At 43.2% G+C, this 72089-nt stretch overlaps 1 protein-coding gene across 1 annotated transcript; it reads left to right on the forward strand.

The window, feature by feature from the left end:
- The first annotated feature begins 27106 nt into the window (after nt 1-27106).
- On the forward strand, nt 27107-56041 carry LOC147085004 (Fc receptor-like protein 2). Its single transcript, XM_085979706.1, has 11 exons — nt 27107-29682; nt 34292-34546; nt 38173-38430; nt 39481-39759; nt 40548-40826; nt 41707-41994; nt 42538-42816; nt 49741-49842; nt 50367-50397; nt 53733-53818; nt 55171-56041. Exons 1-11 carry the CDS (start codon nt 29634-29636, stop codon nt 55173-55175), a joined length of 1911 nt encoding a protein of 636 aa, XP_085835832.1. The 5' UTR covers nt 27107-29633; the 3' UTR covers nt 55176-56041.
- Nucleotides 56042-72089: the final 16048 nt, after the last annotated feature.

The following is a 72089-nucleotide window of genomic DNA, read 5'->3' on the forward strand; positions in this document are numbered from 1 at the left end:
AAGTCTAAATACACTACGGCCACTGGTTCCCCTTTATCCACCCTGTATATTACTTCCTCAAAGCACTCAAGCAAATTTGTCAAACATGACTTCCCCTTCATGAAACCATGCTGAGTTTGTCCTATTAAATTATCTAAATGTCCCGTTACTGTCTCCTTAATAATGGACTCTAACATTTTACCAATCACAGATTTTAGGCTAACAGGTCTAAAGTTTCTAGCCTTCTGCCTACTACCCTTTTTAAATAAGGCTGTTACATTAGCAGTTTGCCAATCTGCTGGGACCTTTGCTGAGTCCAGGGAGTTTTGCAAAATTATTACCAATGCATCCACAATCCCTGCCGCCACTTCGCTCAAGACGCTAGGATGTAAGCCATCAGGTCCAGGGGATTTATCCGCCTTGAGTCCCATTAGTTTACCAAGTACCACTTCCTTAGTGATTTGACATATATTCAGCACTGAGTAGGTAAGAGATCCCATTGACCTGCATGTCTGCAATTAGATGGCTAAAATTATCTAGAGTGACAAAATTAAAGTTAAAATATAATTAGATTATTGGTTCTGGTAGAGCAACGTTAATGGTTACCTGGAGTGAGCCGGATGGTGGGACAAGATTGGGCAGCTCAAGCAGACACACTGGATAAGCCTGTGTTTAGTCTACAGTATTTTTTGAGTTGACTCACCTCTTCGTAAAACACCGGGTTAAACACTCGGGACCTTAATGGTTAATGGTGCCAGAGTGAAACACGTTCAGTGGTCACAGTTCCCATTGGTTTCAGCCCTTCACCTCTGTTTCCCCCTCTACCATTGTACCAGGCCCCACACACAGAGCAAGGGTGACCGCTTCCTTAAACCCGTGAAAATAACAAGCCTTCAGCCTGGGGCCACAGGCCAGGCCAGTCTTTGTGTTAACGGTGCAAGCTGCGGTTAGAATAAATCATATTTAAAACAGTTTCCAGAGATGTCTCAGGCATGTATTCCAACTGTTCGCTTCCGCTAAGAATTTATTTTAATACTGCCAGGGCTCAGTTAACTTTTCAGCGTTAGGGTGGACTAGTCATCATGGTTTAAGTTCCCCTTTTCTCCAAAGTGATCAGAAGTAACAGTGATCTCAGTGTGCAGACGCCTGGTGCATGGACAGTGAGCTCCACAGCTGCAGACTGCTCCCGGGGAATTCGCTCCAGCCGCTGTCTCCTCATTCACCGTAAGTACAGCCTCAGGATCTGCGCGTGCGGGCATTTGGTACTGTAGAGTTAGAACAGTGTCAGCAGCTGAATGTGGGCGGGTACTTTTGTGAGGAGCAGCAGTGGGAAGCGGAGCAATGCGCTTGGGAATAGATTGTTCTGTGTTTGATGGTATCGATCTGTTCTGGCGCTCAGTGGAACTGTTCTCCCAAATCTGACTAAATAGAGGCTACATTGAAACAAAGAGAATTATAATCCATGGGTTCCTAATGTTTGATATGGCTCTCTTAAAGGCGAGCGACTGTGGGCAAAGTGGAAAAATGCAAAGCTTTGGGGGAAGGGCAGGGGAGTGGGAACAATTAACAAGTTCTTTCGTACAACCGGCACCGGAATCGGGGCCGAATGGCCTCCTTCTGCGATGTATGATTTTTGATATCACTTTTCAGATAAAAGGAACAGAAAACATCTGATCCGAAGCGAGTGGTTTCACAGAGGGAAAGGAGCTTCTGCTTGGATCCCCCGCTTTCGAAATGAAGAACATCTCCCGCCTTCTGATCTTCTGTAAGTGAATCACAAATATTGCCAGAACCTTTGAAAATCTGCGTCACTCACCCCAGACCCGCAATCAGATTATTAAGGCTCATTGTCTAAAAGGCAGCGACGCACTAAATTGATACTGATAGTTTCTGAAAGTAAGACATTTAATATAAATGCGTTGAAATGTCATTTCTCTGTTTCAATTTTAATCTGAATTCAGTGCAACAATGCTAAGTTTGATTAGTCAGGGTAACAGGATCTTTCTGCTCATCTAAGGAGATCCACTTTACTATAACAGGTGGCTTCTAAACAGCATAATGTTTATTACGTTACCAAATATTTAGCCTCACCTGCAGAAACTGCTTTCAAATGTCTAATTCTTGTAGTTTTGCTTATAAGTAGGAATTAACATTTTTATGCACTCCATATCAAGTGTCGGCATTGTCCCATTTGTTTCACTCTTACTAAATGCTAATAATAAATGAGGTGAGCTTTGCAGTGCTTGGTTTCTGTGGCTAGCTGTTAATGTTGTTCTATATCATTGCTTCATGATTTTGTGTGTCACAGGCTGGCTTCTTGTTTAACATCTGCTATAGAGAGGCAGGGAGATGGGTAGATTTATAGAGAGATAGAGAGGGCGAAACTTTCAGACAAACACAAACACACACACACAGATAACGAAAAATGCAGGGAGAGACCGAGACAGAGATAGAGTTATAGGGAGAGAGCAGGAGAGGGAGAGAGATGGAATCAATGAGTCAGAGTGAAAGAGGAAGATTAACACACAATCGAGACAGCGTCAAAGAGATACAGCAAAATATAGACACAGCTGACTTAGAGAGAGACACACTGAAAGAGGCAGAGAGAGAGAGAGAACACAAGGGAGAGACAAGGTGGTACAGACTCAGATTGAGAGACACAGGGAGAATAAAACAACATGCAGTGAGACAGATAGCCAATGAGAGAGAAAGAGAGAGTCAAATAGACAGGGAGAGAGCAACAGGGAGTGACATGCAGACAGTTACACTGACATAAGGCAAGTCAGAGAGAGAGTGAGACCGAGAGATCTACGGGCAAACAGATGATGACCGGGAAAGTTTGATAGAGAGAGAGTGAGTTGGCGAGGGAGAGACAGAGAGCGAGTGACAGACAGACAGAAGGCAAACATTCAGGGAGGTGGTGGGCTAAAGATTCTGTGAGAGAGAGCGAGAGAGAGTGAAAGAGAGAGAGAGGCAGAGCGAGAGATGCACAGATAGGGCCAGAGCGAGGCAGAGAGAGAGCATTATTCTTTTTTTCAACTCACCTAAGCGCAAACACTATGATTATAGTTTTTAAATTACTGTTGTAAGGTAGATCAACATACAGCAATGTGTTAACCGGGCACCATTTTGAATTTCAGGCTCATTTAATATCTGGTGCCTAACCTTGAGTTAACAAAAGCTGAAGAGATAATATTTACTTTGATTTAACTTGACCTAAAGCAGTGGCTTCAAGGATTTTGGCAGCGAAATTTATAATTGTGGATATTTAATATTAATGTCTGATGCAATTTACTGGAATTTAGACAGAAGTGACTCGATATGGTCACATGTCATTGAGACTGCCTTGCTGTGAGAGGCTGATGTCAGTGCTCTGCTTTCTTGTTAGCCACTGGACCACAGGAGCAGAAAACAGGAACAAACAGGTTTTGCATCTTTGGTGTACCACCGACTCTTTCACCATAATCTCATCAATTTTAATAACATGACATTAGTTGTGGGACCATGTTAGCCACAGCTAGTTCCACAGATTAATGCGGTACATCTTAAATGATGATAAGTCATTCTTAACTTGTTTGTTCATGAGCTTATAATCGCCCCCATGATTTATTTGTTGCTCAGCACATAAAGCCCACCTTGTGAAAAGAATTAACCAAATTGAATACTTGAAACATTCACCCTATTGAATCCTAGCTGGACAAATGTCCCAGGTTCTATAAGTTAAACAATGAAATACAGACACATCTGCATTGCTCATTGACCCGTTTGCAATTATTTTTGCAAATTTTGCAGCAGCAGGCATTGCCTTAGAAACATAGAAACACAGAAGGTAGGAGCAGGAGTAGGCCATTCGGCCCTTCGAACCTGCTCCGCCATTCAATGCGATCATGGCTGATCATCCAAATTCAGTACTCGGTCCCTGCTTTCTCCCCATTCCACTTGATCCTTTTAGCATTAAGAAATATATCCCACTCTTTCTTGAATATATTTAATGTATTGGCCTCTACTGCCTTCTGTGGCAGAGAATTCCACAGGTTCACCACACTCTGGGTGAAGAAATTCCTCATCATTTCGGTCCTAAATGGCCTTCCCCTTATCCTTAGGCTTTGACCACTGGATCTGGACTCCCCGACCATCGGGAACATACTTCCTGCATCTAGTCTGTCCAGTCCTGTCAGAATATTATAAGTTTCAATGAGATCCCCTCTCAATCTTCTAAACTCCAGCGAGTACGAGCCCAATCGACCCAATCTCTCCTCATACGTCATTCCTGCCATCCCATGTATAAGCCTGGTGAATCTTGGCTGAACTCCTTCCATGGCAAGAACATCCTCGCTCAGATAAGGCGATCAAAACTGCACACAATACTCAAGATGTGGTCTCAACAAGGCCCTGTATAACTGCAGCAAGACAACCTTGTTCCTGTACTCAAACCCTCTCGCTACGAAGGCCAACAGGCCATTTGCCTGCTTAATCGCCTGCTGCACTTGCATGCTTACCATCAGCGACTGGTGCACAAGGACATCCAGGTCTCGTTGCACTTCGCCTTCTCCCAATCTATTGCCATTCAGATAATAATCTGCCTTCCTGTTTTTGCCACCAAAGAGGATAACTTCACATTCCTCCTCGTTATATTGCATGTGCCATGCATCTGCCCAATCACCCAACCTGTCCAAATCATCCTGGAGTATCTCGGCATCCTCCTCACAGCACACAAGCCCACCCAGCTTTGTGGCTTCTGCAAATTTGGAGATATTACATCTAGTTTCCTTGTCTAGATCATTAATATATATTGTCAATTGCTGGGGTCCAAGTACCGATCCCTGTGGTGCACCACTAGTCACTGCCTGCCACTCGGAAAAAGACCCATTTATTCCAACTCTTTGCTTTCTCTCTGCCAACCAGTTCTCCATGCAATTCAATACCTTGCCCCCAATCCCATATGCCTTAACTTTACACGCTAATCTGCTTTGCGGGACCTTATCGAAAGCCTTCGGAAAGTCCAAATACACCACATGCACTGGTTCTCCCTTATCTATTTTACAAGATACATCCTCAAAAAATTCCAGTAGATTAGTCAAGCACGACTTACCTTTTGTAAATCCATGTTGACTTTGTCCGATTATTTCATTGTTTTCCATGTGCTCTGCTATTACATATTTTAAATGGACTCTAGCATTTTCCCCACTACCGATGTCAGCCTTACCAGTCTGTAATTCCCCATTTTCTCTCTACCACCTTTTTTGAATAGTTGGGTAACATTAGCAACCCTCCAATCCATGGGTACTGTTCCAGATTCCATCGAATGCTGGAAGATGATCAGCAATGCATCTACTATTTCTAGGGCCACTTCCTTAAGTACCCTAGGATGTAGATTATCAGGCCCTGGGGATTTATCGGCCTTCGGTCCCATCAATTTCCTTAACACCATTTCCCTACAAATACTGATTTATTTCAGTTCCTCCCTTTCCTCAGACCCTATGTTCCCTGACAACTGTGGGAGGTTATTTGTGTCCTCCTTTGTGAGGACAGAACCAAAATTTGTATTTAATTGGCCTGACATTTCTTTGTTCCCCATTATAAATACCCCTGGTTCTGACTGCAAGGGACCTACGCTTGACATCACCAATCTTTTTCTCTTCACATATCTATAAAAGCTTTTACAGTCATGTTTTACTTTCCTCGCCAGCTTACTCTCATATTCTATTTTCCCTTTCTTAATTAATCCCCTTGTCCTCCTTTGTTGATACCTAAACTGCTCCCAATCCTCAGGTTTACTGCTTTTACTGGCCAATTTATATGTCCTCTCCTTGGATCTTATGCTATCCGTAATTTCCCTTGTTAGCCACGGTTGAGTCACCTTATTGGTTTTATTTTTATGCCAAACTGGGATGAACAAATTCTGTAGTTCATCCATGCGGTCTTTGAATGTTTGCCATTGCCTATCCACCGTCAACCCTTTGAGTGACATTCCCCAATCAATCCTAACCAACTCATGCCTCAGTTCCCTTTATATAAATTTAGGACACTAGTCTCTGAGTCGAATACTTCATTCTCCATCTTCATGAAGAATTCGATCATATTATGATCGCTCCGTCCCAAGGGGCCTCGTACAACAAGATTGCTAATTAATCCTTTCTCGCTACATAATACCCAGTCTAAGATGGCCTGACTTCTGGTTGGTTCCTCGACATATTGGTCCAGGAAACCATCCCTTTAACACTCCAGGAATTCCTCCTCCACATTATTGTTACTAATTTGGTTAGCCCAATCTATATGTAGATTAAAGTCACCCATGATGACTAATGTGCCCTTATTGCACGCTTCTCTAATTTCCCTTTTAATGCCATCCCCAACCTCTGCATTACTGTTTAGAAGTCTATATACCACTTTTACTAACGTTTTCTGCCCCTTGGTATTTCTCAGTTCTACCCATACAGATTCCACATCATCAGAGCTAATATCCTTCCTTACAATTGTGTCAATCCTTTCTTTAACCAGCAATGCTACCACACCTCCCTTTCCTTTTTACCTATCTTTCCTGAATATTGAATACCCCTGGATGATGTGTTCCCAGCCTTGGCCAACCTAGAGCCATGTTTCCGTAATCCCAATCAAATCATATTTGTTTACCTCTATTTGCGCAGCTAATTCATCCACCTTATTACGAATGCTCCTTGCATTAAGACACAAAGCCTTCAGGCTTGTTTTTTTAATGCTCTTAGACCTATTAGAATTTTTATTTACTGTGGCCATGTTTGATTTAACCCGTTGATTTCTCTGACTTCGACTTTTTTTTTCTCCTTCCTATCTTTTGCATTTATCCTTGTTTCCCTTTCCTCTGTCCACCTGCTCAGGTTCCCAACACCCTGCCATTTTATTTTAAACCCTCCCCCAGCGCACTAGCAAACACTCCACCTAGGACATCGGTCCCAGCCCTGCCCAGGTGCAAAGCGTCCGGTTTGAACTGGTACCACCTCCCCCAGAACCGGTTCCAATGTCCCAGGAATTTGAATCCCTCCCCCTCGCACCATTCCTCTAGCCATGTACTCATCTGAAATATCCTTCTACTTCTACTCTGACTAGCATGTGGCACTGGTAGCAACTCTGATATTACTACCTTTGTGGTCCTATTTGTTCATTTACCTCCTAACTACCTATATTCAGCTTTTAGGACCTCATCCCGTTTTTACCTATATCGTTGGTACCTATATGCGCCATCAAAACTGTCTTTTCACCCTCCCATTCCAAAATGTTCTGCAGCCGCTCTGAGACCATTTCTCACGAGGAAGATTTGCAAACCATGCAATACTTGTGATTCCGAATAGGGTAAAGATGATTTAAATGAAGATAGATACATAACAACAGGAGAAGGCCATTCAGCCCCTCGATGCTGCTCTGTCATTCAGTAACATCATGGTTGATCTGTACCTCCACTCCAATTAAGCTCGTTTGCTCAATAATTATTGTTATCCTTACTCAAATAATGTCAGCTGTCAGTGGGTGGCATGATCGCCTCTGAGTCAGAAGGTTTGTTGATTCAAGTCACAGTCCTATTGAGCACAAAAGTTTAGGCTCAAACTGCAATGCAGTACTGCAGGAGTGCTGCCCTGTCGGAGGTTCTGTTTTTCGGATGAGACAATTACGCATTGCCCCGTTGGGGGAGATGCCCCAGGTGCCCTGGCCTATATTTGTCCCTCATTCAAAATACCAATAACAGATTACCTGGTCATTATCATCATCACTGTGTGAAAACTGGCTGCCACATTTCCTACAGTAACTACACTTCAAAATTACTCCATTGGCTGTAAAGCGCTTTGGGAATTCCTTAGTTTGTGAAAGGTGCTATAGAAATGGAAGTCTTTCTTTATTAACGAAAATCTATCTTGATCTCCTTCTTGAAAATCCAATTTTCCACCAGAGTCCACAATGTTCTTGGCAGAATGAGTATCAATTTCTCACTACAAATTGGCTCAGGGACATGAATTATCGAATTAAATTGAAGCTGATTGAGTGAATGACTTACAGGCTGGTTTGAGATGAAAGTTATTACCAGCTTGCAAAGACTCGGAGACCTAATGCATAATTTGAGAACTTGCAATGTTCAGGGTTGATGCCAGAATGAGAGCAGCAACTAACAGAAAAACTGCAGAGAGGGCCAATAGTGGAACTTTACCCAAACTTATATGGTAATTTCGTGAATGCAAGAAGATTAAATGGACCTGTAGTGAGATTAGCACAGAGGCTGAAGGTCACTCTTTAAGATGCATAAGCTAACCTGGGGCTGGGCACAATTGCGGATTGCTGGAACTCTGGAAATAAGCTCTTACAAATTCAAAGAGACATATTTGGCAAGCCTAAAAAACAACGCTTTGCAGAGAATGTCATTCCTAATTGGACATAGAGGGAGTTATACTTGCCCTAGAGGGACTGCAGAGAAAGTTCACCAGACTGATTCCTGGGATGGTAGGTCTTCCGTATGAGGAGAGATTGGGTCGATCAAGCCTGTATTCACTAGAGTTTAGAAGAATGAGAGAGGATCGCATTGAAATGTATAACAATCTGACAGGACTAGACAAACTGGATGCAGGGAGGATGTTTCCCCTGGCTGGGGTGCCTAGAGCAACGTGTCACAGTCTCAGGATACGGGGTAGGACATTTAGGACTGAGATGAAGAGAAATTTCTTCACTCAGCGGGTGGTGAATCTGTGGAATTCTGTACCACAGAGGACTGTGGAGGCCACGTCACTGAATATATTTAAGATGGAGATAGATAGATTTCTAGACACAAAATACATCAAGGTTTATGAGGAGAGAGCAGTATTGAGTTAGAGGGCCAGCCATGAACATATTGAATGGCGGAGCAGGCTTGGAGTGCCGGATGGCCTATCCCTGCTCCTATTTTTCCATGTTCTGTGTTCTATGTTTAGATTTTTATGGTGGATGTTGATGATTGTCGATTGATACTGGGGTCAGATCTGAGCAGGTTTGTTGTTAACAAATAATGGAATGAAGACCCTGTCCATGACGTGGAGACAAACTGATGTTTGTAATGATTAACTAAAGACTTGCCGGCGCTCAAACCAAGAAAGTATTATTTATTTATTGATAGTAGACTGTTAACCCGAAAATCCAACATATAGGAACCGACCAATATACTTACAGATCTCCATCCCATCTGCAGTTTGCTGACATTTCTCGTTGACAATCTCTCGGAAAAAGACGCTGTATTCGTTACTTTTGGGCCTAAAAACGGGGATGTCGCTAACAGGCAGAGCAGTCGCTATGCTGATTTACAGGTGCACAGTTTGAGCTCTACTTTGCATGCGATTTCCTGGTGAGCGAGCTTCCACTGGGAGAATTGATAACAGATTGGATGGAGACATTGTTCTACTCATAAACGATGTGGGAGGAGATTTGCATGTTGAAGCACTCATGTACTCTGAAACTCCACCAGTGCGTAGGAGGGATACTGTGGGGAAGTGAGAATGTGTGTGATATTGATAGGTAATGGAAAAGTACAGACGGGGTTTTGCATACACTGAAACGAGGCAATATGCTGCTCGCTGACAGTTATACAGTAAAAGCAAACGCCTGGTGAATTCTAGGCCTATTGGTCGTTGCCATTACCTGTGAACAAAGCCATGCTCTTACTGGTGCATGACAAATGTCCTACACCAGGCACTGTGGCAGCATTTTATCTGCACACACGTTTGAAGAAGTCTCTTTATATGATTGTAATCTGGGGAGAGTTATTATTGATGACTGACAGTCTGGTGTGGGAGGAGGGTCTGTAATTAACTCATTTTTTGGTTACCAGCTTCACTCTGACAATGGTTTTCAGAGTTCTCCTCTTCACAAGCAAGTTTCTGATGTACACTGAATAAGTTGCATTGTTATGTAAACATTTATTGCTGTAGACTCTGTTTCGATTATCATCTCAGAATAATCTAAATTGCTGCAATCAATTAATTGCTCAGTATAACGCTTACATTTAGTAATGTTATATTTGTTATTAAAATTGCAGGTGCTTTTGGCCATTTCTGCTGTGTTGATTGCCCAACAGAATTATTTACAACCAATGATCTATTATCAATTTCGATTTGAACATTGCAATAAATAATGAAATGTTGTGATAACTGCAGAAAATTGACCCTAAATGCTTTACACAGTGAGAGCTGATCGGTACCAGTTCAGGAAGTGTACGGTATAACCAAATGGCTGGTCCTGTATAGGTAGCATATATATCAGTCCCTGTATTTCATGTAGTATCGACAGTCCTGTACCAGCAGGACACTGCAGGTACTGATCACAGACCTGTACAAATAGGGTAGCATGGGTAATAACCACAGATCAATACCAGTAGGCTTGTGTAGGAACTGATAACAATTCTACAGCAGCATGGCAGTGGAGGTATTAATCACAGATCGGTACCAGTAGGATAGTGTTGGTAAATCAGGACTCTGTATATTTTGCAGTCTATGTAGTAATAACAGATCTGTACCATTAGGACAGTGTCGATACTATACATTGACCTGTACACAGACGGCACTGTAAGTACTTATCATAGAGCAGTACAAATAGGACAGTAAATGTACGTCTTATAAAAGTACTGATCTAAATCATGCACCAGTAGTATAATATAGATATTAGTCATGTAACGTTACCAGTAGAACAGAGCTGGTACTAATCAGAAAAGAAGGTGATTTAGTTAATAATTACAGACCATGACATAAGCATAGGTACAAATCATAGGCCTATGACAATAGTATACCTTCGGTGCACCTCAGTTAATAAAGCTAATGGGATCCTGGGATTTATAAATAGAGGCATAGCGTACAAAAGCCAGGAAGTTACGCTAAATCAATATAAAACATTAGCTCGTCCCCAGCTGGAGTATTGTGTCTAATTCTGGGCACCAACCTTTAGGAGGAGTGCGACTGATTTGGAGAGGGTACAGAGGAGATTTGCTAGAATTGTTCCAGGAATGAGGGATAGCAGTTACGTGGATAAACAGCAGAGGCTGGGATTGTTCTCTTTGGAGCAGAGAAGGCTAAGCGGTGATTTGATAGAGCTGTTTAAAATCTTGACTGGTTTAGGTAAACTGAATAAAGAGAAACTCTTTCCAATGACTGAAGGGTCGATAATGAGAGGGCACACATTTAAGTTCATTGGCAAAAAAACAGAGGCCGCATGCAAAAACATGTTATGGAACGAGTGGTAAAGATTTTGCATGAAATGCCTGACAGGGTGATGGAGGCAGATTCAATAGCATCCGTCAAGAGAATTGCATAAATACTTGAAGGAGAAATAAATTGCTGGGATATGGGGAGGGACACTAACGGAATTGCTCCTTGAGACTAAATAGGCCGAAAGTTCTCCTTCTGTGCTGTACTATTCTATGATTCAATAAAATTATAGACCCATGCCAGTGGCATAGTGTAGATACACTTTGTAATTCTAGGGCAAAGGTTTCACTGTCATACTTAGTGACTGTATTCACAGGCTTATTCATCTGCATATGGTGACCATGATATGCAGAATCATACAACACATACTCAGTAATTAGCATGATGCACCACAACCATAACAAATTGCATGGATAAAATTTTGTAACACAGTCAGCACTGAGTGGGTGAGATATTCCTTTGTCGTGGCTAAATTATCTAGAGTCCAACATTTTAATGGTAATATATAATTCGATTCTTGTTTCTGGTAGAGAGATATTAACAGTTACCTGGAGTGAGCCGGATAGTGGGATTCATTTGAGCAGCTCAGGATGATGCACCTGATAAGCTTGGGTTTAGGCCTCAGTAATTTGTGAGTCGAATCATCTCGTTGTTAAACACTGGGTTAAACAGTTGGCACTTCAACAGTTAACTGTGCCCGAGTAAAACACGTCCAGTGGTCAGTGCTCCCACTCTTTCGGCCCCCTCTACCATTGCTCCAGCCGACACACACAGACCGCTTTCAATGCCCGTGAAAAAAACAAGCCTACAGCCTGGGATCACAGACCAGTCTCTGTGTATTCAGTACAAGCTGCGGTTAGAAAAAATCATATTTAAAGCAGTTTGCAGAGATGTCTCCGGCCTGGATTCCAACTGTTCGCTTCTGATAAGAAATTATTTTAAAACTGACAGGGCTCAGTTCAATTTTTAGCATTGGGCTGGACCGTCTTCGTGTCCGGTTTAATCTCCTGTTTTCTACAGAGTGGTCAGAAGTCACACTGATTTCACTGCGCAGTTGCCTGGTGCATGGGCAGTGAGCTCCACAGCTGCAGACTGCTCTCGGGGAACTCAATCCAGCCGCTGTCTCCTCATTCCCCGTAAGTACAGACTCGGGATCTGCGCGAGTGCGCGTTTGGGACTGAAGAAGTAGAACAGAGTCAGCAGCTGAATGTGGGCGGTTACATTGGTCGGGAGCTGAAATGGGAAGTGGAGCCATGCGCTTGGTAATAGATTGCTCTGTGTTTGACGGAATCGATCTGTTCTGGCGCTCAGTGGAAATGTTCACCCAAATCTGACTAAATAGAAGTTGCATTAAAACATAGATAATTATGATCCACGGAACTTTAATATTTGGCTGTTGGTCTCTTTAAGGCGAGCGACTGGATGCCAATTTAAATAATGCAATTCTTTGGGGAAAAAGCAAGGGAGTGGGACCAATGGGCAAGTTATTTCGAAGAGAGTGCACAGGCACCAAAGGCTGAAAGACCTCCTTCTGCGCTGTATGATTCTATGATTTCCCTTTTCAGATAAAAGGAGCTGAAAACAGCTGATCCGAAACACGCATCCTCACAGAGGGAGGGGGACATCTGCTCGGGTCCCCCGCTTTCGAAATGAAACACATCTGTCGCCTTCTGATCTTCTGTAAGTGAATCTCAAATATTTCCAGGGCCTTTGAAAATCTGAGTCACTAACCACGGATCTATAATCTGAATAACACAGCTCATTCCGTAAAAGGCAACACCACACAAAATTGATATTGACAGTTTCTTAAAGTAAAGTAAAGTTCAATTAAAATGTATTGAAATGTCATTTCTATGTTTCAGTTTTAATCAGAATTCAGTGCAACAACATAAGTAATTTGGTTCAGTCAAAGTTACAGGACCTTTCTGCTCATCTAAGGGGACCCCTCTTGACTATTACAGCTTGAGGCCCAATTAAGATTGCTTGTAAACTGTCAAATATTAATTAGAGGGTAAGAAGGTTGGATCTCAAACAAGCGTGCTAAGCTTGAATAAATGAGACTATGAAGGTATGAGAGCGGAATTGAGTAGAGTGGATTGGGAAAATAGATTAAAGGGTAAGACGATACATGATCAGTGGTGTACATTTAAGGAGTTATTTTACAACTTCCAAAAAATATTTATTCCACTGAGAAGAAGAGGGTGTAAAAGAAAAGACAGCCATCCGTGGCTAAGTAAAGAAATTAAGGAGAGTATTCGACTAAAAACAAGGGCACATAAGGTAGCCAAATCTAGTGGGAGGATAGAGGATTGTGAAAACTTTAAAAGACAGCAAAAAAATAACAAAAATATTGATTAAGAAAGGGAAGGTAGATTATGAAAGTAAATTAGCAAAAAATATAAAAACAGATAGCAAGAGTTTTTATAGTTATATAAAAAGAAAAAGGGTGGCTCAAGTAAATGTTGTTCCCTTAGAGGATGAGACCGGGAAATTAATGGAGGGAAATATGGAGATGGCAAAAACACTGAATGAATATTTTGTATCAGTCTTTACAGTAGAAGAACATCCCAACACTGGACAAACAGGGGGCTTTTGGCGGGGAGGAGCTAAACACGATCAAAATCACTAAGGAAGTGGTACTCGGTAAAATAATGGGACGCAAGCCGAATAAATCACCTGGACCTGATGGCTTACATCCTAGGGTCTTGAGGGAAGTGGCGGTAGGGATTGTGGATGCATTGATAATAATTTTCCAAAACTCCCTGGACTCAGCAAAGGTCCCGGCAGACTGGAAAACTGCTAATGTAACACCCTTATTTAAAAAGGGCAGTAGACAGAAGGCTGGAAGCTATAGATCGGTTAGTGTAACATCTGTGGTAGGTATAATTTTGGAGTCCATTATTAAGGAGACAGTAACAGGAAATTTGGATAATCATAATTTAATAGGACAAATTCAGCATGGTTTTATGAAGGGGAAGTCATGTTTGACAAATTTGAAGAAGTTCTTTGAGGAAGTAACATATAGGGTGGATAAAGGGGAACCAGTGGACGTAGTGTATTTCGACTTCCAAAAGGCATTTGACAAGGTGCCATACAAAAGATTATTGCTTAAGATAAAAAATCACGGGATTGGGGGTAATATTCTGGCATGGATAGAAGATTGGCTATCTAACAGAAGGCAGAGAGTTGGGATAAATGGCTCATTCTCAGACTGGCAATCAGTAACTAGTGGTGTTCCGCAGGGGTCAGTGCTAGGTCACCAAATCTTTAAAATCTATATTAACGATTTGGAGGAGGGGACCGAGTGTAACATATCAAAGTTTGCGGATGATACTAAGATGGGAGGGAAAGTAGTGAGTGAGGAGGACATAAAAAAAACCTGCAAGGGGACATAGACAGGCTCAGTAAGTGGGCAGAGATTTGGCAGATGGAATACAATACTGGAAAGTGTGAGGTTATGCACTTTGGCAGGAAAAATCATAGAGCAAGTTATTATCTTAATGGCAAGAAACTGGAAAGTACGGAAGTACAAAGGGATCTGGGGGTCCTGGTGCACGAAACTCAAAAGGTTAGTATGCAGGTGCAGCAAGTGATTAAGAAGGCCAATGGAATGTTGGCTTTCATTGCTAGGGGGATAGAATATGAAAATAGGGAGGTATTGCTTCAGTTGTACAAGGTATTGGTGAGACCGCACCTGGAATATTGCATACAGTTTTGATGTCTATACTTAAGAAAAGACATACTTGCTCTCGAGTCAGTACAAAGAAGGTTCACTCGGTTAATCCCGGGGATGAGGGGATGGACATATGAGGAGATGTTGTGTAGATTGTGACTCTACTCTTTGGAGTTCAGAAGAATGAGAGGCGAGCTTATTGAAACATTTAAGATTGCGAAGGGTTTGGATCGGGTTGATGCGGGGAGGATGTTCCCGATGATGGGTGAAACTAGAACTAGGGGGCATAGTCTTAGAATAAGGGCTGCTCTTTCAACACTGAGATGAGGAGGAACTACTTCACTCAGAGGGTGCTGGACCCATGGAATATGCTGCCCCAAAAAGCTGTAGAAGCTACATCATTACATAAATTTAAAACAGAAATAGAAAGTTTCCTAGAAGTAAAGGGAATTTAGGGTTATGGGGAGCGGGCAGGAATTTGGACATGAGTCTAGGTTTGGACCAAACATGGCCCTGTGGGTAGCGGAGCAGGCCCAGGGGCCGTGTAGCCTGATCCTGCTCCTATTTCGTCTGTCTAATTCTGTTCGATTCAGGAGATGGTTCTGTGATAGTAGATTGGCGGTTAGGATCATATCAGCCATGATCTTATTGAATGGCGGAGCAGGCTCAAGGGGCCGATTGGCCTACTCCTGCTCCTATTTCTTATGTTCTTATGTTCTTAATTAGAAACTGCTGTGAATGTCATATTGTCGTAGTTTTGTTGATTAGGAGAAATTAACATGTTTATGCACTTCATATGATATATCAGCGTTGGTTCTGTTGTTTCACCCTTACTAATTGCTATTAATAAATGAGGTTAGTTTTACAGTGCGTCGTTTCTCTAGCTAGATGTTAATCTTGGTCCATATCATTGCTTCATGAATTTGTGTGGCACAGGTACGCTTCTTTCTGAACATATGCTGGGGCGAGACAGAGGGAGAGAGAGAGAGAAAGAAAGAGAGAGAGAAACACACACACGTGCACAAAGAAAGCGATAAATGCAAAGAGAGAGCGAGACAAAGTGATAGAATCAAAGCCAGAGAGATTAAGAGAGAGAGGAAGTGAGTCAATAAGTCAGAGTGAAAGATAGACACACAAGAGAGAGCGTCAAAGGGATACAGCAAGAGATAGAAACATATGACATATACACAGAGACAGCAAGAAAGGCAGAGGAAAAAAAGAGAGACAAGGAGGTACAGATAGAGAGAGAGAGACAAAGACTGAAAGACACACATTCAGGGAGACAGAGAGCTAAAGACAGAGCGAGAGAGTACAATAGACAGGGAGCAGCAGAGAGTGTCATAGAGACAGCGACACTCACATTAGGCAGGTCAGAGAGAGCGCGAGACCGAGAGATCTACATGCAAAAAGATGGAGAGCAGGAAAGCTTGTCAGCAAGAAAGAGTGGGTATGAGAGAGACAGAGAGATGGGGAGAGAGACATACAGGAGGATTAACATACAGGCACACGGTGAGCTAAAGATGAAGAGAGAGAGTGAGCGAGTGTGAGGCGTTGCGAGAGACATACTGATAGGGACAGAGCAAGGCAGGCAGAAAGAGACAGTCAGAGGTTAACAATCAAAGAGTATTTCTGCAACTCACGATTGCAGTTTCACTGTGAGTATCTTTCTTTTATGTTCTGGGGCAAGGGAGAAACAATACCGTGATCTATAAACGGTGCACGATTTCTAAACTCCCGCTAGTTTCAGTATCTGCTACTTAAACTTGAGTTAACAAAGCTGAAGAGAAAAAATTCACTAATATAAATTGACCTAAACTGAAGCATCAAGTGCATTTGGCAGGGAAATATATAATGGTAGATTTTCAATAATAAGTTCTAAAGCTGTTTACTGGAATTTAGACAGAAGTGACACATTATAGTCACATGACATTGAGGCTGCCTTTCTGTGAGATGCTGACGTCAGCGCTCTGTTGTCTTTTTAACCACTGGACCACAAGAGCAGAAAACAGGAACCAGCACAGAATTTGCATCTTTAAGCTACCACCGACTCTTTTACCAGAGTCTCACCTATTTTAATAAATTGACATTAGTTGTGGGAGCAAGTTAGCCACAACTAGTTCCACTGCTTAGTGCGGTCGATTTTAAAAGATAATGGCCCAGAAATTCGGGTCGGGGGCTCCCCGCGGGTGCAAGCCCCCCGACCTGCACTTTCCCAGCGTGCCGGCCGTTCTGCTGTGGGCCCTCGTGGGATTCCGATCCTGGGCCTCCTCCAACTGCCGGCGCGCAGAGCTTGCGTATCCCAGGGGCGCAGTTAGTTTGATGCGTTCCCTGGGATCACGTGGGTCATGGAGAGCCAATGGTAGCAGGGAATGCTTCATTCATAAAATTGACAGGTAGAGCTGTCAAAACTATGAACACTATAAGCCACAAAACATCACTAAAATTTCAAATAATTTTTTTTTTAAATCACATTTTTAAAATAACCGTAAATTACTTAAAATAACTATTTTAAACAATAATTTAAATTTTTGAAAAATGTAATTACATTTTCTAATGGGGCTAAAAATAAACTTACCTTTCTTTAAAGTATTTAAAAATAATAAACCTGTGGGAAAAATGTTTTAATTTTAATTAATTCACCACTTACCTTGTTAAAAGCAGGCCTTGCTGACAGTGTAACTCCTGTAGACTTACCCTCCCGGAGAAAACTGCAAAAAAAAAACTAAGTTCCATGCACACGCGCTGCCTCTCCGGCACACATGTTCTACCTCTGAACCCTTTCCATGCGTACTCACCCGTGGAGACCCGAATTTCTGGACCATTAAGTTATTCTTAAGGACATAAGAATATTAGAAATAACCCCATAATAAATAAAGCAGGAGTAGGCCATATGGAGCCTCGAGACTGCTCCGCCATTTAATAAGATACTGGCTGATCATCCATAGAGTCATAGTCATAGAGTTATACAGCACGGAAAGAGGCCCTTAGGCCCATTGCGTCCGCGCCGGCCATCAAGCCCTTTCTAATCTATACCCATTTTCCAGCATTTGGTCCGTAGCCTTGTATGCTATGGCATTTCAGGTGCTCATCCAAATGCTTCTTGAATGTTGTGAGGGTTCCGGCCTCAACACCCTTTCAGGCAGTGATTTCCAGATTCCTACCACCCTCTGGGTGAAAAAGTTCTTCCTCAATTCCCCTCTAAAGCTCCTGCCCCTGACCTTGAATCTATGCCTCCTTGTTATTGACCCCTCTACTAAGGCAAAATGTTCCTTTCTATCTACCCTATATATGCCCCTCATAATTTTGTACACCTCAATCAGGTCCCCCATCAGCCTTCTCTGCTCTAAGGAAAACAACCCCAGCCTGTCCAGTCTTTCTTCATAGCTGAAGCGCTCCAGCCCAGGTAACATCCTGGTGAACCTCCTCTGCACCCCCTCCAAAGCAATCACATCCTTCCTATAGTGTGGCGACCAGAACTGCACACAGTATTCCAGCTGTGGCCTAACCAGCGTTTTGTACAGCTCCATCATAACCTCCCTGCTCTTATATTTTATGCCTCGGCTAGTGAAGGCAAGTATCCCATATGCCTTTTTAACCACTTTTTTCACCTGTTCTGCTGCCTTCAGGGATCTATGTACATGCACACCAAGGTCCCTCTGATCCTCTGTCTTACCTAGGGTCTTACCATTCATTGTATATTCCCTTGCCTTGTTAGTCCCTCCAAAATGCATCACCTCACACTTTTCAGGATTACATTCCATTTGCCACTGTACCGCCCATCTGACCAACACAGCTATATCGCCCTGCAGACTGAGGCTACACACCTCGCTATTTACCACCCCACCAATTTTCGTGTCATCTGCGAACTTACTGAACATACCTTTTACATTCACATCCAAATCATTAATGTAGACCACAAACAGCAAGGGACCCAGAACCAATCGCTGCGGTACCCCACTGGACACAGGCTTCCAGTCACAAAAACAAACTTCGACCATCACCCACTGCCTTCTGCCACTAAGCCAGTTTTTGATCCAATGTGCCAAGGCACCCTGGATCCCATGGGCTCTTACCTTCTTGACCAGTCTCCTATGCGGGACTTTATCGAAAGCCTTACTGAAATCCATGTATACCACATCCACTGCACTACCCTCATCCACACACCTAGTCACACCCTCGAAAAATTCAATCAAGTTAGTCAGACATGATCTCCCCTTATCAAAGCCATGCTGACTATCCCTGATTAATCCTTGCCTCTCCAAGTGGAGAGTAATTCTGTCCTTCAGAATTTTTTCCAATTATTTCCCTACCACTGATGTTAACCTCACTGGCCTGTAATTCCCTCATTTATCCCTACTACCCTTCTTGAATAATGGTAGCACGTTAGCTGTTCTCCAGTCCTCTGGCACATCCCCTGTGGCCAGAGAATTTCTGAAAATTTGTGCCAGAGCCCCTGCAATCTCCTCCTTTGCCTCACAAAGCAGCCTGGGACACATCTCATCCGGGACTGGGGATTTATCCACTTTTAAGCCTGCTAAAACCGCCAGTACCTCCTCCTTCTCGATGCTAATATGTTCAAGTATATCACAGTCCCCCTGCCGGATATCTATGTCTGCATCGCCCTTCTCCATAGTGAACACAGATGCAAAAAATTCATTTAAAACCACACCTACATCTTCTGGCTCCACACACAGATTGCCACTTTGGTCCCTAATGGGCCCTATTCTTACCCTAGTTACCCTCTTACCCTTAATATACTTATAAAACACCTTAGGATTTTCCTTTATTTTGCTCACCAGTGTTATTTCATGGCCCCTCCTCGCTCTCCTAATTTCTTTTTAAATATCCCCCTGCATTTTTATACTCCTCTAGGGCTTCCTCTGTCTTTAGTCCTTTGTATCTGCCAAAAGCCCTCCATTTTTTCCTGAGTCATTCTCGTATATCCCTTGACATCCAAGGTTCCCTGGGCTTGTTGGTCCCACCCTTGACCTTTACAGGAACATGTTGCCATTGTACTCTCTCAATTTCCCTTCTGAAAGACTCCCATTACTCCGATGTGGATTTTCCTACAAGTAGCTGATCCCAGTACACTTTGGCCAGATCCTGCCTTATCATATTAAACTCGGCCTTCCCCCAATTTAGAACATTTATTTCCGGTCCGTCTCTGTCCTTTTCCATGACTACCTTAAATCTCACCGAATTATTGTCACTGTCACCAAAGTGCTCACCTACTAACACTTCTTCCACTTGCCCGGCCACATTCGGTAGGATTAGGTCCAGTGCCGTCCCCTCTCTTGTAGGACTTTCTGCATGCTGGCTCAAAAAACTCTCCTGGATGCCCTTTAAGATTTCTGCACCCTCTAATCCTTTCACACTCTGACTATCCCAGTTAATATTGGGGAATTTGAAATCCCCCACTATTATTACCCTATTATTTGCATATTTCTCTGAGATTTCCCTACATATCTGTTCCTCTATCTCCCCCTGACTGTTTGGGGGCCTATAGTATACTCCTAGCAAAGTGCTTAACCCTTTTTGTTTTTAAATTCTACCCATATGGCCTCATTAGAGGAACCTGCTAATATATCATCCCTCCTTGTAGCAATAATTGACTCCTTAATTAATGTTGCGACACCCCCTCCTGTTTTACCACCCCCTCTGTCTCGCCTGAAGATTCTGTACCCCGGAATATTGAGCTGCCAGTCTTGCCCCTCCCTCAACCATGTCTCCGTGATAGCAACAATATCATACTCCCATGTGTTCATCAACACCTTCCATTCATCCACCTTATTCGCAAGACTCCTTGCATTAAAATTAAATATTTGCTCTGCCTTCCAAGCTGACTCTTTTTTTCCTCTATCTTTGGCTGTACATCACCCCCTATTATAGCTCCACTTTGTATCCCATCCCCCTTCCAAGTTAGTTTAAACCACCCCCAACAATGCTAGCAAACCTCCCCGCAAGGATATTTGTCCTGCTCTGTTTCAGGTGCATCCCGTCCGACTTGTACAAATCCCACCTTCCCCAGAAGCAGACCCAGTGATCCAGGAAACAAAAGCCCTCCCTCCAGCACCAACTCTTTAGACACGCATTCATCTGCTCTCTCCTCCTTTTCCTAATACTCACTAGCACGTGGCACCGGGAGTAATCCAGAGATTACAACCTTTGAGTTCATGCTCTTTAATCTGCTACCTAGCTCCCTAAAATCTTGCTGCAGGACCTCATCCCTCTTCCTACCCATGTCGTTGGTCCAAATGTGAACCACTTTCCCGCCTGATCTCCATATCCCTTGTTTCTCATAGAGTACAAAAATCAATCTCTCTCACCCTTGAATATACTCAAAACTCAGCATTCACAACCCTTTGGAGCAGAGAATTCCAAAGATTCACAACCCTCTGATTGAAGAATTTCCTCCTCATCTCATTCTTAAATGGCCAGCCCCTTATCCTGAGATGATGCCCCCTAGCCCTTGACATATTAGCCACGCAAAACAGCCTCTCAGCATCTACCCTGTCAATTCCCTTCAAAATCGTGTATGTTTCAATGATTTCACCTCATTCTTCTAAACTCGAGAGTGTATAGACCCATTCTACACAATCTCTCATCATTCGACAGCCCTCTCATGTCACTCACTTGTTCATTCATGAGCTTATAATGGTCCCCATGTTTATTTTGTTGCACAGCACATAAATGCCACCTTGTGGAAAGAACTGGCCACATTGTATAATTGTAACCTTCAATCCATTGAATCCTAGTTGGAAAAAACGCCCAGGTTCTACATGTAAAACAATGAAACACAGGCACATCTGCATTGGTCATTGACGCTTTTGCAATTATTTTTGCAAAGTTTGCAGCAACAGTTATGGCCTTAGTAGTGTGATTCTTGTGGTCAGAGGTGCAATAACATATTTCTGCAGCTAGTAACTTTTTTATGTTTTGTCTTCACGAGCAACAGTTGCAAACAAGGAAATACTTGTTTTATTCGTCTTTATGGGATGTGGGCGTCGCTGGCAATGCCAGCATTTGTTGCCTTCTTGAACCGCTGCATTCCATGTGGTGAAGGTACTCCCACAATGCTGTTAGGTAGGGAGTTCCAGGAGTTTGACCCAGCGAAGGTGAAGGGTCAGCGAAATACTTTGAAGCCAAGACGTTGTGTACCTTGGAGGGGAACTAGGAGGTTGTGTTGTGCCCATGCGTCTGCTGCCCTTGTCCTTCTAGGTGGAAAAGATTGTGGGTTAGGGAGGTGCTGCAGAAGAAGGCTTGGCAAGTTGCTGCAGTGCATCTTGTAGATGGTACACACTGCAGTCACGGTACGCTGGTGGTGGAGGGAGTGTATCTTTAAGTGGTAGAGGGGGTGCAAGTCAAGCGGGCTGCTTTGTCTTACATGATGTCGAGCTTCTTGAGTGTTGTTGGAGCTGCACTCAACCAGGCAAGTGGAGATTATTCCATCACAACGCTTACTTGTGCCTTGTAGATGGTAGAAAGTTTTTGGGGAGTCAGGAGGTGAGACATTCGCCACAGAATACCTAGCCTCTGACCTGCTCTTGCTGCCACATTATTTATGAGGCTGGCCCAGTTAAGTTTCTGGTGAGTGTTGACCCCCAAGATTTTGATGGTGGAGTATGCTGTGATGGTATTGCCATTGAATGTCAAAGGGCCGTGTTTAGGCTCTCGCTAGTTGGAGATAGTCATTGCTTGGCACTTTTGTAGCGCGAATATTAGCTGCCACGTATCAGCCCAAGCCTGAACGTCATCCAGGATTACTTGCATGTTGGCATGGACGGCTTCATTATCTGAGAAGTTGTAAATGACACTGAAAACAGTGCAGTCATCAGCGAACATCCCCATTTCTTCTCTTATGTTGGATAAAGATCGTTGATGAAGCAGCTGAAGATGGTTGGGCATCGGACACTGCCCTAAGGAACTGCTGCAGCGATGTCCTGGGGCTGTGATGATTACATTCTAATCACCACAACCATCTTCCGTTGTGCTAGGTATGACTCCAGCCAGTGGAGAGTTCCCCTCGATTCCCATTGACTTCAGTTTTACTAGGGCTCCTTCATGTCACACTCGGTCAAATGCTGCCTTGATGTCAAGTGCAGTCACTCTCACCTCCGCACTGAAATTCAACACCGTTGTCCATGTTTGGACCAAGGCTGTATGAGGTCGGCAGCCGAGTGGTCCTGGTGGAAGCCAAAGTGAGCATCAGTGAGCAGGATATTGGTGAGTAAGTGCCACTTGATAGCACTGTCGATGCCATCTTCCATCACGTTGCTAAACATTGAGAGTAGACAGTTGGGATGGTAATTGGCCTGATTGGATTTGTCCTGCTTTTTGTGGACAGGACATACCTGGGCAGTTTTCCACGTTGTTGGATAGATACCAGTGCTGTAACTGTACTGGAACAGCTTGGCTAGTGGTGCGGCTAGCTTTGGAGCACATGGCTTCAGCACGATAGCTGGGATGTTGTCAGTGTCCAAGCATTTGCTGTATCTAGTGCGCTCAGCCGTTTCGTAATATCAAGTGGAGTGAATCGTATTGCTGAAGATTGGCTTCTGTGATGATGGGGACCACAGCAGGATGCCGATATAGATCATCCACTCGTTACTTCTGGCTTAAGATGTTTGCATACACTTCAGCCTTGCCTTTTGCACTCACGTACTGGGCACCATCATCAATGAGGATGGGGTTATTCATGGAGCCGCCTCCTCCCGTTAGTTGTTTAATGGTCCTCCAACTTTCACGACGGGATGTGGCAGGACTGCAGAGCTTTGATCTGATCCGATGATTTTGGGATCGCATAGCCCTTTCAATAGTATGCTGCTCCAGCTTTTTAGAATGCATGTAGTCCTTTTTTGCATCTTCCCCAGATTTGCGCCTCATTTGTATGTAGGTGTGCTGCTGCTCCTGGCATGCTATTCTACACGCCTTATTGAACCAGGGTTGTTATCCTGGCTTGATGGTAATGTAAGAGTGAGGGATATGCCGGGCCATGAGGTTTCAGATTGTGGTGGAATACAATTCTGCTGCTGCTGATAGCCCACAGCACCTTTTGGATGTCCAGTTTTGAGCTGCTAGATTTGTTGTGAATATATCCCATTTAGCATGGTGGTAGTGCCACACAACACGATGGAGGGTGTCCTCAGTGTGAAGATGGGACTTTGATTCCACAATGACTGTGCAATTGTCACTGCTTCCAGTTCTGTCATGAACAGATGCATCAGTGACAGATAGATTGGTGAGTACGAGGTCAAGTATGTTTTTCCCTCGTGTTGGCTCTCTCAACACTTGTCCCAGGACAAGACCGGCAGATATGTCCTTCAGGACTCAGCCAGCTCTGCCAGTTGCGGTGCTACTGAACCACTTTTGATTAGGCTGGATGTGCCATTGCCGTATCCATAGCCCGTGACGAGTTCGATGCTGGGTGGTTTGTCCAGGTTCATTTTTATTTTTTTGTTTCGTAGTGGTTTGTTACAAGTGAGTGGTTTGCTGGGCCATTTCAATCGGCAATTAAGAGTCAAACACGTTGCTGTGGGTCCGAAGTCACATATAGGCCAGACCAGGTAAGGATGGCCGATTTCCTTCCCTTTAGGACATTAGTAAACCAGATGGATTGGTACGAGAATCCGACAGTTTCATGGTTACCATTACTGATATTAGTAATTATTCCAGATTTATTACTTGTGACGTTTATGATGATAATGTGGAGTTAGCTGATGATAGGAACATAACAACAGGAGTAGGCCATTCAGCCCCTCGAGCCTGATATGCCATTGAGGTGCAGATCAGCCATTTTACATCATGGCTGATCTGTACCTGAACTCCATTACTCGCCTTTGCTCAATATCCATTGATATTCTTAATCAACGAAAGTCTACCGTTCACAGTCTTGAAAGCTCCAATAGACCTTCAGACAGACAGCCTTTTTTGAGAGTGTTGCAGATTCATACATTTGTTTTTATTCGTTCATGGGATGTGACCCTCCGTGGCAATGCCGACATTTATTGCCCATCTCTAATTGCTGTTGAGAATGTGGTGATGAGCCGCCTTCTTCTACTGCTTCAGTTCATGTGGTGAATGTGCTCCCATAGTGCTGTTGGGGAACGGGTTCCAGCGTTTTGACCGAGCGACAATGAAGGAATGGCGATATATTTCCATGTAAGGATGGTGTGTGACTTGGAAGGGAAGCTGGAGGTGGAAGTGTTCCCAGGAACCTGCTGCCCTTGTCCTTGTAGGTGGTATAGATGGCGGATTTGGGAGGTGCTGCTGAAGAAGACGGGGCGAGTTGATACAGTGCATCTTGTAGATGGTACACACTGCAGCCACAGTACGCCGGTGGTGGAGAGAGTGAATGTTTAAGGTAAAATCACAATGTGTGTAAATTTGTTTCTTGATTCGTGCGAGGGTAAATTTGAATAGTTCGATGTGCTAATATTTTACATTTAATTAACGGAACAATACCTGGCAGCATGTATAGACTGGCGGCAAATGTGTAACCGACTGATTTGTGTGATGCCGAAGTCGAATTTCACCCCTGTTTGTTTCCTGTATTCAGCTGCCTTACAGCTTAGCTGCTGAGGTTAAATTTGATGGTCACAGATAATGAAACATATTTTACATTGTCTTCTCTCTTTCAGTGCATATCACGCATCAAGCGACCACACAAGGTATGATGAAAATAATGTCAATTATTAAAAACAATTCAGTTTTTTGAATGATTGATTCCAATTTTTAGCTGTAGAACAGCAGCAATTCAGGAATGGAGTAATTGTCAGCTGGTCGGCCGAGTGTAAAACTGACGTTCTGGATTCGCCACCAAAAAGAGAAACGCTCGATCATCATTTTGATTGATTAAGTGGGAATGTAACTTGGGCGTTTTCTCTCATGGTTGGCAAATCAGAACACCGGTTTTAAGCCTCAGCGCCATGTTTAAGGTCTGCCATCATATATTAAAGATAACGTGGCCTAGAAATTAGTCTGGGTGACAGCCAGCTCAATTAACTGAGAATTGGCAGCGAGTAATCATAATTGAGTAAATAAATTCATGTATAGATAGACAGGTCGTTGATGAAGCAACTGAGAATGCTGGTGAAATTAGCGCAGTTAATGTTGTTGATAGACTTTCACAGTGCGGCTAATGAAGTGCTACATAACAGACTTGTAAGCAAAAATTAATACCATGTGATTAAGGGGCAGTGGCAGCGTAGATAAGAAATTTGCTGAGACAAAAATGCAGAGTGTAGTTGATGAATTGTTGCTTTTTGTGACTGGAATGGGATATTCAGTAGTGTCTCTCAGAGTTCTGTATTGTGATCACTGTTCTGTCTGATAATGATATCAACTGGACTTGGGTATACCGGACACAATTACAAACCTTGCAGAAGTCAAAGACGATCAGAAACGTAGCAAGCAATGCAAAAGATAGTATCAGAATTCAGGAGGATAAAGACATACTTGCAAAATGGGCATGCACATGGCAGATGCAACTTAACGTGGGAAATTGCAGAGGAGATTTACTAAAATTGAACCAGGGACACGGGATTTCAGTTTTTAGAGCATCTAAGGCTCTTCCCCTTTGAATGCAGAAGGTTAAGGTGTGATTTGACGGAGGTGTTCCAAATCATGAAAGGTTTTGATACAGTAAATAAGGATACACTGTTATAATTTACTGTATTTGTTATAGTTAAAACGACTACCGCCTGATACAGGGAATCGGTTGTAACGCCCAACCATTGGTACTTACACAAATGGTAGGGGGCAGAGTGCTGGCGTTAAAGGGATGGTATGTCTACCGATCCCATTTCGAGGCCGTTACCACCCAATTTCAGAAAGGCGATATCACCTCTTAAATAGAAACTTCGATGAATAGGCACTCAATAGCTAGTGCCTGGTTGGCACACTGAGTAGAAATTACTCACTGTACCTACTACAGTGAATAGTGCAAAGATTAGAAATTTCAATATTTCTAATCATAAATTCCTTTCTGCAGCTCCTGGACCAGAAGTACTTGTTATTTATCCCAGCAGTGGTGTGGTAAAGGAAGGAGAGGATTTTAAGCTGCAGTGTCGATACAGTCTAAGAACTACTTCTACGTATTGGCTGAAAAATAATCAATACTTACCGGAACCTCCGAATGAGATTTATAAAACACGTGCGGACAATAGCAGCGGAGGCTCTTATCAGTGTGAAACGTGGACAAATAAATGGCAGAGGAGTGAACCTCTGGAAGTGGTCACCATCGGTAGGTGAACTTTGACACTTATTATCATAGAATACAGTAAAAGAAAGAAAAATCTGCAATGATATAGCATCTTCCACGATCTCCGAAAGCACTTCAAAGATAATTAAGTACTTCTGAAATAAAGACTCTCTTGTAATGTTGGATACATGACAGACAATCCGGGCAGAGCAAGCTCCCACCAATAGCAAAGTGATAATGACCAGATCATCTTTTCACTTCTGCTGGTCCAACTAAGAGGGAATGTGGGGCCTCGGTATAACATCCAATCCGAAAGGGTACATTTACGACAATGCTGACAACGGCATTCTCTTGACTCGGGTTCGAAACCACGACCTACTGTCACAGAGGCAATTGGGCACCGGGTGTGTTGGTTGCTGCCCAAATGAGTCAAATCTCAGTCGGTGAACTTTGACCCATAGTCAGCTCAGCTCTTCTCCAGAAAAGTTACTTTTCTAAAGAGGCCATTCAGTATAACGTAATACAGTAAAACAAACCGTATTCAATACTTGAATAATAATGCCAAATGATCACTGAGCAGAAGCATGCGGCAATCTTAACCCCAAATCCTACCAAGCGAAACTTCTGATTAACCCAGATTTGAAAATACAGCCATACAAATTGGAGTTAGTTGTATTACTAAATTCATTCATTACTTGTTCATAGGACTTCCATTTTCTCTTTTTTCAATGGAGTCATAACCACTGATCTTGCATTGAAGCAAGGCTCGCTAAAATAGCAAACAAGTTAATATTACATTTAAACTTCGTTAATCCCTCTGACAGTAATTTAATGAAGGGCATCTGTTGGGTGACCTGATTTTATAAAGTTTATTTAATGTTCAACCATCAGACATAAAAATTGTGATTTGCAAACTGCATTCGAATAACAAGAAAGACAGTTGGTCATTATCACATTAGTGTTTGTGGGACCTCTGTCTTAGCATATTTTTTACATTGCAACCATAACTACACTTTAAAAACTTGCTTCATCGGCCTTCCCGGCGAATTGGGAAGTTTTGAGATCGTGAAAATCGTTGTATCACTACCTTACCACAGTGGATGGAAAACTAATAGAGAACATTGTCAAGGACAACATTAATTCTCAGTTGGGGAAGCATGGGCTAAAAATGCATAGCTAGCACAGATTTGTTGAATGCAAACCATATCTGATTAAGACTTACAATTTTGTTGAAGTAACGGAGCTGTTTGATGAAGTTAGTCCAGTTGAAGTTATGTATATGAACTTTCAAAAGCCATTTGATAAATTAAGACATGAAAGACTTATTCGTAAAATGAAGCACATGAACCCTAAAGGGAGGTTGGTCATTTTAGTACGTAATTGGCCTGGAGATATCAGTCAGAGAATAGTGGTGACAATATGTTTATCTTACTGTAGAGATGTATGCATTGGGGTCCACAGCCGGTAATATTAGACACATTACTTATCTTCTTATCTATATATATATATAAAAGAGTTGGTTTCTCTGCCTGTCTTTTTCTGCCTGTTTGCCTGTCTGTTTGTCTGTCCGCTATACACTCAAAAGTTATAGAGCGTACCTACATGCATGTTATATCAAAAGAAAGCTTATCATTAGGGGAGTCTCATAGGCGTATTTATTTTTTGGTCGGACAGAAATTGTTCGGACAGCATACAAAAAACGTTCAAAAATCGGACAACTCCGCTCATTAGCGTTGAGTGACGTGATGGTTAACCAATTGTACAGGGGATAGCGTTGAGTGACGTGACGGTTGACCAATCGTACAGGGGATAGCGTTGACTGACGTGATGGTTGAACAATCGTTGTGTCACGGGGGGCGTTTCATTGCGTGTGTGGGCGGGACATCCTACAGGGGCTAGAATTGAGTGACGTGATGGTTGACAAATCCTACAGTTGACTGACCTGATGGTTGACCAATCGGTGCGTCACGGGGGGCGTTTCATTGCGTGTGTGGGTGGGCCTAGTCCTCCAGCCTCCTGATACGTGGCCGTCATTTCTTAATGCTGAAAGCGGGCACCCGCCACATTAAGTAACACAAATAAATAGTTTTAAAACAACAAAATTAATTTGTAAATATTTAAATTTCGTGTTTCAATGTATTAAAAGTTAGAACATCTCGAAATCAATTTAACACACATTTTTGTTTCCCTCGCTGCTCTGTGGCCCGAGGCCCCGGGGCCTAGGCTTCTCCAACCGCCGGCAGTGCTACTCCAGTCCCCAGGTTCCCGGCCACAGCCAAGCGGTGGCTATTGAGCACGGGCTGCCCAGGGCGCTGGGCTCGGTCGGGCCCGTCAGTGCGGGGGCCCAAGACCCCGGGGCCTAGGCTTCTCCCTCACTCAATCTCTCTCTCTTCTTCCCTCTCTCTCTCTCTCCTTCCCCCTCTCTCTTTTCCATGAGTGTCGGACCGGGAAAACCGGGGCTTTCCAATGAGCCATCCCTGACCGCAATCAGACACGGGAGTGCGCAGCGAAAGGCGTTCGACTGCTGCCCTGCACACCGGGTCCAAAAGCCCGCCGCTTTAACCATGGCGAACCCTGGGCTTGCTTCGGAGCGATGGGCACCAGGCCTGCCGGTGTCGGACTGACTCCATTCTGGTACCGAGGTGAGTCTTGCCGGGCTTGAGGCGCTAGGGGGGGAGAGGGGAGGGAGGGAGAGAAAGGAATGGAGGGACAGACAGGGGGAGGGAGAGACAGGGGGATGGAGAGAGAGGGGGGAGTGAGAGAGAGGGGGGAGGGGAGGGAGAGAGAGTGGGGAGGGAGAGGGGCAGGGAGAGAGGGGGGAGAGAGAGAGAGGGGGGAGGGAGAGAGGGGGAGAGAGAGAAGGGCACGGAGAGAGGGGGTGGGACAGAGAGGGCGGGAGAGGGAGCGAGAGGAGTGGGAGAGGGGCAGGGGAGGGGGAGGGGGGGAGAGAGGGTCAGGGGAAGAGAGAGGAGCAGGGGTCGAGAGAGAGGGGCAGGGGTCGAGTGAGGGGCATGGGTCAGAGAGGGGCAGGGGTCAAGCGAGGGGGCAGGGAGTGAGAGGGGCAGGGAGTGAGAGGGGGGGGTGGGAGAGGGGGGGATGGGGAGAGAGAGCGGCAGGGAGGTGAGTGGCAGGAAGAGAGGGGGGAGGGAGGGAAAGAGTGAAGGGGTGGAAGAGTGAGGGAGAGCTCGCCTTCTTTCTCCAGGCTTATCCCGAAACTAAATCCAGCAGTCTCTTTCTTTCTATCTTCCCCCCAGTCTCTCTCTCTCTCTCGTCTCCCCTGTCTCCTCCTTCTCCCCCCAGCCTCTCTCTCTCTCTTCCCCCCAGTCTCTCTCTCTCCCCCAGTCTCTCTCTCTCTCTCTCTTTCCCCCAGTCCCTCTCTACCCCCAGTCTCTCTCTCCCCCCAGTCTCTCTCTCTCCTCTTTACCCCCAGTCTCTCTCTCTCTCTCTCTCTCTCTCTCCCCCAATCTCCCTCCCTCTCTCCCCCCATCTCTCTCTCTGTCTCCCCCCATCTCTCTCTCTCTTTGCCCCCCCGTCTCTCTCTTCTCCACCAGTCTCTCTCTCTCTCTCTTCCCCCAGTCTCTCCTTCCCCCTCTCTCTCTCTGTCTCCTTTGCCCTCTCTCTCTCTCTCTCTCTCTCTCCTTCCCCCCTCTATCTCTCCTTCCCCCTCTCTCTCTCTCCCCCCCTCTCTCTCTCTCTCCGTCCCCTCCTCTCTCTCTCTCCTTCCCCCTCTCTCTCTCTCCTTCCCCTCCTCAGTCTCTCTCTCTCTCTCTCCTTCCCCCTTCTCTCTCTCTCTCTTCTCTCTCTCTTCTTCCCCCCTTTCTCTCTCTCTCTCTCCTTGCCCCCCCTCTCTCTCTCTCCTTCCCCTGTCTCTCCTGCCCCTTCCTCTCTCTCTCCTTCCCCTCACTCTTTCCCTCTCTCTCTCTCTCCTTCCCACACAGACAGGCTGACAGACAAACTCATTTATATATATAAAAATTATTTGTTCTTTTTTCATAACAACATGCCCTCAAAAAACCCTCGGCACAGCTGGGCACTCCAGCAAGTATGTTAATGTCCTGGACGTGGGTACAGTCTGTTCCATTTCGAAGGTTGCAGGTTTTCCAAAACTTGGAAAAGTAATGAAAAGTGATGAGGATAACAGTAGATTTCAGGAGGACATAGACAGACTGGTGAAATGAGCAAACACAGGGCAGATGCAATTTAATGCGGATAAGTTTGAGATGATTCATTTTGGGTGGACTAACATGGCGAGACAGTATTATCTAAACAGTACTATTTCAAAGCGGGTGCAAGTGCAGAGGAATCTGTTGTGCATAATCCCAAAACTTTGAATGTTGCAGTGCAAGTGGATAGGAAAGAGTTAGGAAAGCATATGGCATACGTTGTTTTGCAAAAGGGGCACTGGAATCAGAAACAAGGAAGCCATGCTGAAAGTTGAAAATCACTGGTTAGGCCTCAGCTGAATAATTGTGTACAATCCTGGGCAACACACATTAGGAAAGATGTCAAACCCTGGCGTGGGTGCAGAGAAGGTTTACCATGATGGTACCAGGAATGAGGGACTTCAATAATCTGGAGGGATTGGAGAAGCTGGGATTGTTTTCATTAGAGAATAGAAAGTTAAGGGAAGACCTAATAGAGGTATCAGCATTCAGGAGGAGGTTTGATAAAGCAAGTAGGGTGAAACTTTTGCCTCTGGCCAGTGGGTCGGTAGCCACAGGTCGTGGGATTAAATTATTTGGCAAAAGGACTAGAGGAGAAATGAGAAGATTGTTTTCGCATGGAGGGTTGTGAAGATCTGTAACACCCTACCTGAAAGGTTGATGGACGCATATTCCATGGGAATGTTCAAAAGGCGATTGGACAAGGACTGGAAGAGGACTAATTTACAGGGTTAATGGGAAAACGTTGGAGTATGGGACTAACTTGGACAGCATTCAACGAGCCGCCACAGGCATGGCAGGCCGAATGGCCTTCTTCTGTGCTGTAAGTTGATATGATTCTAGATATACTCGACCACGGGTGGATGGTTCTGGGCATCCAGTAGGCACAGAGGGGGAGAAATTCAGTTCTTTGCGCCTCCCGTTAGCGCATTAAGGGGGCGCAAATTGGGGCACAAAGCAACTAGAGTCCGGGTGTGGCGATATTTGTGCAGCTCGGAAAATGAACTGGACATTTGCGGCAGCGCTAAACACTACCGACATCATCTCCTGCGCCGGCAGATTGTGGCGTCAGTCGAGTGCCCCCTGCCTTAATGCCTGCCGCTAGCAACGACAGGTTGAGGGGAGCGATATGCTGTCAGAAAGGGACTAGGGGAGCGCTATTTAAAGGTGACCGCTTCCTGCCCTTTTTTGTAGCTGACATTTTTGCACCATGCAGTCTGAGAGAGAGAGACTTCTGGCGAGATTCAACACTGTGTGAAGGAGTTTTGAGTACTGAGCAGCACTTTGCAGGTTTATTTTGATTTTCACTTCCTTGCTTCAGCAGCACTCAGAGGTAGTGCCTGACTCCTTGGCGTTTGCGCCTTAAGACAGGTGTGAAGCCAGGGGCAATAAAAGCCAATTTGCTGTCAGAGGCGCTAATTAGCGCCAGGCCCTAAACATTGCGCATGGCCAATAACAGCGCCCCAAATCAGGCGATGCCGAATTTTTCCCCCTCAGCTTGGGGGGGTAATCAATGGGAAAGAACATGAGGCTGAGAATAAAGCGGGCTGCTGATTCGATGTCGCCCATTTTACGTTACCTTCCAAGACCAATTTATACACAAGTGGAATTAAATTTAACTTTTAAAGTACTTTAAAAATCGGGTGATTTCGAATCGCCCGCCCATTTCAACTCACGCGTAATTTTCATTTCCATTCCCTTAAAGGGAAGAGAAATTCAGGCGGGGCCTGTACCGGGAGGCCGGTCCATTGCTGCCCATTTTATTTTGATGGTAAAAGTGGAAATTACCTACAGTTTTTCTTGCAAACACTACCCTGGGATCAGGATTGTTGAGAAGTGCAGCTGCAGGTCTGAGGCCTAAATTTAGTGCCTTGTCTTGTGTCTCTCTAAGAACAAGTTATCATGGTGTTCACGCATTATGACAGGAAATTCCTTCGGAGCTGCGCGCGCACAGTGGCTGCTACATCACTGCAAATGCAGTGGAACCCCTTGAAAGCGCAAACTGGATTTCTGTCGCATACCTGCTGGAGTAACAGAGGCGGGTTGATAAAAATCCGAGAGAATTTCAATTTGTTACCACACAGACTTATGGGCTCAATTGATTAGTTTGCTGTTGCCCGAGTAAACAAGGCTGAGGAGAAAACTGGATGAACTTCCTGCTCATGGTTTAGTTCAATGGGCTTTCCGACTGATACACGAGGCACCTGAACAGTCGGTGACGCCTTGATTTTAAAGCCTTGACTCCACATAGAGCAGAGAAGGTGGCCTTGTTCAGGTTCTTATGTTGCCTGTGCTAGCTCCTTGAAAGAACAATGCAATTAGTCGCACTCCCCATCCTTTACCCCATAGCCGTGAAATTTTCTCCCCTTAAAGTATATATCTAATTCCATTTTGGAAGTTACAACTGAATCTGCACCCACCACCCTTTTTCAGCAGTATGTTCTAAAACTTAAAAAACACGCTTTGTTAAAAAAAAATCTCCTGCCCTTTCCTCTGATTCTTTTGCTAATTAATCGGTGCCCTCTGCTTACCGACACTCCTGCTGGTCGAAACCGTTTCTCCCCATTTAAGCTATCAAAATCCCTGCTGACTTTGGACAACTGAATTAAATCTCCACTTAACCAGCTCCGCTCTAAGCAGAACAGTCCCTGAAGGGTCCCAGACCTGAAACGTTAACTCTGTTTTTCTCTCCACGAATGTTGCCTGGCCTGCTGAGTATTTGCAGCATTTTCTGTTTTTATTCCTGCTCTTTTAGTCTCTTCATACATGATGAACATATACCAAATAGTCCTTGAGAGAGGACTGGGCTTGTTCCTAATTTGTGGAATCGATCGGGTCCCGAACTGTAGGTCCTTGAATAAAAGTGTGAATGACAAGTTAAGGGAATGTCAGTTCAACATAGAAAGGAGCACGTGACATTCTGATGTCGGAAGAGTCGCTCTGGCTTTTCGACTTGTAAGTTGCTGAGGTGATAGCGCAATACCCGGATGCTGCGCTGCAGTTGAAAGACAATTGTCCTCAGGATTTGATACATGTTCTTTAATATATTCCAGTAATTACTTATTTTATCTTTCTCACATATTTGCAGCTTCTGATATGGCTTTAACTCTGGAAGCCACGCCAGGATGTGAAAACATTTTTCTGAAGTGTTTGGTGCCTAACGGAAAATCAACAGGTCACAAAGTTTTTCTGTGGTATCGAAATGAAGAGTTAATAGCAAGAAATTTTCAATCTCGGTACAACATAGAAAACGCAAAAACATCAGTCGAAGCATCGTATCGTTGTGAGCTGAAAATACTCAACAGGAAGTGGGTCTCTCCGAAAGTAGATGTCACCGTAACAGGTTTGTCACTGGCTGTGTTATGTTTCTCCAAATTTGAAAGTTGGTTGGCTGCTTAACGATGGGAAGGTTTCGAAGAACAGTCTTTTGCGAGGTAAATTCTGTTGTAGTTGGGAAATATTTGTGATTAATTGGAAAACATTCAGATGCGTTCACTTTTGTCAAGTATCTGGAGTTCAGGTCGCAAAATTATACACTCAGTTAATTGTATGGGCATCGAGTGCCTACCGAAAAAAGTGTGAGGGAAGGTTTCCCCCTTGTTTACTCCTGGGAAGGCTGAGGAACTCTACTTGGAGACCCTTTACGTTTACTTTCAGTGCCTTTACGCTGCTGGGCGATTTTGTGCGCGTCCCCATACTTTTATCAGCAGGCCTGCATATGGGTTAATAACCACAGGGTGCTTAGAATGTGGAACACGCCACCAGAAGGAGTATTCGAGGCAGATATTGTAGACGCTATTTAAGGGACAATGGCCCAGAAATTCAGATCGGAGGCTTCCCGCGGGTGCAAGCCTCCGACCTGCACTTACCTAGCACGCCGGCCTTTGTGCTGTGGGCCCCTGTGAATTCCGATCCTGGGCCTCTGCCAACCGCCGGCGTGCAGTGCTTGCTTATCCCAGGGGCGCAGTTATTTCAAAGCGTCCGCTGGGATGATGTGGGCCATGGTAGCAGGGAATGCTTCATTCATAAGTTTGACAGGAAGAGCTGTCAAAGCTGTAAATACTATAAACCCCAAAACATCACTAAAACTTCAAATAATTTTTTAAAAAGATCACATTTTTAAAATAACTGTAAATTACATGAAATCATTATTTTAAACAATAATTTAAATTTTTGACAAAAATAATTACATTTTCTAACGGGGCTAAAAATAAACTTACCTTTCTTTAAATTATTTAAAAATAATCAATCTGTGGAAAAAATGTTTTAATTTGAATTCATTCACCACTTACCTTGTTAAAAGCAGGCCTTGCGCCTGCTTTTTAAAAGTGTAACTGCTGGAGACTTATCTTCCCGGAGAAACCTGCAAAAGAAAGTTAAATCGATGCGCATATGCTGCCTCTCCGGCGCACACGTTTCACCTGTAAACCCCTTCTTTCAGGCGAATGGAAGTGCCAGATTCCCGCGCATGCACCGTGCATGCACGAAACCGGCACTTTTGTTGGGCCTACACATGAGTACCCCGTGCATACTCGCCCGTGGAGACCCGAATTTCTGGGCCATCGAGATAAACAGATGAAGGAGAAAGCAGTATCCGGATATGTTGGTCGGGCTAGACGAAGTAGGGTGGAAGGAGGCTTGTGCGGAGTAGTAACACGTTAATGGTCTTGTTAGACCAAATGGCCTGTTTCTATGCTGTGACAAGTGTGGAATACTATGTAAGCGTGAAGGAATGTCTGGAGGGGTGTGCAGGAATTTCGCAAAATGTTCGTATTCACTTGGCAATTTTGGACCCCAAGTGAGGGGAATCTAATGGTAACTGCTGTTGGATCTTGCAAAAGGAGAATCTGCCAAACTAATTATTTGTGTGGATCCGTGAGTAGCCTAAAGTGAGAAGAAGGCAGGTGGTTGTTTGATTTCACTTCTTCCATCCAAACCCCAGCCTGCTGATCTTTGGTCCTGAAGCACTTTCAATTGATGATCCTGGGCCGCAAACTAAAGCCCGATTTGACAGTCAACATGAGACTAGCATCAGTGCTCTCCAGCCTACAGTTGTGCGCCTATTACTGCCCTATGGAGGCCAGCGTAAGCCCGTCCCAACCTATACGGATTTGTTGCTAATGGATGATAGAGTTCAGCTGAGTCAGGCAAATACCTGAAGCCAAGAAAATTTGGGGCAATGCTTCACTTATGCTCACAATAAACTCTGGCACCCTGTGCTCGCTGGGTAACTCACAAAGGAAAATGAGCTGGATGCACACTTTCCAGAATCTGGTTGGGTGGATGGAAGTTTGCTCACAGAATCCACCGGAGTTTCCCAGTATTGAAATCAGTGGCATAAATATACGATGGGTTTTGTAAGCGGTAATTGATCCTTATCGCCGCATTTTCTATTCCGTGCTCTGCTGAGGCGTTGCTTAACGCCCAGGCAAAGGACACATGTTGTAGCCCTGTGGCTTGGAATAGCTACAACGTCCTTGGTTGAACACCCGAACTCGTCGCCTTAGACTTTCAGTATAAGCGTTGCTTCATTGCCATCTACACGGTACCCCCTCCCCAGTCACTCTATCAAGCTGATAGAGAAGGAACGTAGTCTTACCGTCTTGGTCAGCAATAATCTGATAATTGGCACCGCCCTCACAATCCCGAATCCTGCAGTGGCCTGGCATGTTCTTGTGTGTACTCGTCATATTTTGTTTAGTTAAAGGCTTTCTATAAATGTAAGTTAATGCCGTATTCTCTTTTCATAGTAAAAGACAACCTAGAAATTCATTAAGGCGCTGCCAGCTTTGCGCCCAGTTAACGCCTAAAGAGTGATTTTGCGCCAGAAATGAGTTTGCGCAGATATTCAGCGCAGCGGTATTGGCGGCGGTAGCTGTAAGCACTGCGCCGGCACCGATGACGTCATCGGTGTGCGCAGTGCCCCGGTTCCACCCCAAAACCGGCCCGATCCCCATATTTAGTTGCTGCAAACAGCGACCAGAAAACGGGGCCGTCCTGCTGCATTAGTGGGGCGCTTTAAAATGGAAGGTGCGGCCGGCCGCTTTTTCGGCGGCCGCCTGCCCGCACCTCCTTCCCCGGCCTCCTCCTCCGCCCCCCCCCCGCGGCATTGCCGGCTGCTTTCCGCGAGCCCGGCACTTCTCCGTCGTGCCGGGCTCATTTGCTGGCACTATCCAGCAGCGATCTCCCCATTGCAGGCAGCTCCCCCTGAAGAGAAGGAGGAGGCCTGCAGTACCGCAGCCTGCCGCTCCGCAGCGGGTGGCGCAGCGGTGCCAAGAGCGCTGATATTCAGTGTCAGCGCCCCAAGCGGAGGCGGGCACACCCTGGTATAGCGCCCGGTTCCGAATTGGTGTGCTAACAATGAATATCTGACGATCGCTATAGGCTTCCCGCCCAGTGCTAACTTTTGGGCGTTAGCCAGCTGGCGGGGCCATAGTGAATTTCTAGGCCAATGTGTTTAAAAATTGAATAGCGCTCTGGCCTTAGAGGTGAAATTACACTACACTGAGATGACTGGAAACGAAGCCAATTCTACAGTAAAGTTTCTTAGAAAATGGGTTAGTTATTAATATCTGTCCCCACACAGCCTCCGCAGAACTCTCAATTTCCTGTCACATGGCTCACGTTCAGTTGTCACTTAGTACCTGAAAAAGCATCGACGAATTTACCTAATCCGTTATTGCCAACATAGTTAATTCACAGACTTCCACCCTAAGAAGAGCTGGGCCAAATGGTGGGGAAGTGCTGTACAAGGAGAGTGATATCAATAAACCCCAATTGCCGCCATCAGTAAATTCAACATCAACTGACCACTGCTTGCCTTCTATTCTTCATTTGTCCCAGACTGGATTGGAGTTGGGATTGGGGTTATATAACGTGTCCAATGCATTTGGGTTGTTGAAGAAGCAGTCCTAAGTTGGAGTTAAGCATTTGTTGAACTATAACCGCGAAATTTGCTCCCAACATTAGATGGCGATGTGACCTTACAGGCCGACCCAACTTCGCTTTTGGAAGGAGATACTCTGGATCTGAATTGTCAGTGCAGCAACTATTATTGGTGGAAAAAAGATGTTCACATTTGCAAAGGCAATAGAAGGATCCACTCAATGAAGTTGAATTATCGGAATGCCCGGTATAGCATTAGAGTCAATAGTTCAAAAGACAGCGGATCGTACCTTTGTACTATTGACAATAAGAAGTCTCGAAGTGTTCATGTTCACGTTCAAGGTACGTATGCAACACTTCAATCTTTTGAATATGTTTCCATATTACAGGTGTACAATCCGATAAATTCTGAATCTGGACAAAATTAAACATAGCAGCATGATCTCAGAAGAATTTGTTCCCGTTAGGTCATATAATGTTTATTTAAAAACGTGCTACTTTAGCCGATATTTAACCCAGGGTGGATTTCCCCCCCTGCCAGCGCCGGCAGATATCTTTCTCCTCCTTTCCCACCTCGGGAGATCAGTTGGCAGCTACCCACTTTATCACAATGCCGCATCTAGAGACTGACGGGGAGTTTTCTCCCACGAAACCGGCCTATGATGTTGCCTCTCCACAACAACCAGGAAGAGGTGTTGACAATAATCACTAGCAGGTCCTCTTGAGTTCCTGGAACAACAGTGGTGTGTTCGCTGACGGACTTTGTGGAAGGATAGAATACGTTTTGTGCGCCTCTCACCTCTCTTTAGCTCTTTTCCCTTATGTATTTGGCGTGGACTTTATCACAGACACCTACTAAAATCTTGGAGAAGATCCCCTTGGATATCCTTGTCTTCTCAGTGGGTGCAATATATCATTCACAGATCCCACGCCCTGGCCACCAGAACCTCGATTCTTTATAATTCCAGTTGTTTACAGCTGAGTTTGGGGCTGGCTGGTAACTGAGCGATGTAGCTGTGAACATTTAGGGAGATCACCCTGATCATTGTAAATGGTGGGACACAGCAGGGAATGGCTAAGAGAGAAAAGTTGCACTGGAAGATTCCTGCTGAAGCATATGTTTTGCCCAGCGTGGATTTTCTGTTTCAGCAGATATAGTAAGCAGATTAACTTCGCCACAAACATAAATAAGAGGGGACTTCCATTACAGTATGATAATGTTGCCTGTTCTAGAGTTCCACAATAGAGCTGCTGATTAGCCAGGGAATCGTTCAGTATGACCGCCCCCTGGTGGCGATTATCATATTGCCTTTCTCTGATTAATATCGTCACCAATTTGTTTAACTCTGTCATAGGAACCTTTATCTGTCAATACAGATTCTGTTTTCACAGAACTCTTCTCCCAACCCGAACTGACGACTGAGCCTGCAGTTGAAATATTTGAAGGACAACATTTGAAATTGACCTGCTTTGTTCCAATATTCTGGCACAATGTTATGATCAGATACACATTTTACAAAAATGGCGAAGTTCTGAGCTTGAGTTCATACAACGCATTTAAGCACATGGGGGCAGCTTCGTTGAACGACTCGGGGACTTACCAGTGTGAAGCAAATGCTTTGAAACGCGGTGTGAAAAAGGAGAGTGATGAGGTGTACATTTCGGTAAATGGTAGGGACAACCAACTGTAATTATTGTTCATCTTTCATTTAAATAATTCTTCAGGCAATTATAGTTAAGTAAACATAGAGGAGGGATCCAGCCTCGTAAATAATGTTGTCACGTAGTAAATCAATTTTGGAGCAGCCCTGTTTAAATCATAGCGCCATATGCCTCTTACAAAATCCATGCATTTGCTGAAAATCACACTTTTAATAGATTCAAAGTTTGAAGACCAGTACCCATTCATAGTGGGTAATATTAGTTCCCTACAACAGTTTGGAATGGGCGATAATGAATTTTCCTCCAATTATATGTCCCGCAGTTTTTGCCTCCCAACGTCTGCAATGGACAGGAATATCGTGCGTGGTGTACAATTGGCGCAAGATTCAATAGCGCACATTTTACCACAATGACCCAAGGCAAAATTATCACCTCTGTTTCCGTCTGTCTGATACAGCACCGAGCAGAACCTGGTCAGAAACAGCAGGGTGTTTAGTCAGACAATGTCTTATTACTTATGGGGTAACAGTTAAAATTATGTGTGCTAAAGCGTATCGGCAGTCAATGGAATAGAAATTGGGCTGTGTATATAACGGATGACCAATCTGCTGCCATCGGTTTTTCACAGCGGCCAAACATGAATTCTCCCCCCTCTAATTTCAGCAGCGTGGGGAAGCAAAACTCTGAGCCTCTGCTGCCTCGGGTACCCCTTCCATTCCGTTAGCTCTTGGCAATCATAACTCTATCTTTGAATTTTCAAAGGAGCAATCAAATGCATATTTTGTTCTATTTGATAGAGCTCTTCTCCAAACCTACACTGCCGGCTGAGCCTGAAGCTCAATTATTTGAGGGCGAACAGCTAAAACTCGCCTGTTTGGTTGAAACATTTCCCACCAGTTCTTCTTTGAGTTACGTATTTTACAAAGATGGACAAGCTCTCATTTCAGCAGCAGACCACAACTATTACATCAAGGATGCATCTGGGCCTGACGATTCAGGGATATACCGGTGTGAAGCAATTACTCTGAACAGCAAGGTGAAGAAACTGAGCAATCACGTTTCAGTTTCAGTCAGACGTGAGTAAAATGTACTGCAATTATTTATCATCTTTCATTCACTAAATTACCAACACATGCACACAATGGGATTCTTCCTTCTGGTACACGGCTTACCTATATGTTTAAAACGCACTGCATAAATTAATTGAATAGTAGATAAATATTTGTATGTTGATACAAAACATTCGTTGTGCCACAGATAACATGTGCAATTGGGGGCAGTGATTTGCAAAAAGAACATTAAACTCATAGAAAACGGGCAGTGTTAATTCACCAACATGGCGCCATGCATGGAAACACTTATGATCAGGCTAGGCTTGAGCTACTGGGACTGATATTATAAGAGTAACCAAGGCTTAGCGGACATTTATTACTGTTTTTTACAAGGTAAGGGTGACGATAGAGCGAACAGGGAAATTTATGTCCTCTGAATGCAAAGTCAGGAAGGAGGCACCATCGATGCTTAATTATCACTATAAGCGGGAGGGTAGCGTTTGGAAAAAAACATCCTTATGAGAGGATTGCTGAAACATAGAATGATTTGCCAGATAGAGCGGTGGAGTTAGGACCACTAATTTTAGGTAGAATAGTGTTTATGATTCTGGAATAGTGCAGCGTTCCTGCCTTTGACTAGCAGAGTCAGTAGGAATCTGGGCAGGCTAAAGTTAGTAGGGTGTTCATAAGTGGATTGCAGTAGGAATCATTGTAGTTCCAGGATCACGATTTCCTCTATTAAATGCGCCTACTGCCAAAGTAGGAGATGGAGTAGGGCATCTAATATTGGTGTGGTAACCTAAATGACGAGGTGCTTTATTATGATGAAAGCCCTATTTCACTTTGAAAGTAGCACCATAAATTCTAACAAAGCAGTGTAATTAACATGTGGATATATTTATAGGAATGACAGTATCCAAACCGGAACTGGCAATCAGCCCTGGTAAAGAGTTAATGGAAGGAGACACCGTGTCATTAACCTGCTCAGTGTCCAACGGTTCTACCCCGATTACGTACATTTTCTACAAAGACTCAAGTAATGAAATCTACCGAGAGGAATCCGACCAAAGCGAAATTACTCACCAAATCGGTAACGTCAACAAAAGCATCCAAGGAGATTACAGTTGCGGGGTTTCAAATGAGGCGACAGAACCTCCTCTACGCAGCGAATTCTTCTCGGTTACAGTGATAGGTGAGTTGTTATACGTACCTCTGCAGCAGAACGAAACAAGTGATTCAATAACTGGTCAGCCCGGGAATTGTTGCTGGTGCCGTAAGCTTATAAGCTGTAACATTTTCCTTGACATCTATCTGCTGTCGCTATCCCAAAATGCACGCTCCTGAAAGGTGCCGTAAGCTTGGAAGCTGTAACATCTTCCTTGACATCTATCTGCTGTCGCTATCCCAAAATGCACGCTCCTGAAAGGTGCCGTAAGCTTGGAAGCTGTAACATCTTCCTTGACATCTATCTGCTGTCGCTATCCCAAAATGCACGCTCCTGAAAGGTGCCGTAAGCTTGGAAGCTGTAACATCTTCCTTGACATCTATCTGCTGGCGCTATCCCAAAATGCACTCTCCTGAAAGCAGAGCGCAATCAATGATTATTGTAAGGGTCCTTCTCTGAGCCGCTGTACATATTTCACTGTATGATCATTAACATGTGTTGTGCTAACACAGAAATGAAGTCTGTGATAGATGCTATAGTTGGCAAATTCATATTTTTTTTTTTAAATAGAGGCCTTCTCCAAGCCGGAATTGAGGGCTAAGTCCGAATCTCAATTATTTGAGGGTCAACAGTTAAATCTCGAATGCTTGGTTAAGGTATATCGCTCCAGTTCTCCTTTGAGAATCCTATTTTACAAGGATGGACAAGCTCTCGATACAGCGGCAGGCAACAATTATTACATCAAGGAGACATCTCGGTCAGAAGATTCGGGGATTTACCAGTGTGAAGCAACAACGTTGAACAGCGAGTTGAAGAAACTGAGTAATCAGGTTTCAGTTTCAGTCAGACGTGAGTAAAATTTACTGCAATTATTTTCATTTTTATTCCACAAAAGTACCAACACATGCTCACAATGGGATTCTTCAGTCTGGTACAGGGCTTATCTATAAGTTTAAAAAGGACTTAATAATTAAATGAATAAATCCGGGCATATAGAACAAGGGTAGATCAATTTTTATATATGTGGTAAACCACTTTTATCGTTCACTATCGTTACACTATGGTTATCACTGTTATATCGTTACACTATGGTTATCACTGTTTACACTGTTGTATCACTACACGAGGTCGCCTCTTGTCACGCTGTTATACATGGGCTGACCACTGCTGACTCCGCCCATGGCTCCACCTACTTGCCCAGGTATAAAGGTGGTCGACTGGCTGGTATTCCTCCTTGTTGGATCCGATCACCCACGAGGGTGGGCTCTGTTATTTAGCCAATAAAAACCTATAGTTACTGTCTTAACTCGTCGCTTTTCATTGGATGAATTGATAGGTATATCAATATATTTATACAAAACATTCGTCAGGCCACTGATAAAGTGTACAATTGGAGTACTTCCATTCTAAAGAGAGCATTATAATAATAGAAAACGGGCAGTTTTGATTCACCAACGTGGCGCCAGGGATGGAAAATGTAATGATCAGGATAGTCTTGAGCTACTGGGACTGATAGTAGAAGAGAACCCAAGGCTAAGAGGACATATATTAGTGTTTTTTTTAACAATGTAAGTGTGATGATAGAGCGAATAGGGTAAGTTTTATCCTCTGAATCCGAAGGCATGAAGGAAGGATCATCAATGCATAATTATCAATCAAAGCGGGAGGGTACAACTGAAAAGAACGTACTTTAGGTAGACGAGTGCTGTAATATAGAATGATTTACCAGGTGGAGCGCTTGCGTTAGATACCATTGCATTTAAGTAGAGTAGTGTTTATGTTACTGGAATAGTGCAGAGTTACTGAACTAGAAATTTGATTTGGGCGTTTGTGAAAAACCGGCAGTATTGATCGGCCGCCCGTTATACCTAGCACCAGAAATACAGTGGGCTGCATTTTCCGACTCCCACGGTTGTGTACGAGGTGTGTACGCATCTGTAGGGGCCTCGCAAGTGCCGGTTTCAGGCATGCGAAGCGCATGCGCTGAAAAGCACTTGTGATCTGTCAAGAAACCGCTTGATGTATCATCCACCTGCCCGGGAGAAGTGCCTCTGCGGGCAGGGAGTTACGGTTGCTGCAAATCTTCCGCCCGCTTAAAACCTTTAAAAATCTTACACCTGTTAAAAGCAGGTGCAAGGCCTGTTTTTACCAGCATTAGAGTTTACATAAATAAAAAAATTAAAAGATTTTACTCATTTTTAAGTTAAAAATACCTTTTCAAAATGTATGTTTATTTTTAGGCCAGTAAAAAACTTTAATTACTTTTTTCAAACAATTAAATTTTTATTTAATATTAAATTTAATTTAATTTTAACTAATTTTAAATACATGAATTTTTCAATTGAATAAATATTTATCTGTTTTTAAATGTGATCCCCATTCATACTTTTGAGAGATCTACGCGTAGAGATCTGCCAAAAGTATAAATGGGGATTTCCTTCTTTGATTGGTTCCCCATGGCCCACGTGATCCCAAGAGCGCATGCTGATCACATGCACCGATGGGATACCTGGGCCTCTGCGTATTTCGTTCTGCAGTGGCCTCGGATCGGAAGTCTCGGGACATAGGGATCCAGCAAGTAAGTGCGTAGATTTTTTCCGATCAGAGGCATCCGCACGCAGGAAGCCTCCAATCGGAAAATCAGGTCGACTGTGATTGACTGCACTATTACTGAATATCAGGCGCTCATTTATCACCACTGCCCGTTATTCACCAGCGCCTGAGACAAATTAGCATAGTCAGTACGAATCAATACCAGGCTGGAGATAGTAGGGTAGTCTCAAGTGGACTGCATTAGGAATCAATGTAGTTCCAGGATCAGGCTTTCCTATATTAATTCCAACTGCTGCCAAAGTAGAAGATGGAGACGGGCGACCAATATTGGTGTAGTAACCTGAATTACAGTGCTCTATACTGTGCTGAGAGCCTCACTTGATTTTGAACGGAGATGGCCTATCGGGGGAAGGCAGCAGTAGCCAACTTCCTTGCTCCGTGGGTGGTTCTGTTGCACAGGACGGGGGGGAAAACGAGCGGGAGAGCTGAAGTAATGGGGGATTCTAGTGTAAGGGGAATAGATAGACGTTTCTGCGGCTGTAAACGAGACTCCAGGATGGTGTGCAGGGGAAGAGAGAACAGCCAGTTGTCATGGTGCATGTAGGTACCAACGATATAGGTAAAAACAGGGATTTGGTCCTGAAAGATAACTACAGGGAGTTAGGAGGTAAATTAAAACATAGGACCTCAAAGGTAGTAATCTCAGGATTGCTACCAGTACCACCTTGTAGTCGGAGTAGAAATAGAAGGATATTTCAGATGAATACTTGGCTATAGGAATTGTGCAAGGGGGAGGGAATCAAATCCCTTGGATATTGGAACCGGTTCTGGGGGAGGTCAAACCAGTACAAACTGGACAGTTCACACCTGGGCAGGACAAGGACCAATGTCCTAGGGGGAGTGTTTGCTCGTGCTGTCGGGGAGAGCTTAAATTAAAATGGCAGGGGTTTGGGTACCTGTGCAGTGAGACAGAGGCTAGGGAAGCAAGGATAGCAGCAAATGACAGGAAGGAGACAAGCAAAGTGGCAGTCATAGAAATCAAGGGTGTAAATCAAAGACGGCCACAGTAAATAATAATTGTTTCCTGCATAAGACTGTTTAAAAAAAAAAAGCTTGAAGTCTTTGCGTCTTAATGAGAGGAGCATTCGTAATAAGGTGAATGAATTAGCTGTGCAAATAGATGATATAATTGGGATTACAGAGACATGGAGCCAGGGTGACCAAAGCTGGGAATTCAACATCCAGGGGTATTCAATATTCAGGAAAGGCAGGCAAAAAGGGACAGGAGGTGGGGTAGCATTGCTAGTTAAAGTGTAGATTAACACATAATTAAGGAAGGATATTAGCTCTGATGATCTGGAATCTGTATGGTTGAAGCTGAGAAATAGCAAGTGGCAGAAAACGTTCGTGGGAGTTGTATACAGGCCCACAAAGAGTAATGCTGAGGTTGGTGATGGCATGAAATGGGAAATTAGAGATGTGTGCATTAAGGGCACAGCAGTCATCATGGGTGACTTTAATCTACATATAGATTGGGCTAACCAAATTAGTAACAATACTGTGGAGGAGGAATTCCTAGAGTGTATACGGGATGGTTTCCTGGACCAATATATCGAGGAACCAACTAGTGATCAGGCTATCTTAGTCTGGGTATTATGTAATGAGAAATGATTAATTAGCAGTCTTGTTGTGCGAGGCCATTTGGTGAGGAGCGATCATAATATGATAGAATTCTTCATTAAGATGGAGAGTGAAGTATTAGACTCAGAGACTCGGGTCCTGAATTTAAATAAAGGAAACTACGATGGTATGAGTTGTGAATTGGCTAGGATAGATCCCAGATCGTTACTTAAAGGGTTGACGATGGATAGTCAATGGCAAACATTTAAAGATCGCATGGATGAACCACAGAATTTGTTCATACCTGTTTGGCATAAAAATAAAACAAAAAAAATGTGACTCTACCGTGGCTAACATGGGAAATTAGGGACAGCATTAGATCCAAGCAGACGACATATAAATTGGCCAGAGCGGGCAGCAACCCTGAGGATTGGGAGCAGCTAAATATTCAGCAACGGAGGACAAAGGGATGAATTAAGAGGGGGACAATAGAGTATGTGAGTAGTCTTGCAGGGAATATAAAAACTGACTGAACAATCTTCTATAGATATGTGAAGCGAAAAAGATTGGTGAAGTCAAGCATAGGTCCCTTGCAGTCAGAATCAGTGGAATTTAAAATGGGGAACAAAGGAATGGCAGTCCAAGTACATACATATTTTGTTTCTGTCTTCACAAAGGAGGACACAAATAACCTCCAAGAAATGTCGGGGAACATAGGGTCTAATGAGAGGGAGGAACTGAATGAAATCAGAATTTGTAGGGAAATGGTGTTCAGAAATTGATGGGATTGAAAGCCGATAAATCCCCAGGGCCTGATAATCTACATCCTAGGGTACTTAAGGAAGTGGCCCTAGAAATAATAGATGCATTGCTGGTCATCTTCCAAAATTCTATAGACTCTGGAACAGTTCCCTTGGATTGGAGGGTAGCTAATGTAACCCCACAATTTTAAAAAGGTGCTAGAGTGAAAAAGATGAATTATAGACCGGTAAGCCTGACATCAGTAGTGGGGAAAATGCTAGAGTCCATTATAAAAGATGTAATAGCAGAGCACTTGGAAAACAGTGAGATGATCGGACAAAGTCAACATGGATTTACAAAAGGTGAATCAAGCTTCAATAATCTTCTGGAATTTTTTGAGGATATAACCAACAGAAGAGATAAGGGAGAACCAGTGGATGTGGTGTATTTGGACTTTCTGAAGGCATTCAGTAAGGTGCCGCATAAGAGATTAGCGTGCAAATTTAAAGCACATGGGATTGGTGGTAAGGTACTGCCTTGCATAGAGAACTGTTTGGCAGACAGGAAGCAAAGAATTGGAATAAATTGATCATTTTCTGAGCGGCAGGCAGTGAGTAGTGGGGTACCGCAAGTTCGGTGCTAGGACCCCAGTTATTCATAATCTATATTAATGATCTAGACCAGGGAACTAGATGTAATATCTCCCAGTTTGCAGACAACACAAATCTGGGTGGGCGTGTGTGCTGTGAGGAGGATGCCGAGAAACTCCAGTATGATTTGGACTGGTTAGGTGATTGGGCAGATGCATGGCAGATGCAGTATAATGTGGATAAATCCACTGTGATGGCAAAAACAGGAAGGGTGATTATTGTCTGAACGGCAATAGATTGGGTGAAGGGGAAGTGCAATGAGACCTGGGTGTCCTTGTGCACCAGTCGCTGAAGGTAAGCATGCAGGTGCAGCAGGCAGTTAAGAAGACAAATGGTATGTTGGCCTTCGTAGTGAGAGGGTTTGAGTACAGGAACAAGGATGTCTTGCTGCAGTTGTACAGGGCCTTGGTGAGACCACACCTTGAGTATTGTGTGCAGTTTTGGTCGACTTGTCTGAGGAAGGATGTTCTTGCCATGGAGGGAGTGCAGCGAAGATTCACCAGACTGATACCTGGGATGGCAGGAATGATGTAAGAAGAGAGATTGGGTCGATTGGTCTTGTATTGGCTAAAGCTTAAGAGAATGAAATGGGATCTCTTTGAAACTTATAAAATTCTAACAGGACTAGACAGACTAGATGCAGGAAGGATTTTCCCGATTGCGGGGGAGTCCAGAACCAGGGGTCACTGTCTAAGGATAATGGCTAAGTCATTTAGGACTACGATGAGGAGGAATTTCTTCACCGAGAGAGTGTTGAACCTGTGGAATTCTCTACCACAGAAGGCAGTTGAGCGCAATTCATTAAATATATTCAAGAAGGAGTTAGATATATTTATTAAGGCTAAAGGGATCAAGGGATATGGGGAGAAAGCAGGGACAGGGTACTGAGTTTGGATGATCAGCCATAATCTCATTGAATGGCGGAGCAGGCTCGAGGGGCCGAATGGCGTACACCTGCTCCTATTATCTATGTTTCTATGGATCTAAATTGGGCTGTGTATATAAAGGATGACAAATCTACTGCCAGATGTTATCCACAGCGCCCAAATTGAATTATCTCCCCTCCAATTTCAGCAGCATCGGGAAGCAAAACTTCTGAGCCTCTGCTGTCTCGGGCACCACTTCCATTCCGTTAGATCTTGGCAATCATAACTCTATCTTTGAATTTCCAAATGAGCAATCAAATGCATATTTCGTACAATTTTCTAGAGCACTTCTACAAACCTACACTGAGGGCTGAGCCTGAAACATAGAAACATAGAAGATAGGAGCAGGAGTAGGCCATTCGACCCCTCGAGCCTGCTCCGCCATTTAATAAGATCATGGCTGATCATCCAAATTCAGTACCCTGTCCCTGCTTTCTACCCACATCCCTTGATCCTGTTAGCCTTAAGCAACATATCTAACTCCTTCTTGAAAATAATTAATGAATTGGCCTCAACTTCCTTTTGTGGTAGAGAATTCCACAGGTTCTCCACTCTCTGGGTGAAGAAATTCCTCCTCATCTCTGTTCTAAATGGCTTACCCCTTATCCTTAGACTGTGACCCCTGGTTCTGGACTCCCCGACTATCGGGAACATCCTTCCTGCATCTAATCTGTCGAGTCCTTTTAGAATTTTATAAGTTTTATTGAGATCCCCTCTCATTCTTCAAAACTCCAGCGAATATAAGCCCAATTGACCCAATCACTCCTCATACGGCATTCCTGTCATCCCAGGTATCAGTCCAGTTAATCAGCGCTGCACTCCCTCCATGGCAAGAACACCCTTCCTCCGATAAGGAGAACATCCTTCCTCAGATAAGGAGAACATCCTTCCTCAGATAAGTTACTTGAGGGCCAACAGTTAAAACTCGCCTTTTTGGTTGAAATATTTCGCTCCAGTTCAGTGGCAGACCACAACTATTACATTAAGGAAACATCACGGCCTGACGATTCGGGGACTTACCTTGGTAAAGCAACTACTTTGCACAGCGAGGTGAAGAAACTGAACAATCAGGTTTCAGTTTCAGTCAGACGTGAGTACAATTTACTGCAATTATCTATCATCTTTCATCCACTAAATTACCAACACATGCACACAATGGGATTCTTCAGTTTGGCACAGGGCTTATCTATATGTTTAAGATGCACTGTATAAATAAGTGAATAAATCCGTACATACTTGAAACCGTATTATGTTATTCATGGGATATGTTTATTTTATTCCAGTGCAGATTCACACAACCGCGATCAGAGCCTCAGTTTTTACACTTTTTCTTGTTGCTGCCCTGATTGCACTGGTACTCGTCAATCGTCCCAACAAGAAACAAGGTGAGTCATGTTTTACAGGCAGGTGATTGGCTCTATAGTCACGTGAAGGGCTTCAGTGTATTCTATATTCAGTTGCGACATTCAAAATGCAACCATATTATTTGGGCAAAAGAGGGATAGTCTGGGCTGGAAAAAGAAAAATGTTATTTGAAATGACGATCTCAGAACAGACAGGAGCTTAAGACTGGGGCGAATTTGCCCAGTTAAGTGTTTTTATTTCCCTTTGTGCTGTTCAGAATTGATATGCATGTGGCCGAGGGGTAGAACAATAAGTGGCAGCATCATTCGTGGTTAGTGTGAGGAGACGATGCATCCTAAAGGATTTGTAACGCGGTATATGGTAATATCTTACATGTTTCAGTATATCTTTTCTGTATTGATTCTGTATTAATAAGTCATTTAATGCACGTTTGTAAAAGTTTAGATTTAATGTGAATGAATACGTTTGCAGTTAAACAAATCCACCTGTACAGCAATATTTATTGTACAACTTGCTGAAGTAGGTCTCTTCCTGTTTTATCCAGAAAATTCTTCAAGAATTTCACAATCGTTTGGGTAAGTCCACGCAATTTTTAGCTGAATAAGCCATAGCTATATCCCTGAATATACTCAGTCTCTGTATAGCTGAACTAAACGCGGTAAATGCTTGTGCGGTAGATTTTATCAATTGCATTGAACTTTAATCTGGCATTACGGATCAGCCTCCTGTTATAGAAAACACCATATTTTAATTTAATTTGAGTTGAATGGGATTGAAAAACATGTGGTTTCTACAACGCGTGTCTGTTCTGCTACACCACTTTTTATTCCGGGCACCGAGTTGGAAAATCTGCCCCATTGACGATAAGCCTTTACTGTAGCTCGCACTCAAACGATTACACTCCCTGCAGTCTATAAGGAGTGATCATTTTCTAAGTTATGTCAGTTGTACCTGAACTTCCTAACTTAAACAGAGTGAAATTCGCCCTGCGTGGCACAGTAAAAGGGGTGATTACAAATCGTTTTACAGTCCGCAGATTAGATTCCAGTGACTTGTAAACGAATATTGGGCGGAGTGTAAAAACTGTTGGAGTTTCGTTTAACCCTGCTCTCCACCACCGCCCAAGAAGAAATTATACCCCAAACTCTTCAATCACTCAGTGAGCTGGACTATTCTTTAATCCTCCAATTTAATCCTCATGTAAATCATAGGGAACTGAAGCATTCTAGGATTTGGTGTGCAGGGCGATTGCGCATGTAGTTAATTTTAGTAACATTCACACAGTGACTATCTCAGGCAGTGGTCCATTTAACTGAACAAGCTTTTCTGGATACAGTTCTACTATTGATCAGCTTGAACAGTGTTTGTTGGCTTGGAATATCTAGTCCCCTTGTGAATCCAGTCGCTGTTTATTTTCCGACTCCCCTATGCTGGACATCATTCCACATGTGTTTTAACCTCTGACTGAATGTTGCTTGAACTTTCGATACGCTTGTGTGGCCCTCAATTTGAAACTGTGGCACTCTTCTAGAGCTTCGGTATGGAAGCACATCTCTATACGCATTACCCAATCCTGTCATAACCATAAATAATAATTTTTAAAACTTCTCCATCTTCTTTCAAGATTGATTTTTTTTTAAATTACTCCAACTCCTTTCAAGGCTTTATCTCCCTGGTTTTGTAACTAATCTAGTGACCCAGCCTTTATATTCAACAAGCGTCTAGTATGTTTCTCTTATTAAAAAGATATCAACATTGTATTCACTGCGCCAGATGTGGGACATCTGCTGGGCAGAGCACAGAAAGGAAGATCTGGTCGGAATGATCTCTTGCTGAAAGCAGAAACGCTTGATTTCTGTTCCATTAAGTACCGTGAAAGGAAAATCCTGCATGTTCTGTAAAAGATGTGTTAACCTCTCCACCATATTCTCATCTTTGCATTCCTTCAACATGATTCTTAACAAACAAATGGCAGGAAAAATCATTGATACCCCATGAACTTGCATCAATACCAATTATAAATTTACGGTTATCTTTCTTGATTTCTGTGGCCCTCAATTTGTAACTGTGGCACTCTTCTTGAGCTTCGGTATTAAAACGCATCTCTAAGCACATTCCACCATCCTGTCATAATCATAAATAATATTTCAAAAAACTTCTCATTCTTCTTTCAAGACTAATTTTTTCAAAATACTCCAACTCCTTTCATCACTCTGTCCCCCTGGTTTTGGAACTAATCTAATGATCCTGCCTTTACATTCATCAAGAGTCTAATATGTTTCTCTTACAAAAATGATATCAACATTGTACTCACTGTGCCAGATGTGGGACATCTGCTGGGCTGACAGCATAACGTATGTTCAGTTGGAAGGTATCCCTTGCTGAACGCAGAACCGCTTGATATAAACACATATAAAACACATCTGTATGCACATTTCCCAAAAACCTCTTAATCATAAATAATTATTGCTAAACTTCGCATTATTCTTTCAAGACTGAATTTTATCACAATACTCCAACTCCTTTCAGGGCTCTATCGCCCTGGTTTTGAATGTAAGCTCGTGACACGCCCTTTATATTCAACAAAAGAATCAATGTTTATTTTATTAAAATGATACCAGCACTGTACTCCCTGCGCCAGCTGTGGGACATCTGCTGGGCAGAACACAGAAAGGAAGCTTGGTTGGGAAGGAGCTCTTGCCGAAAGCAGAACCACTTGCTCCCTGTTCCATTAAGCTGCGTGAAAGGAAAATCCTGCCTGTTCTGTAAATGATGTGTGAACCTCTCCACCAGGTTCCTCTTTGATTTCCTCCAACATGATTTTTAGCACAAAAATCATAGAAAAAATATTTTTAACAAAGGACATGCACCAATACCAACTATAATTTTAAGGTTATCTCCCGTGATTTATAAGTTACACGGTGGTGATATATCTCAACATTCTCTACAGTTCCTAATTCACTTTCAACACTGCACCCACTGTTTTTTTTAAACTGATACCCAAATATCAATGATACATTCTTCCTTTTATTTGGTATTGACACCTCCCTTCCATTTAGGACACAATGGGTCAAATTTGCTTTTCCAATGGAGTTGAAAGCAGGTGGTAAGGGATGGCCGGCCAGTTTTACACACAGCCTACTTTCCATTTCCAAAATCGGCTGGAGTGTAAAACGAGCGGCTGAGCCTTTACCACCCATATTCTGCTGGACGGTAAAAGTGAATATTAACTTCAACTTTCCAACTTGCCGCTCGGGCATAAACTGCCATTTCTGGTCAGCCGTCCAATTGAGATTGCGCCCGATTATCCTGTGAAACAATTTCGAAGCTATGAAAATCCGGCGAGTGCTGTTTCTTACTGCCCAGCAGTAATGTGGATCATATACCCCCCGCCAGGAGACACTCTTACTACGTTACAATCTTCAACCATAATCAGTATAACTTAATTTGGGGCCGCAGCACACAGCGAGCACTAACGAATCTATTGCACATTTTGGACTCGACCGATTTTATTTTCCATAAATTTCAATGGATCAAAAATGATCTAGAGGATTTCTAAATGGACAGCCGATTCGCTACATTTCGCTTTGCGGTGTCTTCAAGGACCAATTTCTACTGAAGTGAGTCATGATAAGGGAAATCTGGAAAATATCTGAGGTAATTCAGGATCTGCTGAGAGAACGACGTTAGACCCCTGGGGAGGAAAGTGCCACGGATCGGCAACCTGTCTACCTTGAGCTTCTTCAACTGGTCCAATGGATGTGGACTTGCAAGTTTAAGGTTATGTCTCTTGTAAACTGCTTGCTTGTTTTTGATATTTATTCTACTATTTCATCTTATTTGAAAGTAACATTTCCGTTGTCCACGATTATTGTTAAACTTTAATCTCTGTGAACATTTCCGCACTTAGGGAGGCAACTAGAAACAGACCTCCAAGTGAAGAGAATTCTGCAGACAATTCCGAGTCTGCAGGTGTGCGATCAGCTCAAAGCACCGGTAAGTTCAACCTGATCAGCATGTGATGAACCGTAGATTGTTTGGGGTAACATTTCCATCGGAAGTTCTCTCCAATATCGTTATCACTTCGGCAGAAGTTAGGCTACAACTCCAGAGAGATCACCCTTTCTGCAAGTTTTCCACGGAAATTCCACCAACGTTACGACGAGACATTGGGAAAAACCACATAGAGTTTCTATTTCCTTCTCTGCGTACACTCAGCACAATCTAGCGTTAGGTTTTCTTCTTCACTGTCTGGATATTGACCTATTATATCTCTAACATTATCTCAAAGTCTATGTCAGTGGCTGGTCTACATCTATATCTGTGTCTATGTCTATGTCTCTCTCTATGTCTATTCCTATCTCGAACTCTATGTTGATCTCTATGTCCACCTCCATCAATCAGTCTTTACCTATCTCCATATCTATGTCTAGCTCTATCTTTATATCTCTACTTCTTTATCCACCTCCATCTCTCTATCTCTACGTATATCCCAGTCTCTCGCAATCTATCATCATGCCTCACTATATTTCTTTACATTTATCTCGCTTTCCATCGCTCCATCTCTCTCTCTATCTATCTATTTGTATCTATCTCTATTGATCACTCTGTCTTGCTGGTTACAACTCTATCTCTCTCTGTCTATGTCCATTTAGATATCGATCTCTAGCTCCCCTATCTCTACGTCTATGCCAGACTCTTTCTATATGTTTATGCACCTCTATTTGTATCAAATAATTTATTAGTATCTCTATCACTGGCTCTAGTTATTTGTCTACCAGTAACTCCAAATTTATGTCCGTCTCAATCATCTCTCTGCCTCTGTGCCTATCAATATCTATTTCGATTTATATCCCTCTTTCTCTATATTCTATCTCTATCTTTATCTCTATCACTATCACTATCTCTGTCTCTATCTCTACCTCTGTCTAAAATCTCTACTCCCTATCTCTTTCTCTAAACCGTCATTAATCTCTGATATTACAGTCGTACTCTTATGGACACCTGTTGCTTGCGAAACTGTGTAAATCCTGAGTGAAATATGATGGCTCTCTACAGAATAAAATTGTGCCTTATGTAAAGAATCAGAAAGTTAAATTATACTAATATTGCAGTTAATTTACTTGGATACTCTTAAGAGCCGAGATGGATTTCCTTCTCCACCACTCGGTCGAACGAAATAAAAGTGATCTTACTGTCCTTAGATATCTTTTTCTTAATCTTTATATTCGATCTGATAATTAATTCCTTGTGAAAACATATCAAACGAGTAACAGAAATGGACTCAAAATGTGCAATACAATAGAGAATTTTGCATTGATAGAATGTTAATTTCCTTTCATGGAAAGTTTGAATCTTCTGACTGTAACGAGGCTCATGTGACATGAATCATCAGCAACTGGAAGGCAATCGAGAGCCTGAGCACCAAGAAGATAAATACAGATGTTCGGAGTCTACAGGAATCTACAGAAAATTCTGAAGGCAATAGTTGAAGCAAGCATGTTATTCCTACAAGTGACTAAAGAACAATATTGCTGGGGAGCACCTCAGTTCGTGATGTTCATTCAAAGCAAAAACTGTCAATCGTCACGATTCAACCACGATTTGGATTTTTCTTCACAAGAGCCTCTATGTACAGAACCTGATTCATTTCATTGCTGTATACAGCTGTTGATGCCTCATCACAGAGAATAAGGGGCCCAAGTTGAATAACTTCAGCATCTGTTTCTGGATGTAGATGCCATGAGGCCAATGATCTAATGAAACTTTTGGTAAACTAGCTTCCTGACTGTGCCTGAAATATTTTCATTCTGACCTAAATGACTTTCGATCGCTTGGACATTTCGCTTGTATACGCCAGATTAATAACTGCTTACCTCCCAGATGTTTCGGGACATCTTCTGATTGATTGATTTCGCCTGGAGTTTCTGTATTGGTACTAATTGTCTGCTTATAAACCTGGATGTATCATTTCAGCTACTGAAGAATTGGATTAGGTTCTGGACAGTTTCATGTGTAAGCCTTATTCATAAGAACATAAGAAATAGGAGCAGGAGTAGGCCAATCGGCCCCTCGAGCCTGCTCTGCCATTGAATTAGATCATGGTTGATCTGATCCTAACCTCAAATCTACTTCCACTCTCCATCCCACCCGAACCTATGTGATCTCCCAGGAGAGGAGAAAAACCAGATAAAAAACCCAATGGCCAATTTGGGAGAAAAAATCTGGGAAATTCCTCTCAGACCTATCTAGGCGATCGAAACTCGTCCAGGAGAGCACTCTGTCCATGTTATTCCTACAGTACTTACCTTCTGTAAAAGGTGACCTCCACCCCAGCCAGCAACAGGCCCAATTTACTCTTGAAGGACACCTAGCTGGCAGCCTGTTCCCGAGGTCTCCACTAATTCCTGTGAATAGAACCATCTCCTGAAATGTAGCACAGAATTAGAACACAAGAAGTAGGAGCAGGACCAGGCTACACGGTCCCTGGGCCCACTCCGCCACCCACAGAGCCATGACCGATCCGAACCTAGACTCATGTCCAATTTCCTGCCCGCTCCCCGTAACCCCTAATTCCCTTTACTTCTCGGAAACTGTCTATTCCTGTTTTAAATTTATTTAATGATGTAGCTTCCACAGCTTTCTGGGGCAGCAAGTTCCACAGACCTACTACCCTCTGTGTGAAGAAGTTTCTCCTCATCTCAGTTTTGAAAGTGCAGTTTCTTATTCTAAGATTATGCCCCCTAGTTCTAGTTTCACCCATCATTGGGAACATCCTCACCGCATCCACCCGATCAAGCCCCTTCACAATCTTATATGTTTCAATAAGATCGCCACTCATTCTTCTGAACTCAAATGAGTAGAGTCCCAATATACTCAACCACCCCTCATATGTCCACCCCCTCATCCCCGGGATTAACCGAGTGAACCTTCTTTGTACTGCCTCGAGAGCAAGTATGTATTTTCTTAAGTATCGACACCAAAACTGTATGCAGTATTCCAGGTGCGGTCTCACCAATACCGTGCATAACTGCAGCAATACCTCCCTGTTCTTATATTTTATCCCCCTAGCAATAAAGGCCAACATTCCATTGGCCACCCATGCCAGACTATTTCCCCAATTCCATGATCATCTGCTGCACCTGCATACTAACATTTGGAGTTTCGTGCACCAGGACCCCCAGTTCCCTTTGTACTGCAGTACTTTCCAGTTTCTTGCCATTAAGATAATAACTTGCTCTATGATTTTTCCTGCCAAAGTGCATAACCTCACACTTTCCAGTATTGTATTCCATCTGCCAAATCTCTGCCCACTTATTAGCCTGTCTATGTCCCTTTGCAGGTTTTTTATGTCCTCCACACTCACTACTTTCCCTCCCATCTTTACATCTTCTGCAAACTTTGATATGTTACACTCGGTCCCCTCCTCCAAATCGTTAATATAGATTGTAAAGAGTTGAGGACCCAGCACCGACCCCTGCTGAACACCACTAGTTACTGATTGCCAGTCTGAGAATTAACCATTTATCCCAACTCTCTGCTTTCTGTTAGATAACCAATCCTCCACCCATGCCAGACTATTACCCCAATTCCATGATTTTTTATCTTGAGCAAAAATCTTTTGTGTGGCACCTTGTCAATTGCCTTTTGGAAGTCTAAATACACTACGTCCACTGGTTCCCCTTTAATCACCCTGTATGTTACGTCCTCAAAAAACTCAAGCAAATTTGTCAAACATGACTTCCCCTTCATAAAAGCATGCTGACTTTGTCCTATTAAATTATGTTTATCCAAATGTCCCGTTACTGTCTCCTTATTAATGGACTCCAAAATTTTACCAACCACAGATGTTGGGCTAACTGGTCTATAGTTTCCAGCCTTCTGCCTACTACCCTTTTTAAATAAGGGTGTTACATTAGCAGTTTTCCAATCTGCCGGGACCTTTGAATACAGGGAGTTTTGGAAAATTATTACCAATGCATCCACAACCCCTACCGCCACTTCCCTCAAGACCCTAGGATGTAAGCCATCAGGTCCAGGGGATTTATCCGCCTTGAGTCCCATTATTTTACCGAGTACCAATTCCTTATTGATTTTAATCGTATTTAGCTCCTCCCCCCCTAGAGCCCCCTGTTTGTCCAGTGTAGGGATATTCCTAGTGTCCTCTTCCATAAAGATTGAAACAAAATATTTGTTCAGCGTTTTTACCATCTCCATGTTTCCCACCATTAATATCCCTGTCTCATCCTCTAAGGGACCAACATTTACTTTAACCACCCTTTAACTTTTTATATAACTATAGAAACTCTTGCTATCTGTTTTTATATTTTATTTAATTTACTTTCATAATCTATCTTCCCTTTCTTAATCAATTTTTTAGATACTTTTTACTGTCTTTTGAAGGCTTCACAATCTTCTATCCTCCCACTAGATTTGGCTACCTTATATGCCCTTGTTTTTAGATGGATACTTTACTTAATTACTTTACTTAGCCACGGATGGCTGTCATTTCTTTTACACCCTTTTTTCCTCAGTGGAATATATATTTTTTGAAAGTTGTAAAATAACTCCTTAAATGTACACCACTGGTCATGTACCGTCTTACCCTTTAATCTATTTTCCCAGTCCACTCTAATCAATTCCGCACTCATAACTTCATAGTCTCCTTAATTCAAGCTCAGTACGCTTGTTTGAGATCCAACCTTCTCGCCCTCTAATTGAATATGGAATTCAACCATGTTATGGTCACTCATTACAAGGGGATCCTTTACTAGGACATTTTTAATTAATCCTGACTCATTAAACAGGACCAGATATAAGGTTGCTTGCCCCCTGGTCGGTTCAGTTGCATACTGCTCAAGAAACCCATCCCTAATGCACTCAATAAACTCTTCCTCAAGGCTGCCCTGCCCAATTTGATTTGTCCAGTTAATATGATAGTTAGAATCCCCCATAATTATAGCTGTTCCCTTATTCCAAGCCCCAACTATTTCCTGATTAATACTCCGTCCAACAGATTTGCAACTTTTAGGAAGCCTATAGACTACGCCCACTAGTGTTTTCTTCCCCTTATTATTCCTTATCTCCACCCAAACTGTATCTCACAATCCTGATCCTTTGACCCAATATCATTTCTCTGTATTAGTGATTCCTTCCTTTATTAACATAGCCACCTCACATCCCCTTCCTTCCTGCCTGTCCTTTCTGATTGTTAAATACCCTGGTATGTTTAATTCCCAGTCATGGTCAACCTGCAGCCATGTTTCTCTAATGGCCACAAGATCATACCCATATGTAGTTATTTGTGCCGTTAACTCGTCCATTGCGTTACGAATGCTACATGCATTCAGATAAAGAACATTCAAATATGTTTTGTATACTTAGTCCTTGCTTTTTCCCCTTTTACTACTTTACATTTTACTCCATACCTTCTGTCCCTTCCTGACACGCTCTGATTTTTAATTCCCCTACTGTTACCTAGGTCTATGACCTTCTCCGTTGTCATTTTTATTATTTGCTCTCTAGAAACCTCCCTCCTCCCCCCCACCACTTATTAGTTTAAAGCCCTCTCTACAGCCCTGAAGCTATTCTTTCTGAAGCATTCCGAATATTTGTTACCCTAATAATTCTCTGCAGGACAATTTATTTCAGTGCTATGTTTCCTTGAATATAACATATTGACGTTGGAGCACACCGATTGGCCGATTTTAACTTGGCTGTATCATTTCAGCTCCTGATCAGTTAGGTTCGGGCCTCGATATTTTCACGTAATAGCTGATTGGCTTTATGTAAACTTGGCACTCTATTTTGGCAGCTGAATACATAATTTTAACCGGAATGATTCTCTGCTGGCTGCCCTCTTTCAGTGACGGGATATTCGAACATTTCTCATGGCATTCGGAGAAAACTGATTGGCTGATTGTAAGCACAGTGGGCTCTTCCAATATAAAAATAATCGCAATTACTATTGCAACACATATGATCAGGAATTTTGGTAACGTACCCGTCTGAAGTCTGTTCCCTATTACTGAATGAACAACACAGTACTGAGCGCATTCTGCTTTTCAATGGCAGGTGTAATCAATATCTTAGGAAGGGAATATTCTGACTGATCTGTAACATGAATCGTCTTTCTTATAAGATAACTAATTAGATGAATGATTAACTATTAGTAAGCCTGAACATGAAATAGCTACGTTGGTTATTGTTGAACAGACTGGGGAAGGGGACGAATCTCTGGTTGAAAGGGTGAAGAAGTGCGAATTTTTGAAATAAATCTGAGTGTGGAGATGCCGTGTTGGATAGTTTGAACATGAGCGCCGGGTCTGATACACTTGTTTATTAACCTGACCTGTATCACCCGTGACTTGACTCACTGAAAGTGATGGAGGGGTGGAGGGGGGGACTCTTGCATGTTTAACGCTGCTGTGTATGAAAATGTTGCTGCAGTTAGTCCAAGCACAGTATGTGACTTAAAGGAAGTCGACAGCGGTACAGGTAATTTACTGATACATTGGGTAAACATAGAGATAGGAACAGGAGTAGGCCATTCGGCCCTTCGAGCCTGCTCCGCCATTCAATGAGATCATGGCTGATCTTCGTCTGAGATCATAGCTGATCTTACCAGTTCAGTACCCCGTCCCCGCCTTTTCTCCGTAACCCTTAATCCCCTTAGCCTTCAGAAATATATCCAATTCTCTCTTGAAAATATTTATTGAATTAGCCTTCACAGCCCTCTGTGGCAGGGAATTCCACAGGCTCACCACTCTTTGAGTGAAGAAATTCTTCCTCATCTCTGTTTTAAATGATTTGCCCGCTATTTTTAGACTGTGGCCCCTGGTTCTGTGCTCCCCTGCCATTGGAAACATTCTCTCTGAATTCAGCCTGTCCAGGCCTGCCATAATTTTATATGTTTCGATGAGATCCCCTCTCAACCTTCTAAACTCCAGTGAGTACAAGCCCAAACTATTCAATCTCCCCTCGTAGGTCATTGCCGCCATTCCAGGTATCAGCCTGGTGAATCGCCGCTGCACTCTTTCCATGGCAAGAACATCCTTCCGCAGATGGGGCGACCAAAACTGTACACAATACTCCAGATGCGGTCTCACCAGCACCTTGTACAGCTGTAGTAAGGTATCCCTATTCCTATACTCGAACCCCCTTGATATGAAGGCCAACATACCATTTGCCTTCTTAATTGCCTGTTGCACCTGCATGCTCTCCTTCAGTGACTGGTGCACAAGAACACCCAGGTCCCTCTGCACTTCCCCATCTCCCAATCTATTGCCATTTAGATAATAATCCACCCTCCTGTTTTTACCCCCAAAGTGGATAACCTCGCATTTATCCACATTATAGTGCATCTGCCACGTATCCGCCCATTCCCCCAACCTGTCCAAATCGCACTGTAGCCTCCTGACATCCTCATCAGAGCCCACCCCTACTCCTAGTTTACAATTTCAGATGGATGACAGCATAAGTGCAGGCAGCATCATTGATTAGTGAGGACAATGATATTGAAGCATATTTAAAAGCTACTCACAGTTTGATGTGGTGTAAATGATTCACAGCATAATAGTTTCGCCACAGACTGAGGCAGGCAGGATTGGTGCTCGACACATGGCATTTTAGTGCCTTGAAGAAAGACTGGGGAGGATAGTATTTTGTGACTGAATGTCGAGGAGAACTGAAGATTCGCTGACAGACTGCATTTTACAGACTGGAACAATGGTATTATCCTTTGCAGTTAAAATCCAGACAAAGCGACATGGACAAGATTTAATTGGTTTATAACATATTAGTAAAAATATAACTTTTTAAATACAGGATAACAAAACTGAGTAAGTGTTATAATCATTACTATTTAGATTGTTGTTAGACAACCGATATTCTGGTAATGCTTGGGACAGGAGTACAATTATTGATTCACAGCCAGCCTGCTCAGGGACACGAATTATCAAAATAAAATAGAAGCTGATGGTGTGAATGACTTGCAGGCAGGTTGGGGATGAAAGTTATTACCAACATCCAAAGACTTGGACATCTGAAGTATAATTTGAGAACCAGCAATGGACAGGGTTGATGCCAGTATGAGAGCAGGAACTAATAGAGATGCAGCGGAGAGGGTCAATATTGGGACTGTACCCAAACTTATAGGGCAATTTAGAGAGGGTGCAGAAGAGATTTATTAGAATGGTTCCCGGGATCAGGGTTTACAGTTACGTGGATAGACTACAGTAGCTGGGGTTGTTCTCCTTAGAGCAGAAAAGGCTAAGAGGAGATTTGATAAAGGTATTTAAAATCATGAAATGTTTATGTAGATTAAATAATTGAAAATCTTTCCAATGACTGAAGGATCGATAACCAGGGGGGAGAGAATTAAGTTGATTGGCATAAAAACAGACGCGACATAAGGAAAAATTATTTTAATGCAACGAGTGGTTATGATATTGAATTCATTGCCCAATAGAGTGGTGGATGCAGATTCAATAGCAGCCTTCAATAGGGAATTGGATAAATACTGGTAGGATAAACAAACTTCAGGGATATGGGGCATAAGCGGTGCTGTGGTACCTTGAAAGAGCCGGTGCAGATTCGATGGACCGAATGGCCTCCTTCTGTGCTGTACTATCCCATGCTTCTATAAAATTATATACCCGTGCCAGTAGGACACTGATATGGTTAATAGATTCATACAGCACGGTGGCATAGTGGTTAGCACTGTTGCCTCACAGCGCCAAAGACCCGGGTTCGAATCCGGCCTCGGGCGACTGTCTGTGTGGAGTTTGCACATTCACAGAAATCACAGAAACCCCACAGTGCAGATAGAGGCCATTTCGGCCCATCGAGCCTGCACCGACACATATCCCACCCGATCCCTGTAACCCCTACACCAACACATATCCCACCCTATCCCTGTAACCCCACGTATTTAATCCCCCTAACACTAAGGGTCAATTTATCATAGCCAATCAACCTAACCCGCACATCTTTGGACTGTGGGAGGAAACCGGAGCACCCGGAGAAAACATTCTTCCCGTGTTTGCGTGGGTTTTCTCCGGGTGCTCCAGTTTCCTCCCACAGTCCAAAGATGTGCGGGTTAGGTTGATTGGCTATGATAAATTGACCCTTAGTGTTAGGGGGATTAAATACGTGGGGTTACAGGGATCGGGTGGGACATGTGTTGGTGTAGGGGTTACGGGGATCGGGTGGGATATGTGTCAGTGCAGGCTCGATGGGCCGAAATGGCCTCTATCTGCACTGTGGGGTTTCTGTGATTTCTGTGACAACACATACTCAGTAATTAGAATGTTACACCACCACAATAACAACTTGAATGGACACATTTTTTAAACACAGTCAGCACTGAATGTGTAAGATATTCCATTGCCCTGCATGTCTGCAATTAAATGGCTAAACTTATCTAGAGTGCAAAAATTAACGTTAAATTATAATTAGAATATTGGCTCTGTAGAGCCAAGTTAACGGTTACCTGGAGTGAGCCAGATGCTGGGACGAGATTGGGCAGCTAAAGCAGATACACTGGATAAGCCTGTGTTTAGGCTTCAGTAATTTGTGAGTTGAATCGCCTCTTTGTAAAACACCGGGTTAAACTCTCGGGACTTTAATGGTTAATGGTGCCAGTGTGAAACACGTTCAGTGGTCACAGCTCACATTAGTTGCAGCCCTTCACCTCGGTTCCCTCTCAACCGTTGTGCCAGGCCACACACACAGAGCGGGTCTGACCGCTTCCGTAAACCCGTGAAAATAACAAGCCTTCAGCCTGGGGCCACAGATCAGTCCAGTCTATGTGTTAACGGTACAAGATGCGCTTACAATAAATCATGTTCAAAACAGTTTCCAGAGATGTCTCCGGCCTGTATTCCAACTGTTCGCTTCTGATAAGAATGTATTTTAAAACTGCCAGGGCTAATTTCACGTTTCAACGTTAGGGTGAACTCGTCATCACGGTTTAAGTTCCCCTTTTCTCCAATGTGGTCAGAAGTCACACTGATCTCAGTGCGCAGTCGCGTGGTGCATGGGCAGTGAGCTCCACAGCTGCAGACTGCTCTCGTGGAACTCGCTCCAGCCGCTGTCTCCTCATTCCCCATAAGTACAGACTCGGGATCTGCGCGTGTGGGCGTTTGGTACTGAAGAAGTAGAACAGTGTCATCGGCTGAATGTGGGCGGGTACATTTGTCGGGAACAGGAGTGGGAAGCGGAGCAATGCGCTTGGGAATAGATTGTTCTGTGTTTGACGGAATCGATCTGTTCTGGCTCTCAGTGCAAATGTTCACCCACACCTGACTAAATAGAGGCTGCATTGAAAAAAAAAAAAATATGATCCATGAGTTCTTAAAAATTGGCTTGGCTCTCTCGAAGGCGAGTGACTGTCTGCAAAGTGGAAAAATGCAATGATTTGGGGAAAGGGCAGGGGAGTGGGATCAGTTAGCAAGTGCTTTCGAAGATCCGGCACAGGCACCAAGGGCCGAATGGCCTCCTTTTGTGCTGTATGATTCTATGACCTCACTTTTCAGTTAAAATGAACTGAAAACAGCTGAACCGAAGCGAGCGGTTTCACAGATGGAATGGAGCTTCTGCTTGGAGCCCCCGCTTTCTAAATGAAGAACATCTGTCGCCTTCTGATCCTCTGTAAGGGAATCTCAAATATCACTAGTGCCTTTGAAAATCTGCGTCATTCACCCCGGACCCACAATCAGATTAATAAGGCTCATTCTGTAAAGGGCAGCGACGCACTAAATTGATATTGACAGTTTCTGAAAGTAAGACATTTATTTAAAATGCGTTGAAATGTCCTTACTATGTTTCAATTTTAATCTGAATTTAGTGCAACAATACTGGGTTTGATTCATCAGGGTAACAGGATCTTTCTGCTCATCTAAAGAGATCCACTTTACTATAACAGGTTGCTTCTAAACAGCATAATATTTTTGCTTTACCAATTATTTAGCCTCACCTGCAGAAACAGCTTTCAAATGTCTAATTTTTTTAGTTTTGTTTATAAGTAGGAATTAACAGCTTATGCACTTCATATGAAGTGTCGGCATTGTCCCATTTGTTTCACTCTTACTAAATGCTATTAATAAATGCGGTGAGCTTTGCAGTGCTAGGTTTCTGTGGCTAGCTGTTAATCTTGGTCTAAAGCATTGCTTCATGGTTTTGTGTGGCACAGGCTGGCTTCTTGTTTAACATCTGCTATAGAGAGACTGGGATAAAGATAGATTTATAGAGAGATAGAGAGGGACAAACTTTCACACAGACACAAACACACACACACAAGCAGATAACGAAAAATGCAGAGAGAGACCGAGACAGAGATAGAGTCAAAGAGAGAGAGATGGAGTCAATGAGTCAGAGTGAAAGAGGAAGATTAACACACGAGAGAGACAGAGTCACAGAGATACCTCAAGTCATAGACACAGATGACTGAGAGAGAGAGACACACAAAAAGAGGCAGAGAGAGAGAGAGAACATGAGGGAGAGACAAGGAGGTACAGACACATAGTTAAACACACAGGTAGAATGGAACAACATGCAGTGGCACAGATAGCCAATGAGAGAGAGAGAGCGTCAAATAGACAGAGAGAGAGCAACAGAGAGTGACATGCAGACAGTTACACTGACATATAAGGCAAGTCAGAGAGAGAGTGAGACCGAGAGTTATAGAGGCAAACAGATGAAGACCGGGAAAGTGTGACAGAGAAAGATTCAGCAAGGGACAGACAGAGAGAGCCAGAGACAGACAAGCAGAAGGCAAACATTCAGGGAGGCGGTGGGCTAAAGATTCCGTGAGAGAGAGCGAAAGAGAGAGAGGCAGAGCGAGAGACACACAGATAGGGACAGAGCGAGAGCATTAGTTTTTTTTCACTCACCTATGAGCAAACATTATGATTATATTTTTTAAATTACTGGTGTAAGGGAGAGCAACATACCAGGCACCATTTTGAATTTCAGGCTCATTTAATATATGCTGCCAAACCTGGAGTTAACAAAGCTGAAGAGATAACAGTTACTTTGATTTAGCTTGAACTAAACTGACGGCTTCAAGGCTTTTGGCAACGAAATTTATAATTGTAGATCTTTAATGTTAATGTCTGATGCAATTTACTGGCATTTAGACTGGAGTGATTCCTTACGGTCAAATGTCATTGAGACTGCCTTGCTGTGAGATGCTGATGTCAGCGCTCTGTTGTCTGTTTAGCCAATGCACCACAAGAGATGAAAACAGGAACAAATAACGGGGTTTGCATCTTTAGTGTACCACAGGCTCTTTTAGCAGAACCTCATCTATTTTAATAACATGACATTAGTTGTGGGACCATGTCAGCCACAGCTAGTTCCACAGCTTAATGCGGTAAATCTTAAATGATGATAAGTAATTCTTAACTTGTCTGTTCTTGGCCTTATAATCGCCCCCATGTTTTATTTGTTGCACAGCACATAAAATCCACCTTGTGAAAATAATTGGCCAAATTAAATACTTGAATCATTCACCTCATTGAATCCTAGCTGGACAAAAGGCCCAGGTTCTACATGCTAAACAATGAAATACACACACATCTGCATTGATCATTGACCTTTTTGCAATTATTTTTGAAAAGGTTGCAGCATTAGGCGTTGCCTTAGTAGTGTGATTCCTCTGGTCTGAGGCGTGATAAAATATTTCTGCAGCCAGCTGCTTGATCATGCACTGTCTTCACGAGCAACATTTGCCACCCAGTCAAAACTTGTGATGCTGATTAGGCTAAAGATGATTTAAATGATGATAGAAACATTTGAAATGGAGTAGCCCATTCAGCCCTTCGAGGCTGCTGATTTTTCATTCAACTATACAATGGGTGATCTGTACCTCAACTCCAATGACCCCCTTTTGCTCAATATACATTGTTGCCCTCACTCAACTAGTGTCAGCCGTGGCTCAGTGAGCAGCATGCTCGACTCTGAGTCAGAAGGCTCGTGCATTCAAGTCGCACTCCAGAGATTTGGGCAAAAAATCTGGGATCAAACTCCAGTGCAGTGCTGTGGGAGTGCAGCATTTTCAGAGGTGCCGTCTTTCGGATGATACGTTAAAGCGAGGCCCCGTCGGGGAGATTATCCCCGGTGCCCTGGGCAATATTTGTCCTTCAGTCAACATAACATAAACAGATTATCTGGTCATTATCATCATCACTGTGTGAAAATTGACTGCTACTCTTCCTACAGTGACTACACTTCAAAAGTACTCCACTGGCTGCAAAGCGCTTTGGGAAGTCCTGAGGTTGTGAATGGCGCTCTAAAAATGCAAGTCTTTCTTTTTTTAACTAAAATATATCTTGATCGCCGTATTGGCCGTTCCAATTTACCACCAGATTCCACAGCGCTCTTAGCGGAGTGAGTTGCAATTTCTCAATACACAATGCATGAAAAGGTGCTTCCTGATTTCCATCCTAAATGGACTATCACTAATTTTGAAGAAATATTCTCTTCTCCATGACAGAACAAACACACTCATTGGCTCTCAGAACAATGGCTCATTTCAATCTTTGTCAGTTTCCTTTCATCCGGCAGCAACTTTCCCATGTAGTACTCAGACCATTAGGATCTTCAACAATAAAAACATCTTATCTTTCTTCGTGAGATGGTCAATTGACATAATTCGATGTATTAATATTTTACATTTACATCAACAGAACTGAATACCTGGCAGAACGTATAGACTAGCAGCAAATGTGGTACCGCCTGTTTTGTGTCCCTGCCGAAGTCGAATTTCTCCCCCTGGGTATTTCCTCTTCAGCTGCCTTACAGATGAGCAGCTTTGGTCAAATTTGAAGATGGTCTCAGATAATGAAACACATTTTACATTGTCTTCTCTCTTTCAGTGCAAGTTACTCATCAGTCGAACACACAAGGTATGATGACAATAATCTGCATTATTGATAATCCAGTTTGTGGAATGAACGCTTCCAATTTATAGCTATAGGACAGCAGCAATCAAGCAATGAAATCATTTTCAGCTTCCGCCCGAGCATGAAACTGCGTTCTGGAATCGCCACCTATAATGGAAAAGCTCGATCATCATTTTCATTGATTCAGGGTGAATTGAAAGTGGGCGGTTTCTCTAATGGTCGGCCAATCAGAACCCCATTTGTAAGCCTCAACGTAAAGTTTAATGTCTACCACAATATATTAAAGACAAAGTGACCTATAAATTGGTGTGGGTAACTGTCAGCTCATCAGCTGAGGATTGGAAGCGTGTAATCATAATTGAGTAAATAAATGGATGGATAGATCGACAGGTCTAAGATGAAATAACAACAAATGTTGATGAAATTAGGGTGTTACTCTTGTGATTAGACTTTGCAAAAGCGCTTAATGAAGTTCCACATAATAGACTTGTTTGTGAAATAGAAATCAAAGTATTAAGGACAACATAAGGGGCGTCAGCTTATCATAAGAAGGGACACGTGACCTTCAATTGCCACGATTGTCGCTATGGCTTTTCGGGTTATAGATCTATTGGTCGTTAATCAAGTGCTTTTAAGGAAATATTCTAAAGGATGTCATACCTGTACTTTAACATATTCCAATATATACTTACTTTATATTTCTTCTGAGTAATATACAACATTTTCAGTCTGTTGTTATCTACATATCGATGTATCTCTTTTTGATTGTCTTACCATCTATCTAAGTATCTGTCTGTTTATTCATCGACAGTATAGCAAATAATCAAAGGCAGGCACCAATAGGACAGATTAGGTTCCAGTCATAAATTGTATCAGTAAAATAGTCCAGGTACTAACCATAGACCTGTATCATTAGGACAGTGTAATTGATAAACATAGGCCTGTATGAGTAGGAAATAAAGTTTGAAAAATGTGCCGATACCAAAAGGACAGTATAGTTACAAATCAAAAACCTGCAGCAATAGGACAACATAAACAGTCATCAAAATACCTCAGCCAGTATGACAGATAAGGTATTAATCATAGGCCTGCATCAATAGGACGGTATAGATAGATAATGATTAGAGACATGCAGCAGTCGGACACTGCAGGCATTAATCATAGACCTGTATCAGAAGGACTGTGAATGTACTGAGCATTGACCAGCACCAGTAGGGCTATATATGTTGTAATTACTAACTGCATGAGTAGTAAATTAAAAGTTCCTTATCTAGTGCCTCTGTGTCGCATCCAGTTCTAGACCAACACCAATAGAACTGTGGAGATTCTAAATAGATTTCACTGCAGTAGTATAGAGTTGGTATTTATCGGCGATCTGGGCAATGGGGACAGTATAGCTACTAAAAGCTGACCTGTACTAGTGGTGGAGTCAAGTACTGATGACATACATTCTGCAGTGGGAGAGTCGAGGCAGCAATCATAGACCTGCACCAGTAGGTGAAACCTAGAGAGAGCTCCAGAGAGGAACAGAACTATGCGGCTCAAGGAGTTGCCCCATATAAGCCTGGTTTTAGTCTTCATTAATTTGAGTCGAATCACCTAGTTGCTAAACATTACTGACTGGATTAAACTCTCGGGACTTAAATGGTTAATTATGCCAGGGTGCAACAGTTTCAGTGGTCTGATGTTTCACTGGTATTAGCACTTCGCCTCCGTTCCCCCTCTACAGATGTACCAGGCCACACACACACAGAGCTGGGGTGACCACTTCCCTAAGCCCTTGAAAAAAACAAGCCTTCAAACTGGGGCCACAGAGCAGGCCAGTCTCTCTTTTAACGTTATAAACTGCGGTTAGAATAAATCATATTGAAAACAGTTTCAAGCGATGACTCCGGCCTGGAATCCAACTGTTCTCTTCTGATAAAAATTAATTTTAAAACTGACAGGGCTCAGTTAACTTTTCAGCGTTAGGTTGGATTCGTCACCGTGTACGGTTTAATTTCCTCTTGTCTCAAATGTGGTCAGAAGTCAAAGTGATCTCAGTGTGCAGTCGCCTGGTGCATGGACAGTGAGCCCCACAGCTGCAGACTGCTGTCGGGGCACTCGCTCCAGCCGCTGTCTCCTCATTCCCCATAAGTACAGACTCGGGATCTGCGTGTGCGGGCGTTTGGTACTGAAGAATTAGCACAGAGTCAGCGGCTGAATGTGATTCTATGATCTCACTTTTCAGGTGAACAGAACTGAAAACAGCTGATCCGAAGCTCGCGTCTTCACAGAGGGAGGTGGACTGCTGCTCAGGTCCCCCGCATTCGAAATGAAGCACATCTGTCGCCTTCGGATCTTCTGTAAGTGAATCTCAAATACTTCCAGTGCCTTTGAAAATCAACGCCACTCACCCCTGACCGTTAATCAGGTTAATAAGACTCATCCCGTGAGAGGGATCATCACACTAAATTAATATTCAGAGTTTATTAAGTTCAAACATTCAATTATACTGCATTGAAATGTCATTTCCATGCTTCAGTTTTAATCAGAATTTAGTGGAACAACAGAAATAAATTTGATTAGTCAGGCTAACAGGATCTTTCTGCTCATCTAAGGTTGCAGCCGACTTTAGACACATCTAAACGGTCCAATATTTATTATTTTACCAATTATTTAGCCTCACCTGCAGAAACTGCTTGCACTTTTCTTATTGTTGTCGTTTTGTTAATTAAAAAAAAAAAATTCATGCGCTTCATATCAAGTTTCAGCGTTGGCTCAGTTGACTCACTCTTACAAATTGCTATTAATACATGCGGTGAGATTTACAGTGTGTGGGTTCTGTGGGTAGATGATAAACTTGGTGCATGTCATTGCTTGATGATTTCGAGTGCGGCAGGCACGCTTCTTGTTAACAACTGCCACAGAGAGAGAGAGAAAGAGAGAGAGGGGGAGAGAGGCGGAGCGGGAGAGGGAGTCAGAGCGAGATACAATCAGATAGGGACAGAGAGAGACAGATAGACAGAGATTGTAAGAAAGTAACAATGAAGCTGTCCACGAAGGAGAGTGACAGAGAGGGCAGGAGTTTTTTTTTTCAACTCAGTTTTGCAGATTCACTATATGAAGGGCTTATTTTATTTTCTGTTGTGAGGGAGAAAATACACATTAACGGGACGACATCCCTTGAGTTAATAAAGCTGAGGAGAACAAATTTACTATGATTTTACTTGACCTAAACTGACGGCTTAAGGGTGTTTGGCAGGGAATTTTAAAATGCTGGATCTTTAAAATTAATTTCTGATGCTGTTTACTGGAATTTAGACAGAAGTGACTCTTTATGGTTACAGGACATTGAGGCTGCCTTCCTGTGAGATGCTGACGTCAGCGCTCTATTGGCTTGTTAACCACTGGATCACAAGCCCAGCAAACAGGAAAAAACAACAGGGTTTGCATCTTTAATGTACCATCGACTCTTTCGCCAGAATCTCATCTATTTTAACAACTTGACATTAGTTGTGGGACCATGTTGGTCACAGCTAGTTCCACAGATTAATGAGGTAGAGCTTAAAATATGTGGTTAATCTTAAATTGTTCTTTCTTGAGCTTATAATAAGCCACATGAGTTATGTGTTGCACTGCACATAAAACCCACTTTTTGGAAAGAATTGTCCTAACTGAATGCTTCAATCATTCACCCTATTGAATCCTAGCTTGACAAGTCCCAGGTTCGACATGTTGAACAATGAAATGCAGACACATCTCATTGACCATTGACCATTTTGCAATTATTTTTGCAAAGTTTGCAGCAACAGGTATTGCCTTAGTAGTGTGATTCCTGTGGTCTGAGGCCGACAAAAGCTTTCTGCTGCTTTCTGCTTCTAGCTGCTGGGTCATGTACTGTCTTCACGAGTATCAGTTGCAACCAAGTCAATACTTGTAATTCTGATTCGGTTAAAGATGAGTTAACTGATAATAGGAACATAACAACAGGAGTAGGTCATTCAGCCCTTCGAGGCTGCTCTGTCATTCAACTATATCATGGTTAATCTGCACCTCCACTCCAATTACCCCACCTTGCTCAATATCCAATGTTACTCTTCCTCAACTAATGACAGCCGTGGCTCAGTGTATAGCATTCTCGCCTCTGAGTCAGAAGGTTCGTCGATTCCGGTCCCACAACAGGGACTTGAGCACAATCAACTAAGCTGACACTCCAGTGCAGTGCTGAGGGAGTGCTGCAATGTCGGAGGAGACGTTAAAGTGAGGCCCCGTCAGGGGAGTTATCCCAGGTGCCCTGGCCAATATTTCACCCTCAATCATCTAACAAAAACAGATAATCCTGTCATTATCAACATCACTGTGTGGAAATTGACAGCTAC

The sequence above is a fragment of the Somniosus microcephalus genome, unplaced genomic scaffold, assembly GCF_052327205.1.
Source record: "Somniosus microcephalus isolate GS21.2 unplaced genomic scaffold, FLI_Smic_1.0 unresolved_chr9, whole genome shotgun sequence".
Classification (NCBI taxonomy): domain Eukaryota; kingdom Metazoa; phylum Chordata; class Chondrichthyes; order Squaliformes; family Somniosidae; genus Somniosus; species Somniosus microcephalus.

Coding starts and splice junctions, on each gene's coding strand:
- LOC147085004 (XM_085979706.1), top strand. CDS start 29,634: ATGGGCACCAGGCCTGCCGGTGTCGGACTGACTCCATTCTGGTACCGA. Junction 39,760..40,547: donor GGTGTACATTTCGGTAAATG/GTAGGGACAACC, acceptor TCTATTTGATAG/AGCTCTTCTCCAAACCTACA. Junction 49,843..50,366: donor TCGTCCCAACAAGAAACAAG/GTGAGTCATGTT, acceptor TGTTTTATCCAG/AAAATTCTTCAAGAATTTCA.